The sequence below is a fragment of the Lonchura striata genome, chromosome 3, assembly GCF_050655825.1.
Source record: "Lonchura striata isolate lonStrDom1 chromosome 3, ASM5065582v1, whole genome shotgun sequence".
In the NCBI taxonomy this organism is placed as follows: domain Eukaryota; kingdom Metazoa; phylum Chordata; class Aves; order Passeriformes; family Estrildidae; genus Lonchura; species Lonchura striata.
Window position 1 is genome coordinate 10,135,967 of NC_140705.1, and position 71,630 is coordinate 10,207,596.

The following is a 71,630-nucleotide window of genomic DNA, read 5'->3' on the forward strand; positions in this document are numbered from 1 at the left end:
GGTGATACAATTCGTCCCGCGGTGTGTTTTTGCTGGATGGTTGTTGCCTCATTTTTTGCCATTCTCGGCGGGACGTGCGAAGACCAAGCCACAGCAGCAACGAAGTCTCTTTTAACTCCAGAAAAAAAAGGGCGAGTTGCAGAAGGGCGCTTCTTTCAAAGCGACATTTTTGCCGCAAACCTCTCTCAGCATTTTACGCTGCCAGAAATCCTGTTCCGAGCGGCGGAAAAACGTGTGCGCGAAGGCACGGGCAGAGGCTATGGGGCCGGACCCCCGAGCCGGAGAAAAGACACCTCACTTCCCCAAACACGTATTTTCTGGGGGACAAGCCCCCGCTGGAGGTGACCGGGAGCTCAGAGGGTTGCCCCGCGTGCGGGGCCACCGGGGAGCGCTCCCGCCCCTCTCTCCGGAGCGCCCCCGGGCTATTCCCACAGTGAAACGGGAAGGGAGGGCTTTCAACAGTATCATTATTATTACTATTATGATTTTGAATTATTATTTTTAGCGAGAGGGAAGGAAGCTCGGCGGGAGCAATGCCTCTGCCAGAGAGGAAATCTGGGAATGCAGTGGAAGGGAAGCGGCGGCTGCCGGGGGAGCGGCCGGGGAGGGGGCACCGGCGCAGGTACCGAGCGCAGGAAGCGGGGGCGGGCAGGGCGTGCCGGCCGGGCCGGGCTGGGGCTGGGGAGCCGGGCTGAGCCGAGCCGAGCCGAGGGGAGGGGAGCGGAGGCGGGGCCGGCCGGGGGGTGGCCGTAAGGTGAAGGTTGTTGCAGTGGGTTCATTAAAAGACAGAGTTCAACTCCTCGCCGTTGCAGAGTGCTGCTGGGAGGCTAGTTCGGCTGCGTGCGAAGGAGGGAAATAAAACAAAATAAACCAGAAAAGAAACCAGAAAAGAGAGCAAACCCGCAGCTACTTAAAACAATTCTAAGAGGAGCGGAGCAAGAGCGGCGCTGGAGACGGCGGGAAGCAGGGGCAGGCTGCGCGCTCCCGAGGCCCGGCGAGGAGGAAGGATGATAAACGTGGTGGCCGTGTGGCTGGTGGCCCTTTGCTTCCAGGCTGCTGCCCCGGTGAGCCGAGCGGAGCGGGGCGGGCGCGGCGCACGTGGGGCGGCGGGGCCCGGGAGCGGAGCGGGGCCGGGGCCGGCGGGGCGGCCGGGCCGGGCCGGGCCGGGCCGGGGGGACCGCTCGGCTCCCCGCTTCCACGGGTTCCCGCGGGGGAGCGCAGCGGTGCCCAGCCGTGCCGGGATGGAGGGCTGCGGTGGCCTTTGTGCTGGCGGCGGGCCCCAGCCCGGCTGCCCCGGCAGCCTTAATTCAAACCAGACCCGCCGCGGCGGCTCCCGACCTGCCGGCGGCTCCGCCCCGGGGCGCCGCGGGGCGGGCGGGCGGCGCTCCCGCAGCCCCCCGGCCGCGGGACCCCTCGGAGCGCCCGGGAGGGCTGGGGGGGGGTCGGGATGCTCACGCCGCCCCTCCGGCGTGTCGCGCCCCCGAGGCGGCGAGAGGCGGGTCCGGGGGAGCGCTGGCATGTGGCCCTTTGTGGTTCGGCTGTGGCCGAAGTGACTCCTGAAGCTGGGGCGCTCCTGCCGTGCCGCGGCACAGCCCCGGGGAGCGTGGGTCGGTGGCTCCTCGCCGCCTTTGTGCCTGAGAGCCCCAGGGCACGGCGCGCCCGGACTCTGCTTTCTGCCGCCGGAACAAAGGTCCCGGTGCTGCCCGGCCGGGCGCACGGCCGCGCCGGTGCCGGCGCTCCCCGGAGCGCGGTGACCCCGCGGCAGCGAGGCCTGTCCCGCCTGCCGTGTCCCGGGAGCGGCTCCCGGGGCTGCCCGAGCCGCGCCGCTCCCGCGGCAGCAGCAGCCGCCAGGTGTCATCCGCGGACAGGGGATGGCTCTGCTCCTCCTCCCGCCTGCCAGAGCCTCTCCGCGGAAACCTGGCTCCGCAGCCCCGCCAAGTGCTGTGCTCGCTGCTGCGGGTCTGTGCTGGCAGCCTGGGCGGCGTCGAGCCCCGTGTGCGGTCGGAGGGTGCGGGGCAGGAGATCTTGTGGCCGCGCCTCGAAGGGTACAAAGGCTCCGTCCCATCGCTTTCTTCTGAGATGAGGGACGTTGCTTCCCATGTGGTCCCCCACCAGACCCGAGTATGCAGCAGTTGTGGAGTCTTCCCCTTTGGATGAGTTAGGAGGAAAAAGTGGAGCATGAGATAGTTTGAGCATGCAGGACCATCAAAGTAAAACTGGTGGGTTTTTTCCTTTCTGAAATTACCCCTAAGCAAGTTTTAAATCAATAAACTGCAGCACCAGTCGCATAAGGAGTGGCAGAACAAAGTGCACAGTGGGATCTGAGCTGCTCAAAATACCTCTGGTTTTGCTCTACCATTCTGTCTGTGAACTTTGCCTCTAGTTCTGGACGTGGACCCTCATGGCAGTGAGTCGTTATGAGGTGACTAAAAATTACAAACATGTGAGTGTAGGCAGCACTGTTCCATGAGAGGAAGGCTCTGCTCTCAACTTCTGAGTAAGCTTCTGCTTAATGAAGTGGGGAAACTGCAGTTAATTTGCAGCCTCTGTACACTATTTGGATAAAATTCCCCTGCGATAAATATTCCTTGCTAGAAATGAGAAGAACATGAAGTGCGTGCTTGTCTGGAGTTCTCCTGTGCCTATGAGACACCCAGGCCTGGCTGGCACTGCGGATCGAGGGGTTTCAAGGGTGAGCACACGGAGGAGCAGAAGTCCTGGGGCTCTCCAGGGCAACTCAGCACTGAGGCTGTTTCCCTTCTGGTGATCACATGGCTTTTTTTCCCATGTCAAAATGTCAGTGACAGGGACTAATCTGCATTTCCCACCCATCTGGAATAGTTGTGACTTTGCATTGAGTGGCTGAAAACCTCTTGTGTTGAAGCAGAATGACCTTGCACAGTACTTTGAATCTGCCAGACTGCAGACTGTGGGTGATGTCACGGTTGTGTTGGGTTCTTGGTGGTCTGGTTGTTGGGATGGATGCCACTGCTGCTGGCACATGACTTGGCCCTTGGCTCTTGCTGTGGAACTTGGCTCATCTATGCATACTGTCATTGGAATAATAAACAGGAGCAAGAAACTGGCTAAACAATAGTTGTTTTATCCTGAGTACTCTTACCTGCTGGAATGACTGGGGAGGTTCCTGGTCTCCTTCAAGGTGACACTTTATTGCTTACAACATTCTTTGAGTGTAATTGCCCTCTGTTGTTATGATGGAGGCATGGACTTCCTTTAAATGAGAAGGCTGATACATCTTACCATTTTAACATTTTAACCTTGGTATTCTCTAAATAGAAACACAGTATAACACCACCAGGAAGCCAACTGAGCCAAGATGCCCTACTGCTGCAGGAGGGCAGTGGGCAATCCAGCCCCTATGGTGAGAGGAGGGTTCTGATTGTTTTGTCTGGTGTAGGTGCATGCTGGTGGTTGACAGAAGCTTACCAGAGAAGACCAAACCTTTTTCCAGGGGTGGTGTCATTCCTATCTGAACATAAACTAATTAGAAGAAAGAAATTGGGTAGTCCAGCTTGCTTGTTAAACCTGCAGGCAGGGAATAAGGAGGAAACACTTTATTCTATAGTGTGAACAGAGCAGTCACAATATTCATCTAGTACTGTAAACAGAGCTTCTCCATCTGAACACTGACTCGCTGGTGGCCACCTCCTGGTGAAATGGTGACTGTTCTATCTGGTCAGCTGAGTAGAGCAGCAGCAAATAAGCTGGAGTTTGTATGGTGTAAGGGGGCTCTGGTGCAGTTTTGTAGTCTTTGTTCCAGGTTTTTCTCAGTTTCAATTGGTGAGAAGAGCTAACATTTTAATGGCAGCACTCTGAAATTTCTGGAAACAAACAATCCTTTCTAACAACCTGAGACAAGTTACAGCAAGTGCAAGAAATCTGTAAGCCTTCTAAAATTAAGTTAGTGCACAAACCTGAAATGTAGGCTGCTGTTTTAGCAGCAAAATTGATTCATTTTAAGTATGTGTTTTGCGTTGCCTCTACTCAGATGTCTCCAGGTGGCCTGTATACCAGAACACTGTCCTAACCTTGTTTGAAGTGATTCCTGTGTCCAAGAACCACACTAATATCCCTGAGAGGGACATTCCACGCTTGTTTCTGGCATCTGAGGAGCTGGGATTTTAGGCCCTCCTTACAGGGAGGAGGGAGCTTTTGAGAGAGAGAAGATAGGGCCTTTTCCTGAGGACGTGCTGCCAAATATAAAATTGCAGTGCTTCAGCATTTTAGCGTTAGTGTTTTCATCTAGTAGCTTTGAGATAATAAAGAATAGAAGACGTCTAATACAGCACTCCGTGACAGCTGAAGATTGATGGGCTTGCTATGTTCAAATGGCACAAGTCCCTCAGGACAGCGTTCAGCTGATGCTGGAGCACCTAAATGTAGGTGTCTGTGTGTGCTGGGTGCTTAAGGCCTCATTAGAGTCAAGGCGATGTAATCAGTGGAGCCAAAGAGAGTGATTATCTGACCAGCCCCTGCACGTCTTCTCCAAGGTGAGTTGCTTTGTCAAGGCTTTATTGGCTAGATCTCAAGTTTCCTTTAAGAGGAGCACAACACCTTTACTCTGGTGCCTTTATCTGAGAGCAATTTAGCTCAAAGTGATGGACTTTTTATCTGTGGAAATTTATGGTAACTCCATACACAGACTGGACAGTTTTTCCTGCTAAGAGAACTAGAATGGGGAACATCAGCTGCTGACTAGAACAGCAGCTCTCTTCTGTTCTAGTGTGTCTGTAGTTTTGCTCTGCTAAAGAATGTGGAAGAAATTAGGGATTATAGCTGGGTCCTGTCTCAGCATTCTGAAGTGAGCAGAATATATATGAGCAGAAAAATAAGTGGTTGTATTTGGGGGGGGGGAGCACTGTAATATTTAAAGACACTGTTTATTTGTGGATTAGATGTGAGGAGCTTTTGTTACTCCGTAGACTTTGATATAGGCAATGAACTTAGAATGGGGAAGTTGTTTTGGTGAAGAGTGCAAGGACTTCTGATGTTTCTTATAGGTTCACTTCTGAGTTCAGAAGATACTCTTAAATGCAGAAGGCATGTGGTGCCTCATTTGGAGTGCTGAGTGTCAGCTTTGTTAGCAGGTCTCTGAGTTAGGGCTGTACTTCACCTGAGCTGCTGCTCTGCTGGTGTACCGCAGCGATGAGCCTGATCTGGCCTGGCTAGAAACTTGGGACAGGGCACTTTCTACTGTGGGGATGCTAATGGAAAAGTTACTGCTCTGTGAAGCCTCACCTCAAGGTGAGATAACATTTGGACCTCCTACAAGCAACTCTTGTGGGGCAACATCTGCTAATGTGGTGGTTTCCCAAGGTCTCTGTTTCTCAAGCAGTGCTTGGCTGCAGTCGGCGTTCTGGGTCTGGTGGAACCAGCACGGGTCCAGTGGAGTCTGTTAGCTTGGGCTCCTTGCCATGCTCCACTGTAATGTTTGTATCTTGCTGCTGGGACCAGTCTCACCAGTGAGGCTTGCCTTGCTGGATGGGAACCAGTGTGTTAGTGGGATTTGGATGGAGTTGGCAATAGAACTTCCCGTTGAGTCACTGGAGCTGCAGTAACAACTGAGTCATGGAGGTGTTGTAAGTCATGGCTTACCCTGCTAGGCTTCTAGTTAGAAACTCCTTGGGGTATTTTCAGATGAAGAACTCTTGTTGCTTCACCTCTGTGTCTTGCTGCTCTGCTCTCTGGCAGAACTATCTTCTCCATAGCCCACGTTTTTGCAACATGGTTCTCTTTAATGTCAACTCATTTTGTGTCTTGGTGTTCAGGCTTTTCTAATAACTGAAAGGTCTTCTGGATTGCTCTTGCAGAATGACTCCTGACTAACTAAATCAAGGGTGCTGATATAACATAGGAAACTGCCTGCCAACCAGCTTAAATTACTCATGGGTATCCTGCCTTGTATGAAGGCTCTGTGTTGTCATGCTCCACTGTGTAGCTTTTATACACTGCTTGGGCAGTAATGTCAATATCTTGATTGCCAGTCATAGAAGCAAAGGCTGACAGTCTTGATTTTTGGCTGTGGGCAGTCCCAGGCACACACTTCTCTCAGGCAACCTTCTGCAAAGTACAGCCAGTTCACACAACAACTCAGAGTGCACTGCCTCCCATCACCTGAGCACACACAAACCATAGCTGGAGACTGGAGGTTGCTCTTTGTCTGCCTCTGCCATGCGATGAGGAGCTTATTGCCTCTTTTAAAGGTAAGGAAACTTGAACTCCCTTCCACTTGGAAGGGGAGCATGCTCCTGGGCAGAACTGCAGGCCATGATTGTCCTGTGTTGTACACAGGAAAGCTCTTGCTAATTAGTTTCTAATGCTGGTGGCTGTGCACATCCTGGTCAGAGGCAGGCAGCAGCTCCGGTCCAGCCCCTTGCATATACAGGGATTACTGGAGGAGCAGACTGTAGATTGAAGCCAGAGGTGGGCAGGGGTGAGTGGAGCCAGTCTGCTTTCTAGAGAGCAAGTGGTGATTAACCTAACCAATTCCAGATGAGAGCTCTTGTGAAGCTCCATGTAGCAGTGGCTGTGCTGGTGGGAAGCCTTTGTATATTCTCTGTGGACCAGAGCTGGCAGCTACATTGCTGTAGGAAGAGACTACCTGGCTCTTTCCTGTCCCAGAACAGGATACCATGCTGTCTTTTCCTATCCTTTGAGATCAGAAGAGTGGAGAAATACAAATATAGGTATGTATATATTTATAGAGAGAGACATCTATACCTGTCATGTGCTACTTGTTATCCAGCTGACAGCAGAGTCTGGGGGCTGTGTGCCCTGGCCCTAGCATGGTGATCTGGGAGATTTGATACCTATGCTTTGCACAAGCTCAGGAGCTCAGAGCAGCCTGTTGATCTACCAAAACATCAGTCCTCTGCTAAAAGCATCTGCAGAGGAGAGAACCTGTTATCCCATTGACCAGCTAATAGGAATCTTCTTTAGGGACAGAGTCCAGGCATTCTTCAGTCAGGAAGCTGATGGGTAAAAGCCCAAACTAGAGGAACCACAAAGCTTGCTTGAATTCATATCTAACACAGATGCTAATATATGTGATAGTCTTCTATCTATTCTTCTACTCACTTGCTGTGCTCTGTTGCTTATGAACCTGTGACAGAGACTCTCACACCAGCAGATTTGATGGACAAATGAGATTTGTCCACCTCACTGGCTCTAGCAGCATGTAAGTGGCACCTACATGCAGTGGAGAGTGGTGGTGAGGCTTGCATTGAAACTTGCCCAACAGCCTGCAGCTAGACAGCTTTGACTTCTAAATCTCTTTCTGTCCTAATGAGGAATCATCTAGATCGTGACTACTTTCCCATCGGTGAACAAAGCACGGAACAAAAGAGGCTGACTCTGGCATGTCTGGGCAGTGGCAAGGAGTGCTGTGCTATCGTGCTCCCACATCGACTGACTCATGGCCTGCAGAAGAAAGCTGCTGGCTTAATCCTGTAGCAGCACGGCTCCCTCTGAAGTGTGTTTAACCTGCAAAAAGTTCCCCAGTTTGCATCTGTGGTTGCACTGACCTGTGAACACTGGTGAGCTTCTTTCTACACAAGCGATTAGGAATCATTAGAAGTTACTACTCTAGTAGCTCAAAAGTGTTAAATGCTCATTGTGCCCTCACCCAGCATGCAGCCAGAAGGGGTTAAAAAAATTCACCAAACATTCCTACACTGGTGCTTGTAAGTAAATGTGGTGGGTTGACCCTGGCAGGGCACCAGGTGCCCACTGAAATTTCTCTGTCACTGCCCTTCTCAGCTGGGCAGGGAGAGAAAACAAAACAAAAGACTTGTGGGTCGAGATAAGGACAGGGAGAGATGCCTCACCAGTGACCACCACAGGCAAAATGGACTCTTGGAGAAATGAATTTATTTATTAACAGTCAACTCAGAGCAGGATAAGGAGAAGTGAACTCAAATCTTAAAAACACCTTATCTCCATTCCCCCCCTCCTTTTTTGGCTTATTTTTTGGCTTAACTTTAATCCAGATTCTCCAGCTTTTCCCCCCAGGAGTTCAGGGGGATGGGGAATGGGGGCTGTGGTTGGTTCATCGCACGTTGTCTCTGCTGCTCCTTCCTCCTCAGGGAGAGGACTCCTCGGAGTCCTCCCCTGCTGCACTGTGGGGTGCCTTGCAAAGGCTTTGTCTCCACAAACTTCTCCAGTACAAGTCCTTCCCATGGGCTGCAGGTCTAAATCACTGCTCCAGCCTGGATCCCTTCCATGGGGTGCAGTCCTTCAGGAACAGGCTGCTCCTGCTTGGGTCCCCCACAGGCTGACAGGTCCTGCCAGCAAACTTGGTCTGCTGTGGGCATCTCTCTCAATGGGGGCTACAGGTCCTGCTTCTTCCAGCAGGAGCTTCCCATGGAGTCACAGCCTCTTTGGGGTATCCCCCTGCTCTGTTGTGGGATCCTCCACAGGCTGCAGGTGGATTTCTGCTTCACTGTGGACCTTCATGGGATTCAGGGGCACAGCTGCATCAGAGGCTGCCGAGGAATCTCTGCTCTGGGGCCTGGAGCTCCTCCTGTCCCTCCTTCTTCACTGACCTTGGGGTCTGTAGGGTTGCAACTCTCACATATTCTCACTCCTCTCTTCTCTGGCCGCAATTACTCCTGTGCACTAACTTCTTTCCCTTCCTGACTGTGTTATCCCAGAGGCACTGCTGCTGTCACTGGTGGTGTCAGCCACCAGTGGGTCTGTCCTGGCTGACTGGCACTGGCTGTGTTCGAGAAGCCACTCCTCTAGTTCCCCTGTTACCAAAATCCTACCACGCAAACCCAGTACAGAAAAGCACCCTAGACACAAGGTGTCTTGTGACCAACTGAAATGTTGGAGTCACAATTGTGTAGGAAATCTAATTGTCTGGCCTGTTCTGTAATGCACTCCCCTCACCAGACTGTCTGCTGAGAACCTTCCTGTGCTTATTTGAGGGCATACTGGTTGGCAAGGCTCAAAACTATGCCATAAATCATTCTAATAATACGATGGCATTGGTAGTGTTCTAGTGCCTGGGGATGTTCTCTGATATTATTTAATTTACTAGTATGATGTAGCCAGTGGGTCTCTGGCTGCAGACCCAGAATATTATGAAGTTGAGACAACTGCAGTATCCAGTAGAAGAAAGTGAAAGTTCACAATAGAAGATCACAACTCTTCTCTTGGAAACTGTTTTGGATAATTCAGAGAGATGAGCAAGTACAGTTGTGTGAGAAGCCCTGTGTAATCCATCAGCTGAGGATTGTGAGGTGAATACTACACACCCGAAACAGCATTGTGTTTGTGATAGTGCTGGTACATGCCAATGGCTCAGCCTGTGCTTTTAGACTTGGCCCATAAAGTGGTCCTTCAGCATTTCCTCCTCTGCTTTATTTAGTGGGATAATGTCCTGGCTAGGGCTGGTAGTCACTGAGTAGACCCAGAAATTTGTTCATATATATTAAATATCTTCAACTTAGTGATGTTTGAACAGTCTTACAGGTTTTATCTGTTATGTCACATCTTGGCTATACTGATGGTATCTCTTGATAAAAACTGGTCTGAACTAGGGGACATGCTGTGCTAGGAGTAACTTGGTAGTAAAACATTCACCTTGCCTTGCAATTTTAGTGCTGTTTATTGACTTGTTGTGGTGCCTGTCAATCTGTCAGAAGTGGCATTAGTGGTGTCTCTTGTCTCTTCACAGTATAGATGTGTAAAACTTAGGGATGTCCAAATCACAACTTGAAATCTTACAGTTGGCCACATGAGGCAGGAGAGCATCCAGAGTGCACAAACATGGTGGCATCTCCCACTAGGCTCTAATCTCTCCACCTGATTTGGCGGCTGCTCTGAAAGAAGGCCATGGGGAAAACAGGTGAACAAGCTGTATACCCAAAAATGACAGCAGGAGGTGAGGCTTGGATAACAGCTGAGATCCAAAGGAAGCTCTGATTTATCTCACCATTGTAACAGTCCCTTAAGGCATCTGCTGTACAGATGTGGTACAAAACAGTGCAACTGGGTGGCTAGGTCAGAGTTAGTTTAATCCAGTAGATGTTTGGTCAAGAAATGCTTAATGTCCATTAATTAAATTAGTGGAACAGTAGGTGACTGGAGCACAATTGCAGCATCAGACTGTTTCTGATGGGAAGATTTAATTTGGTACTTCATCACTGACATGATACTTCAACACGCTTGTGACTCAGCATGGAAGTGCAGCAGTCAGCTCTCATCTCACTGAGCTGTTGCATAATGTAACTGTGAATGGGGCAACTGCTGTCAGTAAGGAACTGCTGTCAGAACTTTGTAGTATGTGCTGCATTAGCAGTGCTTTTGTAAACCTGAGCACAAGACCATTAGTGTGTGAGGAGGGAGCGCTGTGAGCTTGGTCTGTGCCATTTCACGTGGGTAGATCCCTGGCTGTGTGCTCCAGGGGTTGTGAGCATGTTTGCTTCTCTAAGGGAATCCATGCAGTCTGAACTGAATCCATGCAGCGTTCTCCCTTAGAATAACTCGGTGACATATGGTGCGGCCTGTTCCCAAAGACCATCTGAGCTACTGCTGCTTAGTCCAAGGAGACCAGTAGCACCCAAAACACAGGCATGATGCTTTTCTTCAGGAGCTGCTAGGACTGTTGTGGAAGGAGGGGGTAATAGTGAAAGTGCCTTTTTGAGAAGATTGGGATACAAGAACAGAGTATTCCTGATCTGAGAGTGCCTCCTGCTTCTGGTGGAGATGTTTCAGTCCCTGCTTTTGTTACAGGGATGACTTCTGCATTATAAACAACCTTAGCTTAGTCAACACTGAGATCCTGTAGATAAGACAAATGGGACAGCATGCCTCATAATATAGGGACAGACTTGATTTCATCAGATCTAAGTTGGCAATGGTGAGCCATAGAAACAAATGTAAAAAGAACACCAAGAATCATAGAATATACTGAGTTGGAACTCCACAAGGATTATTGAGTCCACTATGTGCTAGTGTAAGACCTGCCAAGATGCAGGAACTGCCTTGCACTGGGTCAAACCCAAAATGTAAAGCTGCCTGCATGGTCTGTGTGACTCCAGCCACTGACTGTCAATTGAGACTCATGAATTTATTCTTAACAGACTGGTGCTGGCTGCTGTGAGCCCTGCTGTGCAAGAACAGAGTCCCTTAGAACTAGTTGGAGCTTAGTTGTGCCCAGATCAGAAGGGTGCTGTGGAATGCCAACTCTTGGCTAATTTTGCTGCTCAAGTTTCGTTTCTGTAGCTCCCTTGCAAATAGTCAAGGTCTTCTGTACCAGTCTGACAAGCAACAGCACCAAGCAGTCAGGTTTTGGGATGTCCCTGGTCCTGCCATCTGGTGTGCACATGTGAGAGAGAGGTTGCATCGGTGCCTGTTGAAGCCAGGCAGCTCCTTCTGGGTGCTTCCAGTCCCCTGATCCATCATCTCTTCATTGGGTTTGGGGTTGAAAGGGCTGGTGGTGATGCTGCAGTTGAGAAGTTGAATGTTACATTTATAGTGAAATACAGCATTCCAAGGGAAAACGTGGCTGGGATGCTTGTGTGGAAAATACAGATTGTTAGCTGTCCTGGTTTAGGTCCTGTCACCCTGGGAGACATTAGGAGAAAATAATTTAATAAGCCTTGGAGACTTCACTGTGAATCCCTCTGAAGAAAATGTAGAATTTTCACAAAAGCAATCAAGGAGGCCTTGGACTGTTGAGGCTTGGGATGTTGTCATGATATGAAGTAGCTGACATAAGTTTTATAAGTTAAACTGTGAGCAGATCAGCTGGGAAGATAGAGCAGAGTTTGATAGTAACAGGCCTTGCAGCTGGCAGGTGTTTCTGTCACTGAGGTGTAAGCAAATAGAAGTAACTTTTGTTGTCCTGTCCATATCCGGTTGCTGCAGAATACATCCTCTTATAAAACATTATCTGGGCAGTTCCACTGTAACTCTGTGTAACTAATTGGAGCACCTGGTCATCTTTTTTGTTGTTGTAAGGCCAAGTATTTGTAAGTTTAAGTAGTCTAGCTTAAGTTTACCAATGACTTTAGCTGAGACCTTTGGTACTCCAGGGTTGCACGTTCATTTTCTGCTGAGATTTAAACAACATCCTAGCTGCTAGGAGCTGCAAGTCCGGCCCTATGTACAAGCTTTTAGTTTGGTACACTAGGGATTTTTATCTGAAACTTGGATTTCACTAATTTAATATGGCACTGTAAGCAATTTGCTCAAATTAGAAACGTATGCATCAGTAGTAGACTGAAAATGTTTCTGTGATCCTTCAAGAAATCTTAGAGCTTGGTGTCCTGGCTCCTTGGCATATCTCACATTAGGTAATTGCTGGACTTCATGGTGGAGAAGAGGGAAACTCTTGAGATCAGTACCTGAGTCTTTTCCTATTCTTGTGTCTGGACACTGAAGGCTATTACATTTTCTCTTGTCTGGCAGTTGTTCCTCACTGCATGTTGGCTTCTTTTCCTCAGGTGAAGCAGAACAGTGTCTTTCCTCCTCAGCATACTGTGTAGCATAGTGATGGGGTGGTTTTAGACTTCTTGGACCACATCTGCTCAGGTCAGAGCACGTATGCAGCTGTAGCACTGCTTGTGATCACATAAAAGCAGCTATGGAACTCATTTGAAATTAGTAGTAGTTCCACCAACCGAATTGCACAGCATTTGTCTCCAGGAAACAGGCTTCCCTAGGCCAGAGGGACACATGTTCTGTGCTGCTGGAAGGATCAGCGATGCACAGGGTGCCACCGCCCGCATTTGAGGACTTGAGATGCCACAGACCACGTCTTGCTTTCCTACGGCCACACCGCTGATTTCTGAGCTGGGACATTCTGAGCTGACTGGCTGAAGATGACAAGAGCAAGTTGTGCTGCCGTGGGACCAAAGTCCCTGAGCTTCATCTGCCATGTGCTGACACTGCCGTGCTGCAGGCTTGTGCTCTGTCCTGCAGCCACGGCTGAGCAAGAGGAGCCCCTCGGTGTGGGGCCAAGTCCCCGGTGTGGGGCCGAGCCCCTGGGCATCCTGGCACGTGGCCGACAGCCCCACACTGAGCATTTGGAGCTCACTGGGCTGCTGGGACAAGCCAGTCCCAAATGGAACAAACGGGGGCCCTCACCACCTGCACATCTTCCCTCAAACCCAGCCTTGGACTCCACTGAGCAGCCTCAGGGCTGTAGTGCCAGTGGTGTGCTGCTCTGGGAGCTGGGTGGTTTTTTAGGCGTGCAGAGAAAGGAGACTGGCTTCCCCACCCACACATGTTGAGGAGCAGCCAGGCAATCTGAAGCCCACTGTTCCACTGGTCACAAACTCTGGTTCTGTAGCAAAGACAGTCCTCAGTGCTGATCGCTGAAGTGGGTGAGTGGGTGTCAAGAATGGGGCAAGGAAAGGAACTTGCCTCCACCACAGGTTAGGAATAATTGGCAAAAAAATAATTGGCAAATGAAGACATAAGCTCAGTGTGTTTATATGTGCTGGAGGCAATACTGCAAAGTCCAGTCTCTTACTTAAAGTGGCTGTGGCTGCTGATGCCTTGTGTGAGGTGAGTTGCTCTTTCTCACCTGAACTCCACAGCAGGTGCTGCATGTGTGCAGGAGGACGAGGCAGCAAGTATTTAGATCCTGTCACTTCTAATTTCTTCTGCTGGCAAGAGGGTTGGTGGCATTTATCTGTGCTGTAGTTACCAGCATGTGTGGGTAATGTGTGGGTTTGGGCTGCTGGAGTCGTCTGCTGGAGAGGTTTCCATTTAATAAAGATTTTCTGCTTGCCAGCATGCTCCCCTCTTTAGCCTTACTTTGTCAGGTTTCAGGGATGGGTGGCCCACCTCCAGCCACTGCTGAAACCAAGCAATTCTTGGTCAGTTCCTTTCTAAACAAGCAGATGAAGCGGCTGTTGCTGTAGGAATGAAACCCTGCTGGTTCTGCTACACTAGGAAGTAAGAAGTGCTGGCAGCTTTCAGTCAGAGGGTTTTAAGAAAGCTAGGTTTGCCCAGTCTTGACTTGGGCAACTCACTGCTCATCTCTCAACCCAGATTAAGTAGATTGAAATTAATTTCCCAGGATGGATGGGCCTCAGTGAGTTGCACCTACTTTGCACAACCCTTTGAGCTTATACATTGTCTGTGGCTTTCTTGTGCTAGCTCAAGAAACAAATGCCTGAACTATCAAGTATGTTAAAGAGCTTCAGGGAAGGATCTTTAAAGAAAAGTGGTTTATAACATAAAACCCAACTGGCTGCTTCCCATGAGATTAGCTGCAGGGAAGTGAGCTTTCTCATTAGACTGCATATTCAAAGCACAGGGTGCCTTGAATGTGGGAGACAAAAGGGACCCCACTTTTGGCCATATTGTGACAGCCTGTCACTGATACAGAGTTATGCTGTGTGCCTGTTTTGTGCCACGTCTGTGGATGTGCTGATCTGTGGTGAGATTCAGTCTTTGGCCTGGGCATGCTTTGCTTGACTGGGAGGAGCAGGTTGGTGTGAGTGAAAGCAGTGTGTAGTAACTTACTTGTTTGATACATTGTCCAGGTGAAAAAGCAGGAGCACAGCCTCTAACTCACTTCTCTATTGCTGAGGGACTGAGCAGTCTTCTAGTGGAGCTGGCTGAGAGGGACTAGAGAGGCAGCTGAGCTCTTCCTCATCAGAACTGGCACGGTGCTCTGTGCACTCCTGGCACAGAGGACTCCCGTGCACAGCTGCTGTGCTGTCCCTGCTGCCCTGAGCATGGCCATGAGCTTCCCCTGCTGAGGAATCCATAGCTCTCTGGGACTCCAGCTACTCCAGCTTTGCTTAGCCTTCTCTGATGAAGGGTGTTCAATGTACTCTTTGTCCAGGAGTAAATGGCAATTGGACTGAGCCTTCTGGAAATTTCAGGTGGCCCAGGATGAAAGTAGAACTGCTCTGGTTTGAACAAGACATCTGTCTAGCCTTTGCTGCTGTGTATTCCTGCTCCTAGGAGGACTGGAAGGACTCGAAAGCACTCCTGTCAGACCTTGGAACAAACATTATCCATGAGCAAACACTGCAGAAGAGAACTCTCCCTACAGCCCTTGTGCTTGCTCATTTTTGTATGAACCTGTGTGGCCCTCTGAGTCAGCTTCTGATTTGCGTGTTGCCTGCAGTCTGGTGATGTGCATTTCCATAATGCTTGGAGGCTGGGGAATGAGTGTCAGCATCCCAGAATGCAGGCTCTGGGCCTCTGTGAATGCTTAAGCAGCCCTGGCTGCTAAGCTCTGCCCTGTGCCAACACAAACACTTGTGCATTCATACACTGAGTAGGATTGGGAAACTGGTCCTGCTGGAAAATTCTTTGCATGATATTTTATCCTCTTCTTTTTTTTTGTTGTTAGTTGGGTTTTTTTTGTTTGGTTTTGGTTTTTTTGGGGTGTAGGGTTTGTTTTTGTTTTTTTTTCCTTTGCCTTTTTCCCCCTTTTGTTTAGTTTACTAAGACCAGTTCCCTGATCTTGTTGACCATGAGAGTGCACAAACAGACATGCAGGAGATGGTCCAGGAAGCATGGAGTGACATGCTCTTGTGGAAGGTGGGAGTTAAAAGGGCCCTGCTGTACAGTGTGAAACTTAAACCTGATGGTGACAGGCTGGTTCATTTTTGCTCTTGGCATGTTGATTACTGTGTTTCTGCCCTAATTAATTAAAAAAGTTGACCTGTCACTCTAAGGAGAAAATGTAAAGCTGATTGGGCAATAGTGTGGAGCCTCTAGAAGCATTGGGACACTGGCTGCTCTGCCTGTGGAGCAGATAGATGCTCTTCCTTGGCTGCTGCATCTTGTGCAAAGGATCAGGGTATGCTCCTACAGCTTGAAAAAAAAGGAAGATCCCAGCCTAGTGAACAGTGGGCAGTCTACACTCTGTTTTGTTCTGCCCGTAGTGGAACAGAGCCTAAGAGCTCTCATCCTGTTTTGAGCTGCCACTGGAAGGTGTTTCACTGCCTTTGAGAGCTGAGTACTGTGTGATGATCAGGGAGTTCAAACACAACCAGGACTTTCTCCCTCAAAGATAGGTCCTCTCTCAAGTCACCAGACAAAAATAGAAGAGGAGGCCAGTAAGAATGCAATTAACCAAGATTTTCTATATTTCTTTGCACTAATAATGATCTGATAGATAAGCAGCCAGATTAACTGGCTTGCTTATCTTTTTCTGCTAAAATGGTGCTCGCCTTGCTGAGCAAAAGGGCACCCTTTGCTTTCCACTTGCTTCTCTTTGGAAGGAGCACCCTCTGAGCCACTATCCAGCCTTGGTCCAGGTGACACAGATTGATGGATGGAAGGGTGGGGATGCTGAAGCTTGTTGATATACATCCAAAGGTTGTTGAGGATGCAGGGGAACACCACCTTCTGAAACAGGGGGACACTAGGAGGTAAGAAGTGCTGGTGACTTAGCTGGTAAGAATCATAGAAGGGTTTAGGTTGGAAGGGGTCATAAAGATCACCTAGCTCCAATACCTCTATTGTCACAGCAGTCCTTGATTGGAACACTAGCCAGAGATAAAATACTGCTTAAATCTAGGCGGTCCAGCCCTTGGACTGTGTGTGGGGTGGTTTGTAGCTGTCTTTGTGCTCTTTGGCCTGTGTTACTCTGCATATTTGGCTCCTCTAGGAAGAGAAATACTTCATTAACCTACATGATCACTAAGGAGCACCAGGGTTTATTTTGAGCAGTGGAGTAGCAGGAGAAAAAACTGCAAGAGAATTTAGGTGAGGTGGTGTCATACTGCTGCTGAGTTCTGATGTAACAGGCTTGCATGCAAGCTTCACTCTTGACTTGCCATAGAAAAGCATCAGCTCTCTTTCTGCTATTCCAGAATTAAAGAGAAGGTCTGCATGGCCACCTTAATTCCAGAGTCTGTATGTCTGTAAAAGAAGGGGGATAGGTGAGGATGCTGATGGTGGGTTTTTTATTGTTGGAATTTTTTGGGGTTTTTTTGTTTGGTTTGTGGGGGGTTTTTTTGGTTTTTTTTGTTTTGTTTTGTTTTTTGGGTGGTTTTCTTTTTAATTTTTTTCTCACCTTAACCATTTAAGCTGTCTGCCGACCATGAACATCTGGGATTGGAGTTAATTGTCCATGGGCTATTAACTGCAGAACATCAAGATTTAAGAAAGCTAAAGTTTCCTTCAGCAGGTGGTTTTGTCTTCCCCCCACACTAATACCAATGTCACATTGAGGTTAGAAGCTCTTTGGGCTGCCCTGCCTCAGATAGCATTTCTGCTCTGCAGTGTACAGGAAAAGGTGAAAGACAAACCTTTCTGTTTGAATTTATTTAAGAAGTAATTGTTCAAATCCTTTTGAAAATATTCTTCTAGATGCTTTATTGTAGCCAAATTACAGGGCAAATTATTGCTTGCTCTTGTTGGTCTCTTAAACAAGAGCAAACTATAGGTTTTCCTTTGTATGCAGTTGCAATACTCTCAGGATGGTTAGGGAGCTGTTTGAGGTGGGAGAGCTCATTACAGTTCATTCTTTTTCAGCTGACTAAGAAGGATTTATTAGGGGAAATAAATGTGTAAATTTAACAGCTTTATTCAGATAATGGAGGATTTCAAGTGTTTTTGACACTGAAGATCACTAACTGGATTAAGAAGAGTTGGATACAAATCATCCTTAATCTAGTTAAGGGCTTGTAGCAGCTTGTGGCAAAGCCAGTGGTTTTGCTTACCTCAACAAGCAATTTGAGAAAAGCTCTTTCATTTTGCATGTATCAAATTAAATAAATGTGGTTCCCAGTTGGTGCAGGGTTAGATCAACTAATCAACTACAAATCTCTCCCTCGTCATGAGAGAGGGCTTCAGATCTCTGCTGTAGCCAGGAGGGAGCTCTCTAGTAGCTGATGGGATAAGCCCAGAAAGACTCATGCTTTGAGACTCTGACCAAGATGAAGACTGAAGAATAGTTAAAAATTATAGTTTAAAAAAGAAATAAAAGTCTGGACTATGTCAGCCTTCTGGATCCAATAATATTGCTAATGAGTTGTGAAAGCCTGGTCCATTGTTGATTAAATTGAAGATGCCACTAAGCAGCTTTCTGGTTGTCCCAGCAGAACTGAATAACTATTGTTCTGCAACAATACAGTGCTCAGCAAGAGCAGAAGCTAACAGTCACCCCAGGGTTTCCCCTAAACAGGCTGCTTTGATCCTTGTGGAAGAGGGTCTTCCACTGGTTAATGAGAACTGGTTAAAGCATATCAAAAATACAGTTTAAAATTTTACCCCTCACATGCATCTGAATTCAGTGACAGCAAATCAAAAGGACTGGACAAGTATTTCCAACCAGTTGTTTGAATTGCTAACAAAACCATACAAGCTTGTTAAATGGTAAAAAAGTAACATGATGTAGGTGCTCGATAAGGATGGTAAAGAGTTTTTGACTAGAGTACATGAGATACTATCAGAGATCCTTCAAAGGATCCACTGTCTGAAAGGCAGAGTAAGCTTGTTTTCAGCTGGAATTCTTTTCAGCTGTTTTGTATGATGGCATAACCCAGTGTTCTGTGCCCCTAATCCTCTTGGCTAATCAAAACCTTTCCCATTGGTGTAAGTCAGCTTCAATAAAAGGTCAGCAAGAAACCTTGACCATGAGGTGTTTGTTTTTTGAACAGCACAGTCTCTCTTCCTCATGTAAACCCAAATTAGTTCAGTCCTTTCCAACCCTGTCCTGAGTCAGTGTTTTCTAACCTTGCTGTCTGAAATCCTTCAGCAGCAGATTATTATAGAAGCATGGCCTTTCTGCAGTTACTTGTATTTTGTGGGGAGGTTACCATCTTTTATGCCCACTGAAGTTGTAATTTATGGAGCAAGAAATGTAGTCTTTATATAACCATACAGTTAAATAAATTGAGCAAATGTTCCTTAATGCTTGTGTGTCATGAAATCAGATGATGTCATGAAATTACAGCACTTTGTGGATATTCTGACTGCTATCCACATTTCATAATCCCTTGAGTATTTGGGCCAAAGAAAGTCCCTCTCAGATCCCAAATCTCAAGCTGCTTGGTCAAAGGGAGGTGCCACAGTGCCCAGAGGAGCAGCTGAGACAAGAGGACAAGACCCTTGGGGACATGTAATTTCAGAGTTTCATATAAAACTGTGGAAAGCAGGCTTTACAGATCCTGATTCTTGTTTTCCATTATTCTTACATGCAGCAGCCAACCTCAGGGGACTCGGACTGGTCTGAGTCTGCTGTGTTTGGAGGGTGGGTGCTGAGCAGCTGCTGGACAGCTCTGCCCTGGAGCACCTTGGGTGTCCCTTGGTTTAGACTGGGCTGCCCTGGGCTTCTCTCCTCTGAGGAGGACCTCACTGTCCCTGCTCAGATGCAGAAATCCAGCTAGGAATCAAATGGGTGCATGAGAAAGGCTGTGAAGAAGCAGAGCTTGCAGCAGCCTGGGGAGAGGCTCAGAGCTCAGGTGTGAGGGGAGGTGTTACGGGTAGGGTGGCTGGACACACTCAGTAAGAACAAAGGAAATGTGACACAACTGAACAAGCCTCACCTGTGAAAACCTCAAGGGGACAGGGTGCAGGCTCATTAGTCAAGATAAAGAGTTGGCATTTTATTTCTTGGCAGTCTCTGATCCTTTCAGGAGGATTGCTGAGGTCTGCAGATGATCAATCTGTCCAGGTGTTGTTGGAAATCCATATGAACTTCCCCTGAATATTCAGATCTGGGGGGAAGGTGGCCTCAGTCCTAGCTGAATGTTTGTGGTGATACAATCTTATGCTGTATTGGCAGTCCCTTACTACACTAAAAAGTGGAGAGTTTGCTTTCTAGCTGCTTCAAGGAAGTCTTCCCACTGGGAGGAGACTGCAACCCCTACCTTTAGCAACACATTCCCCTTTTACACTCAGCCAGGCTGAATGAAAGAACAAAGGGTTGTGCTTGCCACTGCTGGTGTGAGAAGGAGAGAGAAAAATGATTACCAACCCCCATCAACAAAACCAGTGCAATTTCTAAGGCCTCACTTCTGAACATACTGGGAAGGACACACGAGGGAGCCGAGTTTGGGCAGCCTGGCAGTTCTTTCTTTATTCTTTATGCACCAACAGTTCGTACTCTTTAATATTTGAAGTGAAGGGAGATCAGCCTGTGTGAGTAACCACCCTTCGACACAAGAAGGAAAGCACACGGGAAGTACTTATCTGACCTACTTTCTGTGGAAGGGTGCAAAAGCACAGTGCAAACAAGCAGGGACAAATCTAAAAGTCAAAATTACCTCATGACTTCCAGTTAAGCAAGAGATCGAAGGGCAATTCACTCTAGAAATATGTTTGCAGAAGCTTAAGGAATAATGCTTTAGGGGTTTATTTTCAGTAAGGAAGAAAAGAGCTAAAAAAATTATGTTTATATGTGGGGGTTTTGTTCCTAGTTTTTTTGCTATTAAAAAAAAATTATATGACTACAATAATTGCCTAGAAGGGGTAAGATCTTGGCTGAATAGGCTGGTGGCAACTTGGTTACTTGTCTTCAGAGAAGTGGAATCTAATGGGCCAGTTAACCACCTTTGAAACTAGTTCTGTTGAATTGTGGGGAATGGATAAGGTATTAAGGATGGAAGAGTAAACTGGGTAAACCTGGTATCTTAAGAAAAAGAGATAGGACCAATAAACAAATCCATTGTAGGTAATAAAGTGACAAGTGCCAAGCTGAATTGTTTCAACAGTACATACTGGTCTGGCTGGGATGAGGACGAATGTTATATTCATTTTATCCCATTATATTATATTATTCATTATATCCCATTCTTCCTGGGATGAGGATGAATGTTTTATTCATTTTTAAGTGGCATTATGTTAATGCAAGCTAAAGAAATACAGTGGGCCTGGCTGCAAAGCTGGTAAGGATGTGTGTCCTTTTTTTATATAATAAAATGAGACTTTGCACTTCTTGGGATCATAGGGATCCCATAGCTTGGATGATTCAATGCGACATCTAAACTTGCAGATGGCAGTGCTGGAAAGGGGTGCCAAAAATGACTTGAGGATGGGATAGAAGTCAAAATTTGTGAAAACAGGGAATGTAGTTGGATGTCAAAAAGATGAAATTTGGAAGAAGTGACTTACAGGGCTTTGGTTTGAAATCTGAGAAGGGAAAATGACTAAGCAGGTAATGGTAGCCCTGCAGAAATAAACCTGAAGCTAGTCATGAGCTGAGAGCCAAGCATGTTGTAGTGATAGGAGCAGTAAGTGTATACAGCAGAGGCCAATGAGATGCATGAAGTAATCATTATGTAATTAGTAAACACTGAAAGAGTGTTGTCATCTTTGGAGATCCTGAATAGTTTTGAGAGTTGTATGCTCTGACAAACAAGTGCCATAGGACAGGGGTTTGGCCTCTTGTCTCAGCCACTGAATTTCAGTGCTGGCTAGTGCACTCCTTGGAGTGTAAATGGAGAAAGCTCAGGGCTTATTCTCCAACAGTGAAGGCTGGCTTCTATCTCTGGACTCATTTTGAGTGCCCATACTTAATAAAAAGGGACTTTGATTCTCCTTCCAGCTAGATGCTTCAGTTTCAGATATATGAACAGTATTTGAGTCATAAAGGGAAAGAAGACAAGCTCCTTTGCCTCCCCTTCCCTTCTGCTCTTTAGAATTAATGCAGTGATTTGCGAGTGTTTGGTGGATAGGGAAGACACAGTCAGCACCTGAAACAGGCTGGTAAGGACTGGGCATTGCCTGCTACCAGGATGCAACACCAAATGGATTCCTTGCTTTCTTCTTTCCCAAAGCAACTGCAGCCTAGAAGCAGTGCAGAGAAAGGAGATGGCAAGACTGACCTTTCCAACACCAAACATACTAATCAGAGCCACTCTTCTGGGGAGTGGAGCTGAAATGAGGGGAGAAGAAAAAATGCAATCTAAACAAAAAATCTTTGTGTGGCCTCTAGGAACCCCTAGAACAAGCAAGCAACCTGATCACTTCAATCTCATCACTGACACATCTTTTTCCTCTTCTTTTTAAAGCAAACTACAAATCTGAATCTTCCCCCTGAAGACCTTGACTCATCTGGTGATGAGGACTACATGTTCTCAGGTTCAGGCGCAGGTGAGTTGTTAGCACTTGTGCTGGTAGTGCTTGATCCTTCTAGGATGTGGCAACTGAGAGCTCAGTAAGCACCCAAGTGAAGGGGGGGAAGAGGGAGGAATCCACACACACACCCACCCCAGCATATGAGAGCTGGCAAAAGAGAAAGGGCCTAATCTATTAATCTTGTATTCCTTGAGATGCTAACAATTAGTAGAAAATGAGCTGTAGGAGACTTGAGAGGGAGCAGAAGCAGAGGGAGCTCCATGTGACTGCTAGTGTGAGCTGTTGTGTGAAGAATGTTATGAAACTGGAGTTGATTCTTCACTCATGGGGAAGAGAGAGCATAACAAGGCCCTTTATGAGCAGGTAGGAGATAATGTTTGAGGCTGTGTAAACCCCAGCCTACAAATATTTACCAAGTGCAGACTTTATCTGTCATCAGATGTGCATGTTCCCATGGGCCATAGGTTTTTATAAGTGATAAGGGGGATTTAGGGTAGGGGGGGAAGTCTGTAAAAGTGATTGTTAAACTACATGAGAGAGACCCTTGGTGTTCAGTACTGAAGTTGAGGGGATGCTAGTGAGAAAAGAGCAAGCTATTGAAATCTGAAGCATGCTATGCTTCTGCTTCCTTCCAGCCACAAGTTTGTATTTTAGATTATACTCTGCAGAAATTAAGACCCTGAAATCAGTGCCAAATGCGGTTGAGATTGAAGGTGTGACTGCTCTGAATCAAATAGAAGTGTTTATGGAAAAAGACTCAGATATCCACCCTGAGGAACCAGTGTACTGAAAGCAATTTTCCCTTGTCAACCTCACCACAAACAGGCACTTTTGCCTTGGGGAGAAGCAGATGACTAACAAAGTATTGCTGAATACCATATTGGTCTGTCCCTTCCTTATTCCACTGAAAAGGATGAGGAATTGCAAACTGAACTTCTGTTATTATGAAAATTGACTATGAAGGTTATTTATCCTCCTTAGACAAGTGTCCTGAAGATACTATTAATAGGCCTCTAAACTGGCCAAGGATAATATTTTTTCATTTGCTTGTTTATTTGTTTTGCAGGTCCCCTGACTGACAAGTCTCACACCTGGAGAATCCCAGGAGAATCAACTAATTCCTCACTAGTGGCAGCACCAGTGGATTTCAGTGAGCAGCCCTTTCATGCAACTGAGAGCAGAACTGAAAAGGAAGTAATATCTCCTTCTGCAACCAGTAATCCAGTGACAGAGGAACCAGTTGTAGCTGTGAAGGACAAAGTATCAGTCCTGGGCTCACCTGATGGGAAACCAACAAGCCATATAGTCACAACAACAGTGAGAAGTCCCACTGCTCACTTTCCATCCGTGGTTCACGTGACTCCTTCAGAAGCCTCTGCTGTGGTCCATGAGCTTGAACCCAAAATCCCGAGTTCTGATGTGCCAGACACCCAGGACGTGCCCGAGCCCCGTTCTACTGTCCATGGTGAGGGAGACGTCGCTGCCACCCCCGCGGCCACAGCTCCAGGGGATGTTGTTCCTACACATGAGGAGGTTTCTGAAGATGGCTCCGGAGACCCGGTGAGGACTAATAGCTCTGACACCCTTTGCAGGGAGATGCCTTTAGTAGCATGTACTAAGTTGGTTTGGTAGGAATGGGTGTTAATTAGTCAAAAAGAGTGACTGGTTTAATAGGTTATGTTGGTGGGTTTTAGATGAGAAGAAAGTCTCCAGAAACAGACATGATGAGAAACATTAATAACCTGCCTTGTATGTCCCAACAGGGAGACTTCATCTTAACTAAAGACGAGGAATTGTTCCCCACCCAGAACTCAGAAGTACTGGCTGACTCTGAGAGGAATGCCAAAGCAGCAGGAGCCTCGGGAATTATGGACAGAAAAGAAGTTCTTGGAGGTACCAGATATTTTGGATTTCTATATTTTGAATTTTTGGTAAAAGCAGATTCCTGGAGTCTCCTGGCAGCAGAAGCTGCATTTGTGCAAATACGTCTCTGAGCAAGGACACCAACCTTTGATGTTAGACCTCTGAAATGAGAATGATGATTCTGTGTTGTCAGAACCCTAGCAGGGGCAAATGTTAGTCTACTAACAGCAGCTAGCAGTGGCTGCTTTATCTGTAACTTTGTTTAAGCCTCTTCCTTCACTCCTCTGAAAAGTTACAGTAAAATTTCTCTGTTGCTGCCCCAGTCAAATTACCAGGGTTGAACACCATAGCCTTGTGTGCTTTGCAGCATGGCCCAGTGGGACATCCATGTCCCCAGGATTGTCTGCTGTATTTGAGGAGGTGCTTGGTTTGGGAGGGGACAGAAGGACAAATTAATTTAAGTCATTAAGCCAGGAACAGGTAAGGAACAATCTGGAACTTAAAATCAAGTAGCACTATCTGGTATGGCATCTAGAGTAATCTGTCTTTTTCTCCCCTTCCAGGTGTAATTGCTGGAGGACTTGTAGGCTTGGTGTTTGCAGTGTTTCTAGTTGCATTTATGCTGTACAGAATGAAGAAAAAAGATGAAGGCAGCTATTCACTGGATGAACCAAAACAGTCTAATGGAGGATACCAAAAACCACACAAACAAGAGGAATTCTATGCATAAACACTGTTCTTCAGGACACTTCTTATTCCATCTTTCTTGGACTCTTCTCTCCCTGCACGTGGACCTCCTGGTGTGCTTTGCATTAAACTTAAGCCATATGATCACTGGGTTATTTGCCCATACCACTTTGCCATTGGAAATTTTATAACTACAAAGTAGATCTGGATTCATTGAACATTCCCTGCTTTCTTGCACAACTTGGTTTTGTTTTGTTTTGTTTTTTGTTTTTTTTAAACAGAACTGGAACTACAAGTTCCTAAACTCACTTTGGTTTATCTAAAGACTGCTGGGACAGGCGGTGGGGAGAAGACAAGGGAGCACTGTATGTATAAAACTCTTGATATTTAGGGAAAGGGCTAGCAAGAATAACCAATTATCAGTGCTCAAATTCTGTATAGCAGGGGTCCTTCCTTATTTAACTCATAGATGTGTTTTGAGTGTAACAAATGGCTGTGCTGGGCAGACATTTGGTACACTGCTATCCTCTAGCTCTTTCTGACAGCTGTATTTGGAGCACTTAATGCCTATGAAACATCAAGCTGAACTTGATCTCTGCCAAAAGGAGGTGTGAGGAAACAAATGACTGTCACATGGTTTAAAATAACTTATATTTTGGAAGCATTATCCCATACTCAGAACCAGCTCCTAAGCAGTTGGTACATACACTAGTGAAAAACAAACCCCAAGAACCCCAAAACTAAGTGGAGAGTAATTTTACCAATAATGTTGGGCTGTCCCACCACCCTCTTCCTCTTTCTCTCAAGGCTTAGGTAAGAAGTAGATTTTTCCAAGCAGTCTCATCTCAGACATTCCTTTTCCGAGGTGCTGAGCTGAGGTTGGCTGTCCTGCTGTGGATGATCTTACCCCGGGCAGTACCAGGTCACCGGGGCCATGTTGTAGCACCTCCCGTCACCGAGGTTGTCTCAGAACTTACTCTGCCCTCTGTGCCACAGGCTGCCTGGCACACAGGGCTGGGAGGTGGGAAGCAGCACATCATGACTGCAGCTAAGGAGTAGAGAAGCATCTGAAATGAGCCTGGGGAAGGCTGAGTGTAGGTGGCCTTAAACAGATACAGCAGTTGGTGTGCTTGACTCTCACTACTCTGGAGCAGCTCCTTGGAAGCTGTTCCTGCACTTTGGAGAGAAGCCACTCCAGGAATGTCACTCTAGTAAGGGCAGAAAAGCACCTCCTGGGCACAGTCTGGATGTCTGAAGCTGTGTGTGGTCAGTGTGCTGTCAGATGTCAGGCACTGGGGCCTCACTGGGGGTCTGGAGTTCCCCAGCGTATCTCAAACCGTGCAAACACAAGTGTGGTGTTCTGTACAAGCCTTACTTCTGCTCTGCCTTTGGGTAGCTTCTTGCCACTTCAGTTCCTCATCACTCAGTGCAGAAGGTATGGGATGGGTGGAGGAGTGTTTACAACTGATGTAAATATTTGTACTGTTGAGCCAGAGGGAACGATCCGAATATATTGGACAATACTGCAACAGTTGGTACAAATGTTGCACGTTAACAGACAAACTTAAAAACCTGTGTAATTTAAATGAAGTATAAAACACTCCTGAGCTGCCATGCAGCTAAAATTGGTGCCTTCGCTGTAAACACAAGAAAAAAACCCCAAAATGTCTTGATTCCAAACTTTTCTTTATGCATGTGGAGAACTTGTGCATGTGTGTAGCTGGCTGGTTTTTTAAGTAAAGCTGCAACAACAATTATGGTTTTTTGTTAGGGTTGTTCTATTTTCAGTTGTTTGTTATTTTGTTTTGGGTTTGATTTTTTTTACTGAATGAATTTTTATAGGTTAATGCAATGACCAGATGGTGTTAATTTCAGCTGTAATTCTTTGCTTTGTATAGGAATGTAGAAATGTTTGATAAGTCTGTCTATGAAAAGTTCTTGTAAAGCACAGGAAGATAAAGTAGTAAAATTCAGTTGTACCTCACAACCTTGTTAGGGGGAAAGGAAAAAACTGTATATTTTGGTAGTCTTAACTGACAGTTTGTGAAACAAACATGACATTCTGTGTTATTTAAGTGGTACAAATGAAATATGAGTTCTGTGACAGAAGATGCAACATCGGGTTATCTGTATGCCATGTAAAGGTATACTGCAATAAATGGCATTTTGGCAAGAATGTGTCTGACACAGTCTGTGAACATTGTTGTCTATAATACTTCAAAAAGTAGATGTTGTTTTTAAGACCACCTAGGTCTTTAAGGAATTTGGGTTACAGAACTGTGAATTTTGGGGCTAGAAACACAGAGATTCAGTTCAGCATTTGAAAGGTCAGAGTGTGGCCTGCCTTCTCTACCACCCTGCCCTGGGTGTCCTGGTTGCAGTGAGCTGCTCTTGCTGGAGGCACTGGTGTGGGATACAAATGGGCTCCGGTGGAGACTTGAATGAAAGGGCTTTGTTAGAGCCCTGCAGCGTTTCATGCTGGTTCTGATTTTGCCACCTCTCCTTGTGTAGAATGTCACCATCCCCAAAATGGTGATAAAAGTTGCAAATCTTCTGCAGGGCTTCCTCCAGCTCCTCGTCTTCTGCCCTCAGGAGTTTGAGAGCAGAGAGGGCTGTAGGAGGGCAGCCCCAAGCCTTCTCTAAAACCTGCTTTCCAAGATGAATTGGAGATTGTACCCCCAAGGAAGGAGAACAGAGTAGGCTTGTCCTCCGTGTTCTGCTGTGCAACATTATTAAATTACTCTGGGGTGCTATGGCTTGTGTGGGAGGAGATGGAGCAACACAGAAGTAGAGGAAAAATATTCCCTTCACAAAACAGGGAAATCAGGAGCTGCTGTCTGTCTGGGTGGGTCTTACTGCAGCTTTATAATTATTTACTTTTATAAGATTTTGAACTGTAAGAAATGTATTTTTTGTTCTGTAAACTGGCCATTATATTTTGAGTTTGCTTACACTGGAGGCATGGGAGGCTATGTTTACAAAAAAAAACTAGACATTTGGAGAAATCTTGGAAATCAGAAAGTTTTGAATCCAGGCAAAAGGATTGAAGGGTTGAATTTATAAGACTTGTTTCCATAGCTAAATACAGCTGAAAAGTGCTTTTTAACTTCATGCCAACTTTGCCAGTCCCTTAAACTGGGTGGACTGGTTTGCACTGCAGGGCCAGTTGTGAATTCACTTCCTTAGGGGCTACCAAGACTTTTGTTTCCCCTTTTCTAGTCAGTGATAATATGTGAAGTTAAGGCAGCAGGGAGGGGATGAAATTAAGTGCTAAGGGAAGTGAGATTCCTGTGTGAAAATCCTTGCAAGTGCAACACTTGTCTGATCCTCAGTGTGCACTTCAGAGAAGTTTTGTTGTCCAAAAAAGAATTATTTACAGGAGGGCTGGTCTGCCTCCTACTTTGGCACAGGTTGGCCTGGGTTTTCCTGAGTCACATTTCTGTTCACTGTGCTCCCTGACTTTCTTCTTCATCCATGCTGGAGCAATTATCACATTTGCTCTTGTTCACAAGTTAGATGCAAAGAATGCGGCTGGCAGAAAAATTTGACCCCTTCTTTGTTCTGGAAAAATGAGCTGGAGGGTGTAAATGCACTGAATGTCAAAGAAAGCAAGCTATGAGAGAAGGAGGACTTTTCACAATTCTCACTTTGTCAGGTTGTATTAGAGCCTATAAAGGAAGCTAAAGCAAATCTAAATGGCTGTATAATCTTGTAATTGAAATAGAGAACAGGAGAAAAAAGAGAGCCACTCTACAGGGGTGCTGAGAAGAAAAACTATGTCAGGCATTTCATAAATGCCTTATCTGAGTCTTCATCAGGACTAGTGTGTATATTGATGAAAATGAGTAGTGGAATGAAGGTGCAGGGTGAAATTTGCTCCATTTGAGATAGCTGCAACAGCAACAAAAAAATTCCCAAGCTTATAAATATACCAAATTGTTACTTAGCATTCTGGGGTAGTCTTTAGGTATAAAACTGCAAGCCTGATGGACAGAATTTTTAATAAGTTTGTCAAGTTAGAGGACGGCAATTTTACTGCAGAAAATGAAATGCAGTGTCTTCACTAAGGAAAGAGGAAAGGAAAAGGTGCAGCCTCAGCAGTATGCAGGGTCTTACAAAAGGATCTGATGGATAGAGAAATTAAAAGGTAGGATGATCATATGCAGCACAAAATAGATTCACCAAAAAGTAGATTGTGCCTGACTAATCTGATATCTTGCTTTTTGATTGCAGGGTTTTTTTCAGTCAAAGGCAATATTTCTAATTGAACTTCACTAAAGCAAGTTATCAGTGCCACACAGAAAAAAAAAATAATCAGAAGGAGGAAGCTAGGGATTAGTGGAAGAATTGTAAAGTGATGAGAAGTCCGCTAAAGAGCAGCAGGCTCTGCAAGTCAGAGAGTTGGTAGGGAGAAAAGACCTAATTTTGGGGACATCTTTCTAAATACTGTTTGACATAGAAAGAAATACACAGAATTATATTTGCTGTTGGGAATCTGGGCACCCTAGGCAGTTTAGAGTATGAAGGATACATTAATAAATATTCTGACAAGTAACATTTAGGGTCAACTTCAACATGACAAGGTCAGGCATGGGAAGAGGATAACAAAAGGAATTTCTGCTCTAACCTGAGAATAAAAGGGCTAGGTGAATTAGTGTGATGTAGCTGTAAGAAAGGAAAAAATAATACAGAATGTAGTAGCCAGCAAATATTTTCAGCAAGCGGAGGGAATTGTTGGCATCATGGGTATCATTTCACAAAGAACTGGTGGGCCCTTTGCTTACCATCACCTACACGGTCTAGGATTAACTCATGTTGGGAAGGAACAGAGGAAAAACATTATGTGGGAGAACAGAGTCTTTTCCCATAGTAAACTGATGGTATTTGGTTTGTCCAGCTCAGGAAAACACAGACTAACAGGTTGCTGTCTGCATGCTTGTCATGGTAAAGGACAGTACCAGGAATGGGGATGAGCAATTTAGGCAAAAGAATAATATGGGGACAAGAAAAAAAGAAAAAAAAGATTGGCTGATACAAATATTAAAAAAAAAAATTAAAACTTGGAGAATCATTCCATTAATGATGAGGGGGAAAGATTGAAATGTAATGAATAAAAAGCTGGATGCTCAGGAAAATGACAGTATAAAATGTTCCTGAGCCAGTGGGATGTCTATCAGCCAATAGTCTGTGCCAAAAACACAAAGACCAGTTAAAAACCTGTCTTCTTTCTTACCCAGTTGTTTGGATTTTTTTTTTTTTTTTTGGTTGATTGGTTGGTTTTGTTTGGTTTTTCAAATTTACTCTAGTTTATTACTCTTCCTTTACCATGGAAAAGCAGATGGGCAGCCTTCTAGAGCATTCTTTGAGATGACAACAGAAGGTGATTTGGAGCCATGTACTCTGCTTTGTGCACACACACATATATATGCACATGTGATTATGTGTATGCATCTGCATGGACACACAACTATGTGCTAATGAGAAATTAAAATAGGAACAAGGGGAGGCCAATCACTAAATTACTAAACTTTAAAAAGTCAGAAAATATTAAGTGCTTTTGAAAGTAAAAATTCCTACTTTAAATTTGAGCAAAGGATAAATAGGTTTGATTTAAAAATAAATATTAGGATTTGGACAGATCCTGGACCCCAGAGCACAGCTGTTGCAGTTTAACCAAAGCCACGTGACACTGTTATATAAAAATGTCCTCAGCATAAACCCTTACTTGTCTGAGCCAACCATCAAAGCATTCCTGGCCCCTGAGAACCTGTGTGGTAGAGAGTGGTATGCTTAACATGTGCCACAAGGCCAGGGGTCCCCAAACTGTGGTACTCCTCTGATATTCAATGCATTTGAAAATAATGTGCAGAGAAAAACAATCACAAACCCTCAAACCTCAAAAAATCCACCACCAAAACCTATCTCACCTACCCTACCTCTGGAAATCATAGGCAGGAGCCAGCTGGATTCCTCCTGCACACAGAGCTGGGGCTGCTGCAGGTGACTGAGGTAAGGGCAGAGACATTGAGGAAAGGAGTGGGGCAGCCTGGAAGAAGCTTAGGCTGATGCCACCAGTGCATTTCTCCCTCTAAAGAAAGCCTGAGAACCTGTGCCTTAGGAGACTGGACAGCTGTTTCCTTCATGTGGCAAACCAGGTTGCATCTCCTGAAAGGAGAGGTTTGAGTGCCAGCAGAAACTCAGCAGGAGCTGAGAAATGCAGGCTCGGCATAAGACACCTCTCTTTTCTGGCACCCCTCAGATTTGGAAGCAGTACGTGCTGAGAGCAAGGGGCTGCTTCTCTGGAGATGCTCCCCAGGCATGAGCACATGCTGTTCATGAGCTGCTGCTGTGCTTGGGGGATGTGCTGGGTGCCAGTGTGTGACCACAAGGAATCAAGAGTTTGTTATTCTAAAGACACACACAGACTGCCTCACACAAAACCTTAGCTGAGGAAAGCTTAAAAGTGTTGAAACTTAGGATGTCTGTGCAGGACAAAATCAAACCCATTGGAATTGAGGCTGAAATAATTTCAAAAGGCCATTAAAGAGCATTGTTGTATTTTAACAACCCTCCCCCAGCCAGACTACAGCCTCTCAAAATAAAGCAAAAAAAATAAAGAGTTGGCATGTATCTAAACAAGGGAGCAGATGGCCTACCTAAGTGCGTGTCTGTCCATACCTGGAGAAGATCTGAAAAGCTGACTTTGCTGGCAATCAGATGTCATCTCAGTCATGGTCAGAGGCCTTCAAATCCCACCTCTGAATGGGCACCAGGGCCTGGCCAGCCCTTCAGGAACTGGCACATAGAGAGCAGGACTGTACGTGCAGCCACATGCAGCACACAGCCCTGCTGTCATCTCTCATTCTGTACATCCTGGCCTAGAGTTGCCTTTATGAATAACTTGATGCAATAGTTGAGTGTTCAGACTACATAGCACAGTGCAATGGTTCAAGAACTTCTAGGAGTTTTATTGTTCTCAGGGTGGCACAGAGAAAAATATGAATGTGTTTGTTTTGGAGCAATATTACCTGTCTTTTGTTCAGACTGAAAATGTGGCTTTATTATTATTATTATTATTATTATTATTATTATTATTATTATTATTATTGCCACTAGTGTCCTACTGGAAGAAAAGAGAGTTTACAAATGCTCTTGAAAGTGCTGGTTGAGTCTGCTCTTCCTGCTCAAATAGTGCAGTTAATGTTTGATAGCAGCTGCCTGAGAACACAAGTCTTTGAACTGTTTATTGTTCTTGGGAGGTGGTTTGTCTTTTTTATTATACATTTATATATACATTGGAGCCTGGCTGCAAGTTTCTCAGGCATGACATAAATGATTAGAGCCCTGCTCAGAAGTGTTGTCATTTTTAAGGATTCTTTTCAGATGTTACCATCTCTACTTCCGACCCAAAGCCGCCATGCGCTCGCACCACTCCAAGGAGAGGTTGTGTGGTTGCTGCACAGTGAGGATTAGTCACACATTAACCACAGCTGTAAAAACACATCTCTGGGAAAATCACAGCCAAACACTGAGCCCTTTGAGGCTGCTGCTCGTTTCCAGGGGTGGGTTTCTGTTCCACTCTGCTCCAGCATTATTGTACAATACAACGTTGACTGTTCACTGGCAAGTTCACTTCACTTGAGGTACATTGCAGCTTTTCCTCTGACCCTCCCCTACCTTCTCCACTTCCATGGGCCATGGTGGTCAGAGGTCTTACAGGTAGAGCCGAATCAGCCAGTTTGGTGTCTCTAAACCAGCAGGTCCTGGCAGGGGAAGGGGTACTCATGCTGTTCCAGTGATAAGCTACATGATTCCAGTGCTACCTGAGGAAAAGCAGGTGATGTCAAATGATGACTTAGGGCTTCAGACTTTTGGTCTGGGAGGAACAAGGGTACCCTTGCTCATTGCCAAGATGACAACTAAACACTGTGGCAAGTTCTCTTGCTTTTTGCTCAACAGGAAGTCCCCATTCATCACCGCTGTCCTTCACTCAACATTCTGCATAGTTCTCAGCAAAGTATAGATCCTGCATTCAGTTTCCAAGTCCTCTTCTTCACACCTTTTCAGAGGTAGTAAGGCTGGAGAGCTTAGAGAAGGAGGAGAAAAAAGATAGCAGCATACCCCCTAGGAACATGTGACTTCTTAGAGCCACTCTGTGTCAAGCTTTGGCCTCTAAATACTGCTAGCGGCACAGTACACAAGTCAAAGTTCCCAGGAGCATATCCCAGATCATCATCCACCAACCATGTATTCTGTTATGCCCCCACTGCTGTTGGATTTCATGCAAAGGATGACAAACCTTCTGAAAGGGGATATTTTTTGAGGGGAACAAAAAGGCAGCACAAATGAGAAATACACAATAAGGAATGCTTTCTCCAAAGCTGCTTTGGGCAAGCAAAGAAAAGCAGCACTCATGGAGAACATGTAATTACCACGTCCTCTGCCCCACCCTTGCCTTCTCAAGAGAAAATTTCTGTATTTACTGACTTGCTTCAGGCCTGTGTCACATGTCCCATTGCAAGTCAGCAACCAGCAAAGTCCCTTCCACATAAATAAGGGAGGTTCCTCTAGATTCCTATTGAGTATATCAAAGAGAACTGGGCACAGGGAACAAGGCAGTCCAGCTTCCTGGTGTTTCTGAAAGTCATGTCCCTGTGTTTGGGAACTGAAGCTGGGATTCCTCAGCCAGTTTCTGTGGTTCTATTAGGATTTCTGAAGCCATGTCCTTGCCCTGGCTCCTGCCTGAAAAGAGAATTTAGGTTGAGGTAGGACTCATATAATACCATAATATGAGTTGTATTGTTCTGGGAAAGTGCATGTTTTCTATGCATTGAGCTAATTTCCCTCCTTACCAAGCACCACTGCCTCTAATGCCTGCTCCAGCTTGTGTTCCTGGTACCCCAGGAGCACATTTCAGACCATGCCTCCCCTTCCCCACCTGCAGTAATAGAAGATTACCAGGGGCTCCTCACATTTTCTCTATGAGGCAGCATAAACTCCAACTTCACCTTGAGCATGGGGACATTAATATTGATCTAGGAAACACCTTACAGAAAAAAAAAAAAAGATCTGAAATTGTTCCATGCAGAGGGTTCCTACACTGATCACCAGTTTCATAAAGAAGAAAATAAATCCTGCACAACACAATCCCTTGGCCAGTTAGGGCACTTTGCATGTTCTTTCAGCACTGCCTATTGAAGAGTTTGCTTGTCTTCCCATCAATCCTCCAGCTCCTTTCCATTGCATTCATCCATGTTAAATGAGATATAAGCAATGAGAGCACCATGATACAATCTTCACACAGCACTGCTGGCATTTCCCCTCCAGAGGCAGCTACACAGCCTTCTGTGCTGTGGTTCTTCTTCAGGTACACAAGGACTCAAGGGGGGCTGAAAAGCATGCTGAAATTTCAGGAATAAGCACTTCAATTTTTTTCTGTCTCCCTGCCTTCCCTCACCCACTTTAATACTAATGACAATCTTGGACCCAATATTCCCTTGTTTATTATAGAGAACAAATATATGTTTTCAGAAGTTCTTGTACTACATAGCAAAGAAAGGCATCTGAAGGCTGCTCCCTGCAGTCTGGGCATGGTGGCAGAGCTGAGGGTCTCTAAATCCCATATGCATCTTGCTCCTGCAAAAGGAAGAACATGGTCACATTCTGAGGGCAGGGCTGCTCTTTGCACTTCCAAGAAGCAGCATGGGGACACACTGCCCATGGGCAAGAGAAGCTGTTGTCAAAACCTACAAGAAAGGGCTCTCCATGTATGTAAACAAGAGGAAATAGAAAAAAAAAATGTTGGCCTGCTGTCCAACAGGAAAGCTGAATTAGTCACCAATAACACAGGAAAGGCAGAGGTTCTCAACACTTTCTTCAGTCCTGTCTTCACTGCTGGACCTTCAGCACAAAAATCCAGGCTGAGGCAAGCACAGACCCACAGTCGGTGAAGGAGGAGTAGGTCTGTGAGCAATTACAGGAGCTTGGCCCCTGCACATTGATGGCTCTGACAACATCCACCTGAGGGTGTCCAGAGAACTGGCTGATGTCATGGTTGAGGTGACTGTAATAATGGAGAAGTCATGAGGGTTGAAGGGCATCCCAGAAGACTGGAAGAAGGTTAAGGTCACCCCCATCTTCAAGAAAGGCTTAAAGAAGGACCCAGGAGATTATAGGCCCATCAGTCTTACTTCAGTCCCTGGGAAAGTTATGGAGCAAATCCTCCTGGGGGCTATCACAAGTCAGATGAAACATATGGTTGGGAAAAGCCAGTACAGATTCACCACAGGCAAACTGTGCTTGACAAACCTGATTGCCTTCTACAATAAAATAACTTGCTTGGTTGATGTGGGGCAAGCAGTGGACATTGTTTACCTAGATTTCTCAGAGGCTTTTGATAGTTTCCCACAGCTTCCTCCTAGAGAAACTGATGTGTTACAGTCTGGACAAGCCATGGGAATAATCTCCCCAGGGAAGAGATGAGTTCCTCAGCCCTGGACACTTCTGAGATTTGACTCAACAGGATAGAGGGCCACCTTGCCTAGACCAGGCTTTTGCCAAGAAAGGCTGGACCAGATGAACCTTGAGGTCCCTCCCATCCAGATATTCTGTGATACACAACTAATCCACTTTGGATGTTGTGTGTGGTAATGCTGCTCTCCACCATGGTCATCATCTGTGTTTTAATATCTTTCTCTATTAAGGGAAAAAAACATTGCCTTACAGTAGTGATTGAAAAGTTAGTAGAGAGAAGGCTGAAAAGCTTTTACAATCCTACAGCAAAAGTCTGTATAGATGCATATAATTAATAAAATAAATTTGTTTGAAAAAATCTGTGCTCAATCCTAAATACAGTCTCAGCTGGAGCAAAAAAGGCTGTGAGTGCCTGTTTCTACAAGGATTATTCTTCAGTTAGCAGTCCCACGTCTGTGGTCAGTGTGAAACCAACAGCTGGGTTTTGGTGGAGTTATCTTCCTGCCCTGCCTCCTGCTTACAACACTGCTGAGGTTCTTGGTCATCCCTAGGGATGGGTGGCTTTGACCAGAATGAGGCATCCCTCAGGTGCCCCATCCTGTGCGACCTCAGAGTGTGAAAGTTTGTGAGGGGCTTGACAATCATATTTATGTTATGTTGAAAGAGTTGTTCAGCTAAACCCTGGCTGGTGCTGACATGAGACACATAGATAAAAAGGAAGATCTTATAAGTACACAGATGAAGGTATACACACCAAGACAAAAGTTTCATGGAACTTACTAAACCTGAACCAAATGCCTTTTTTTTTTTCTTGAGAAATTGCCAAATATCAATTGTGATAGACAATAAGCAAGAGAAAGAAATACAACACCTGAGATCAGTTGTACTCTGCTTGCAGTGCTTTACCTTTGGCTTCTTTGGTTGAAGCCTTGTGTTGTTCAATGTACCCAGTGAGCATCACCTGTGGTGTGAGGTCTGACCCCATCCAGATATAGCTAATGCTCACTTGTTGGGAAATATCACATACCACCAGGATCTGCCAGTACTTGCTGATTTTTTTGCCAAAAAATGAAGTAGTTTTACAACAATGTTTGCAAAACAAAGTGTATCTGACTAAAGGAAAAAGAATAAAACCATAACTGAAGTTCAGGATGGAACTCCTCCTCTGGAGTAGCTTACCAGGGCCACCAGGCAGGACAGTGCATGAAGATGTGAGCAGCTGGTGGTGGTGAATCAGCAACAGGCAGGAAGGAATCTGCTGAGGGGGCAGGACACGAGTCATGCCAGCAGCCACTGTGGTTGGTGGAATTTCCTGTCTGTCTGTCCGTCCTGTGGTCAATGTCACCATGTGGCTTTTGTAGTCTGGAGAGCTCAGACTGAAGAAGCCTGTCCTGTGCAGGTTCTCAGGTTGCTGTTGTTCTTGCATGGGTCTGCTTATGCAAGGGAGGAAGGCCAAAGGGTTGCCCAAAGTCCTTCAGGAGCAAGAATCACAGTGAAATACAACACCGGCTCTGAATGTCTTAATTGCTGAAACCTGGGCCTTTGTATGCTTCCCAGGGAACAGAATTCAGGAGGCAAAAGCTGGCTGGTGGAGCTTCATATGTGCCTGCCTTCCTGATGGAAAGCCAATCCAGGGGGAAAAGCCAGCTGGTCTGTAAACATGTCAAAATAACCAGCAAAGAGAAAGCCCTGAGGAGATCCTACAGCACCTTCCAATATTAAAAAGGGCTTCAAGAGAGCTGAGAAAGGACCTTCTACAAGGGTGTGGAGTGATTGGACAAGGGGGAATGTCTTTAAACTGAATGAGGGTAGGTTTAGGTTAGCTGTTAAGAAGAAATTCTTTCCTGTGGATGCCCCATCCATAGAGGCATTCAAGACCAGGCTGGATGGGGCTTTGAGCAACCTGGGACAGTGGAAGGGGACCCTGCCCATGACAAAGGAGTAACTGTATGTAACTAGTTGTCTTTAAAGCCCCTTCCAACCCAAATCATTCTGTGATTCTATGTGCAAAATAGATTTACATGCAATCAAATTTCAGCAGCAATAATTTGCAGGACATCTGTGACCGTTTCAGGATTCTAGTACATTTAGCAGCTCTTCTATGCACTCTTGGCTGCTGACATCAGATGAATACTGTCTGTGCTTGTTAGGTTCAGGAGCACTTTGAGAGGTCCTCCTACACTGACCAAGATTAGAAGTATGGTAAAATGGATTAAATTAACGTGATTAAGCAATACTCCCTTCCTAGGGAAGAGACCCTGACATTTATGCTAACCCGGTGTTGATAAGCCGAGTCAAGTACAACACCTACACAAAAACCTGCACTCGCAGGACTGTTAGCATAGTAGGAAGCCCTTGCAAAGGTCTTTATTTTCCACGGGTTTCACAGAAATAGGAAAAGAAAGTGCACTCCATTAGTGGCTGGCTGAGGGAGGGGCGGCAGCGTTTAGATAACCGAATGGAGAGAAAAGCGCTGTGTAATGAACGCTTCCAGCGCAGGAAACCACCAATTAGTCCCGCTACTCACAGGGTGACTTGTTTTTCCTGTCAGTGCTCAGAAGACTCCTAACAGGGAGTGACAGGAGCGATTTGTACAGGTCAGGAAGGACCTGCGGGCGCGTTTGTCTCCAGCAGCAGCCCCAGCCCCGCTGCACGGAGGGGCAGAGCCCGGTGAGCCCTGCCCGTGCTCGGCCCGGGGTGACACGGCTGTGACACGGCTGTGACACGGCTGTGACACAGTGAGCCGGGGGAGTGATGTGCTTGTGGCAGCCCACGGCAGCACTCGGAGCTCCTGAGGGCCCCAGGTACCTCCTGAGCATCCGCCGGGAAAGCTGGAGTCGGACAGCGTGCGATTCCTGGGGAACCACGCGGGAAACAGGGAAACCCGCATCTCTCACCTCCTCTGCCAGAGGTGGTAGGCCTCATTTTAGCTAATAAATGAAAAGTTTAAAGCTGAATTCTGGGGCTAAAATACTGTCATCCTGTAGTTCAAACTAGTATGACCAGGCTAGAGATGGTAATTTTTTTCACTTGCACAGGGCTCAGAATTCAGTGGCATACATTGTGAATTACATGAAGTGTAATCTGACTCTCCATTGTTTTTGCTAGAAAATTAAATAAACTACATTAATGCCTGCTTTGCCACCAGTGTACAATATATTTGCTATGTGAGATGCCATCCATAATAAAACCATGTAAGTTCAGTAAGGCCATATTTTTTGTGAAAAAGAATTATGCGGATGACAGATAATACACCTCCAAGCTTTCACCCCTAGCAATTCCTGAGTCCTAAAAATGGTTACACCCAAGAGCTAATAGAGACACACTCAAGGCTTCAAGTGTCTACCACTTGCCTCAGAAGCAATGCAGCTGGTTAATTGTTTGCCAGGCCACAGGTGAATATCCTGTGGAAAAGGTTTTAAGCAGAGTAGTGTTTCAGTCCTACTTTCCAAAGCACGTCCTAAGAGCCAGGCAAAAATCTTTACAGTGCTCAGCCACCACAGGAACCTGCCCTTGGGCTTTGGCTGTGCAGGGGTTGCCTGGAAAACCCACACTCCATTCACACTGTGGCTGGAGCTATCCAAGACAAGAAGGTGTTTAGTAAAGAATAAATAGCAAAGGAATTGTCTTTGTGGGCTTTATTTCTTACTGAAAATTTATCAAGTTTATCTAGTCCTGTTGAAGAAACCTTTGTTGCCCTTGACCATTGGAGGATGCAGATTAACTTTCTTGCTCTCCAGGATGTTGACAGGATCACTTAGGAAATTTTTTTTTTTTTAATTGTCTATGATTCTCTATGGTGAAAGCATGACTGGCTGTGTGGGTGTTACATTTCAGAATGATTTTTGTTTTGTCAGGTTTTCCTTGACCTTGTACCCAGAGAGTGCTCTGTCCCCTGAGCCATCTGCCTGTGTATTTCTTCTGACTTTCTCACCTTTGCAGATGCAGCTCTGAAGCTTTTACAGGCCACATTTGCACAGCTTGACACTCTACTGTAAAGGGTGAAGATCCCGAATTGAAAAATAATGAGATAAATCATGACATAAATTAAATAAAATTGTCAACTCTTTTTTCCATCCATGCTATTTAGGAGCATATGCTACAAATATCTAGAAGGTGTCGGATACAGGGAACTAAACTGGGATCAATTAATTCTCCCCAGGTACACCTACAGTGGTCCATAAAATGAGGCTGGAGTGGGGGGTTCAGCCACAGGCACACATGACAAGCAGCTTTTAGCATGGACCCCATCACTGCTGGCTTGTGCTGCCCAGCACTGTTCCAACAGCACCCTGAACCAGGCAGGGAACACCACAGGATGTTTTTTCCTTGTGGTTGTTCTCCCTCAGCCAGAGTGCACAGGGCAGGAACAGAGTTCAGCCATGTGGATGGGAGCTGCACTGGGCTGCTCTGCCCCAGAGCAAGCAAATGGTCCCTGGCCGATTTTATTTATTAATGAAGACTGAAGAGACCTGGATACACTCTGTTAAGTGATTTTAAAATTGAAGTAACATGTAAATGTGCATCATGGTTTAAGCTGGAAATTGAGTCCCATGGAGCCTCTCCCTTCCCCCATCCTGAGACAGACAGAGACAAAAGGTAGAAATTCTGAGCTGAGATGAGGACAATTTACTAGGAACAGCAATGAGATAAGAAAACAAACAGTGACAGCAACAGCAACAATATTAATAACAAAAGTATACAAAAAAAGAGGGCAATTTACATACAGAAAATATTTTCACTGACCTAAGCCCGTGCCACAGCTCCTGAGACAGGAAAAAAAATTGTTCCCCAGAGCCTCTGCATGCACCTTTTCTTTCCTGAGTGGGAGACATCCCCCTTCTCGTTGGAAGTGAGAATTCCATAGTTCTACCCACTTCAGTGATGTGAGTGGTGTAGAACAACCACTCAGAGGTGCCCACACAGCTCCAGGCTCCACCCTCCTCATAACCTTGGACAAAACTAGAACAATGTGAAACTGGGAATTAAAAAAATATTAAGTGTAAATTATTTCCACCCTACAGACTTGATGAAGAAACTGGGGTGAGCACACTTGTTCCATGTCTTGGCAGAGGACAAGCACACCAGGGATAAATGTTGAGAACACAAAGCCCCAGAGCCATCCTTTCATTTACTGCCTGGATCCATGAAAGCTGAGTCGATGGTAAGCAGGTCATGGAGCACTGCAGTGTCCTGTCCCTTGCTCTGATGATGGGGCAGCAGCAGTTTCCCACTGGGGTCCCACCTCCCCTCCTTCCCCTGGGAGCCAGAACTCATTCATCTTGGCCCAGGAGCTCAGGAGCATTGCAAGCTACCTGAAACCAGAGTGATCAAGGCAGCATTGAGTGAATTTTTAAAGCAAAGATAGATTTTCCATTTTAAAAAAGGCAGTCCACTGGCAGCAACTGTGGTGGCTGTTGAGGGACTTTTTATTTGAACTTTGCTCTAGCTGCCAGACTGCTAAACACATGCTGGCCTTGTTTATCTGCCCTTGTATCTTCCATAATAAATGCAAGGCTTACCTTTCCATCAGCATTGTTTGGAGGAGGTTTTTCTTTCACAAAACTCAGTTAAACATCTTTCAACAAATGGAATTTTTCTCCTCAATCTGTGCAAGTAGAAAAAGATGTGCCTTCAATCTGTGATGTGCCAGCAGATGGATGGGTGTTCAGCAGGTGGGAAGGCTCAGAACTTCAGGAAAGAGTGACAACAAGCCTGAGGGGTGAAATGTTTGCCCAGACAGTTTTAGTAAGGCAGCAAAGAGGAATGAAATTATTTTTATTAAATGCATTTCCATTCCCCCACAGTTCAGAGGGATTTGAACTTCCAGAGTTCAAGAAGAGTTTGGACAGCTCTCTCAGGCACATGGGGTGACTCTTGTGTCAGTCCTGTGCAGGCCCAGGAGTTGGGCTAGATAATCCTTGTTGCTCCTTTTCAACTCAGATTATTCTATGATTTTAATTCCATTGCTGCAGCACCAGAGGCATGTCTCAGTGAGGCACAGTTTTCTGGGATCAGAAAACTTGAACATGTCCCAGTGAGGCACAGTTTTCTGGGACCACCCCTCCTCATGCTGGGACCTCAGCCACGAGTGTGGGTGGTGCCCCAGGGCAGAGCGGGTTCCCCAGCAGAGTTTCTGTGGTCCAAGGAGTGGGCACCAGGAGGGATTGGGCAGGCAATGGGTCCTGTGGGCTGCTGCATGAGCAGCTGTGGGCTTGGGACAGGAGGGTATAAATACACAGGAGCATTGGTTCAGCCTGGGGTTCCAAACCACCATGCAGAAGAAAGGAGAGAGATGGCAGACCTGAGATCACATCTTAGGATGTTTCCTGTGCCAAATCATGATTCTTTGTCTAATCCCAGTGGGGTTCAGGCCCCTGTGGTGCCTGTGCTGCAGCCAGGCCAGTTTGCAAAAACACAGCCCAAAGGGCTCCCAGAGTGGATGTCAGTAACCATCCAACCATCCAGGCGGAACTTTGTTCCCAGGAAGTTGCAAAACCTGCCTGGGAAGACAGGCAAGTAACCAGGCTCCAGGCAGCCCCAGTGCTTCCTTAAAAGGCTTCTGGAACTGATCCATGAGTGTTGTCACACATGGGATTTTATGAAGTGCTCATCTCCATCCCTGAGCCTTCTCCTTTTGCAGTCACTGGTGAGATTTCACTGAAGGTATGGCAATGCCCAGGAGTGAATCACACACAGCCTATGTGTAAAATTTCATGGCCTATGAGCTGTTCTTATACAGCCCAGATGTTCCTGCAGTCTGAAGAAGCCTCGTGGTTCCCTGGAGGGCTCCTTGCTCAGCACTGGAAGAACTGGGAGCTCTTTGTCCTCCACCTCCTCCTCATTTCATCTAACACACTGAACATGGCAAGGGATGAACTGCTCTAGAAATGACATCTGCTGTCAAAACAGCATATAATAGCCTATTATTTATTATTTATTACTAACCTGCTGTTTGTCTGGGCTAGTGGGATAATCAGCTGCTGATGGACTTGGTCAGTGACATTCAGTTAGCACAGGTTTGCAGAGTGCTGCTTTTTAAGACCTCAGAGAGTAAAGGTGCAAGGTGTATTATTAATAGTGTTCTGACAATGTATAGACTGCTTTATTTTATATATGGTGTAACAGAATATGAAGGATACTGCATTTTATGGTATGTATGGAGGCAGGATTGAGGTAGGATTTCAAGATCACTGTCACATTTCACATCGAGAAATCTCTACCCCACTGGTGCATTGTTTCTAGTTATTTATAGAGACTAACACAGAGATCATTTTGACCATTAACAAACAGCACCTCTTTTGGAAATGCAGCCAAGTCCTGAACTGAGAAAGCAAACATCAGCAGTGCATAATCAGGCTCCCAGCAGTTCAGGAGAGGAAGTAATAAATAACTTGCCTACCTAGAACTGCAGGAGGAACCCATCAGATTGCATGCAAGGACCCATCTGGGCACTAGGAAGCAAGTTCAAATGGGTTCTCCTGGTGCAAAAAATAGGCTTGCGTGCTCCTATGGACACAGCACCTGGGCAAAATTTTCATGGTTTTCCCCTAAACATTTCCCTTTGTCAAAACAATGCGTTGTCATAATTTGTCACCTTGTTGCTGACACAGACAAACCATTACCAGCCAAATATGCCTAAGTATTCTGTAAAGCCAGGGTTACTTGGGTAGGTTTTGCTGAAATCAAGCAGGTATTTTCCAATCAAGTAGGTATTTTCCCAGGAATCGTGCACCAAGAAGAGCTGTGCTGGGTCCAGGTGTGGAAGGAGCCGCGTGATGCGTGTGCCTGCTTGCCTTTGAGTGCAGCGAGAGGCTGGCATCTCTTGCAGGAGCACAGGGACACCACGTCTCACACCTGGAGATCAGACTCTGAGTTCAGACCAAATCTACTTTTGGATAGTTTTGTTTCTCTCTGGAAGTCTCACACCCCACGACTGGGGATCTGAGCTACATATTTTAAAAATACTTCATTGCCTGCCTACTGGGGTAGGAACTCAGTGATGGGAGCTTGCCACTCTCAAAGGCACATTCCAACTTTATAGTATATAAATGTGCCTCCATTTAATTCTCAGTTTAATGTGTTGTGCTTCCTTGTTGCCTCAACTTTAATAAAGTGTTTATTGCTTATAATAATACTGAAACTGTAACATGATTGAATGTTACATGACTGTTTTATTTCTAACTTTAAATAGGGCAAAACATCAAAACATTTTTAATAAAGTATATATTACATTCCCATATACTATATACACTATGCTTACCTTTAAAGTGTGTTTTATTATGTTAGTGTACACATTTTTTCATTGGAAGTTTTATCATGGCAAATTATTAAAGGTGCTGCAAATCAAAGAATCACTATGTAGAATCACTTGTGTTCCGTATCTGTTAGGACTTAGTACATTTGTGAATTAATTATCAAATATTGGCTTGCTCTTATTCCTTTTAACTTCAATGGAAGTATGACTGACAACAGTATAGTCATGTGTCAATATGTTTCATTGATAAAAAACATTATGTTCAAAATTCCTTCCTTTTTTGTATCTAGGAGCTCAGTTTTTGTACTGTTTACAGAGCTAAAAAGCAGTGTAGTGTCAGAGTGACTCATGAATGGAAGTGAAATAGATTGCAGTGGATGATAATGCAGACTGAAAAGGCTGGGTAAATATAACCCCCAGAAGGGAAATTTACTATATTTTTTCCATGAAAGATCAGCTGAACTTTGTGTTTATCACTCAGGAACATAACAAGTTCTGGCTAGCTCCTGTGGTTTAGAAACTTTTCACCTTGTAATTTTGATGCTTTATTTCCAAGCTCCCTGGGAGAATTTCATTTAAATTTTGACTCTCTATTATAGTTTCTTCAGGTGGAACAAAATCAGATGTTTTATTTCAGTGTTCTGAAGTTGTGCTTTTGGGTTTTTTTCATGAAGAAATCACACAATGAAACTGTAGCTCCAAAGCGTAGCTTCTCAAAGCTGCACAGCGCTTCACATCTGCCCTGACTTGTATAACCTTCTCTCTGCATTGAACAACCATCTTTAATGAGGGAGCTGTTAAAATGTGCTCTGTTCTGTACTGAGACATGTGGGCAAGGAAAGAAAAGATTTTCAATTGCCGTTAAGAGAACTCTGGCTTCCTCTGACTTACTGTCTTTTTTTTTTTTTATATATATTTTAAATTTCATACAATAAATTACTTTGGCTGCTTTTAGGAAAACAGCTCACGTACCCATTCCTTGTCATTTTATTTCCATACATCCCTAGACTGCCTGATGGTAAACATCTTCTGTAGGGAGGGAACAAAAATAACAAGTTGATTCCTGCACCATGGTCACTTTTGGTCAGAGGTTTCTCCCATCCAGAGTACATCCACGACATTTATTTCCCTGCATGTGCTGTGGTACTCTGTGTGCTTACTCAGGTAGTGGTATCCACAGAAACACCCTTCCCAGGGGAAAGTTTTCACTCTTCAGGGGAAAATGACACTTGGATTATCTGTGTGCACCTGTGAAAGCTGTTGCAGTTATTCTCCATTTCTGTTGAAGTCATCTTGAGTAACACCCCTTGAATCCTCTGTGAATGGAGGGGTGAAGAACTTTAACTTGGAAGTATGGAAGAGGTTGGAAAATTGGTACTACTTACAACTTGCCAGACATTATGTGCAAGAAAATAGAAAAAGCAAATGAAACCTCATAATGGATGAATAATTACATTTGTCCTTCCTGTACAGTTAACTGCAAATAATGAAATTGTCTGTGTAATCACATCTGATAAAATGCTACTGTTTGGCCTTCCTCATGTGTTACAATGGGCTTTACAAGAATAGAGATGCAAAGGCCACAATTCACATTCCAAGGGGCTTTCCCCCTCTTTTTTTGGGAAATAAACTGATCAAAGGTATTCCAGGGTCTTTGTGGTAAAACAGAGCACACTTCATATTGAAGCATGTCTGTTGTCTTCAGCTGTCAATTTTGGAATCAGAGTTCCAGAGAATTATTGAAAAAACCACTTGTTAACAAGCACAGGAGATTTCAGCCTGAATCCTGCAAAGGGCAGGGTCAGCTTCAGATGAGACTGCCTACAGGATTTTTCCAGACAGGTTTTTCAAAAGTTTCTAGGGATACAGGGTCCACAGAACCTTCAGATTAGCCAGGTTTTATGTTCTGGTGACAAAAAAAATCCTGAGATTACCCCAGAGTAATATTTGGGAAATATGTAATTAATTAACTCGTGTATTGCATATTATCTCTGGCATAATGTCTAGTTTTTTACAGAAATGTGTTGAATCTGTTGGTGCTCATAAAGGTAAATGCATGAAAAAACACAAAGAGGTGTGATGTGTGGTTGAGATCAGCTGGGAGAACAGGGGGCACCTGTGAACTTCACCCCCCCCCAGCAGATGGGTGATGTTTTGCAGGAGAGATCTGTTCTTCCTTTCCTCTCTGCTGAGCAAGGTTAGATTTAGATCTTACCTATGTGCAGGCTTTAATGACACTGGGCTCCCAGCACAATTATAAAAAGGGTTTATTTCTTTGTGCATTAAAAATCAGCAGGAAAGGGAGTAATCTCTGCTGCTACATGATAATTTAATACTAGGGATAATATTGGTATATTGATGAAAAACAATCCAAATGTAAATGGCATTATGGCAGCATTAAGAAAAGGAATGTTGGATGAGAATGCAGATTTATAATTATTTATTGTAGCAATGCAAGCCGATATCTACACTTAATTATTCTGTGGTCAAGAGAATAGTTTCAGCCAGAAAGGTTAAGGGAAGATCATTCCAACTGTACAGGCTGATGGTGCATTTACCTGAGGAGAAGAGAATAGGGGTTTAGCTGAACAAAGCCATTTACCTGTGAAATAAGTTTCCCTGTTCCTTGAAGAGGAAAACTTCCTTCATCACTGCACAAAAGGCAGGTACAGCACTGCTTGGAGATCTTGGGAAAAGCAGTAAAGTGCTGCCACCTCAGTATTCCATGAAGAGTGCACCTCTAATTCATTTATACATACATACATACATACATATATATATAAATAGAAGTATATATTTGCATATATATTTGTATATGAACCAGACTTCACAGCCTCCCTTTCACAGGAGTCCACTTGGGGTTGGAAATAATCTTGACATCTTCCATGATAACAAAAAATTCCATTTGTTCCCAGATGCCAATCCACTGCAAACACTTCTCACAATCTCTGAGTACTCAAAACCTTTTTGGTACTTAAAGTACATTCCAGCCACTGTAAATTATCCTCAAATATCACATGCAAATGTTTACATTTATGGAAACTTAAGTTTCTGCTTTTTCGTTATTCCTATCTTGGTCTCACAACGACCAAATTCTTGTGCAGTTTTTGACAGCGCTCATTAACATCAGCAGTTTTATTTTCAGCCCATGGCTAGAAAACCTGTGATAAATCCTGCACTGATCCCTGCTGCCTTCTGTGTTTTGAAACGGGCAAGAAGTGCCAGGTTAAGCTCAGCCCACGTGCCTGAGCTGCGCAGGACAGGGTGGTTTCACCTGGTTATTCATAGCGTGGGGTGCAGCTTCAGTGGGCAGCTTTTTAATAATGTGAGCCAAAAGTGAAAGGGTGATGTTTACCAAACCTGTTTCAAAGTGGCTGATTAATCAAATAAATGGGTGTTTATTGAGGCTGTTGCTAGGTACTTACTGTTATTGAGATAATTGTGTGACTCAGCTGAGCCAGACAAAGAACTCTACTGTTCCTCTAAAGCACCGACTGGCCAAGTTTGCATCTTGCACCAGAGTAAGGGCAAAGACTTTGCTCTTCCTGCTTAGCTTTTTTCACAAAGCTAATCACTTAGTTCATTTATCTGACACATCATTCCCTTTTACAGCCAGCTTCAAATGCCTTCTTCCCATAAACCCCAGAAACACTGACCCTTCTGCTGAACCCCTTCGTTTTCTTTACTGACACCAAGGTGTGGCCAGACCTTTCTCTTGTGTATTTTCTATATATTATATTATATTATATTATATTATATTATATTATATTATATTATATTATATTATATTATATTATATTATATTATATTATATTATATTATATTATATTATACTTATCATATACTATTATTATCATATTAACTCTATTATATTAATATTTATAGTATTCATGCCTTTTTCTGCTAAACATCTGTATAAACCATAAAGTAATCACCATTCAAAGCATTTGTTTACTAAATACTGAGTACTTGATTAGACAGGCTATTAATGGAGATTTAATGATAGAAATTGCATAATACAACTCATGGCTTATGTTTTTCATCTAAAAAAAATGGAACTTTTTTTGAGGCAACTACTAATGAGTATAATGATAGAAAACTCTCCTTGGTTCTCAGACGAAGGCTTGGAGTACATGAAGTCTGAGGTACAGGAAGAGATTTATATCTGCTGATGGGGGGAACACTAAGAACCTACACCTGCCCTTCAACTAAATTCCTTTTCACTTATATCTTGTTTTATTCTTTTCATGTAATAGGCCTTTTCTCATTCCAAAGAAGCATGTCTGTGTTCTGCTGATGGTAGTTTGCATACCTCAGTGAGTGGTAAAGGCACTTTGAAATCACAGGGACACGTTTACTTCAAGAAATCAGTCTCAAGTTGAACCAGTCCAAATTTGGAGTAATGTTACCAGCAGTAGTGTTATAATCAGATTTACACTGATATATCGGAGAGAATTTAACCCTTGCCAGTTATATTCTGTAGCAGATCTGTTGTTTTTTTTCAGTCTTCACCAAGATAAATTATATATTATAAAGAAGCAGTACTTTAATTGCTCAAGGTTGTATTTTGATTTTAAAAAAATCTTCTGGTGTATATTAGAGAGATCACTGCATTTTAGCAACAAACACCTTCACTTCCTGGAAATGCTCAATACTTACTTAAAATGTTCCACTAATATTTTCTTTACTGTAACATCCAGGCATAACTGAGAAATTTCAGGCTTTGAACCAGGAAGTGGGCTCTGCTTGAACCCTTGCTTTTGATTTCTTAAATTAATGTTTTACTAGAAGAGTTTTCACTGGAAGAAGAGAGCAATCCTGCAGCTGATCTAACACTTCTTACACTCCCAAATATGTTATTGAAAAAAAAATTTAAAGCCTATGATGGCTTTTTTTCCGTTTACTGGTCATGAGCATAAATCACATTGAGCCTGTGCTGGAGTCTGGAGCCAGCCTCCCAGATATGACAATTTATTAATGGTCTTTGTGGATATCCAGAGTGGGATATAGCAAGCCACTGTACAGAGGCAGGTTAATGATCATTAGTGAGTGCTAAAGGAAAATAAGTGAAGGGTGGAGCAGAAATCCCCTCCAAGTTCTGCACATGGCTCAGGGGGGAATTAGTGATACCATTACCCAGCTCTCACTGTCAGCTCCCTCCAACCTCTCAGACTGTCATACTGGTACAAACAAAAAAGAGTGTTTTTTCTCACACCATCACTTTGAGAAGGTGGGGTGGTGCTGCCATCCCAACAGGTTGCACGGGATTGTCTCTGCTGGGATTGTTGGTGTCAGCACAGCAGGAAGCACAGTGGGAAAACTTGAAGAAGGTCTGGATGCAAGGTTCAGTCATGTTCTGATTTCCTCCACAGGGCAGAAACCATTAGCAGGAGACAGCTTTTTCTCCAGAAGCATGCGTCAGGTGGCCACCAGTGGAAGATGATAATGGCGTTAAGTCAAAAAGATATTTTTAATACAAGAAAAGATTAAGGGACAACAGCTCTTCCTTGGCTCTCGCTTAACATGTCTCTGAATTAGGAAGCTCATTTGCCTGCTGAGAGGGCAGCAAGAGCCCTTCCAGAGTCCTTTTTTCCATGTCCCTGCTGTGGGGAGCACAACCATGAGCTCCTCTCTCCTTGCAGCTTTGGGCAGGAGGAAAATATCAGCCTTTTTGATAACAAAATATTCCACCTACCCAGTGGCTGCTAACAAAATTTTTTGACAATGGACAATGTAATTTACTAGCAAGTTCAATAGCAACAAACTGCCCTTCAAAACACTTCTCCTCAGGAAGAAATTTGGATTATTAACTCAGTTATTCTTGGGTTGTTTTTTTAAACCCAGAATTTGATTACATTGCATTTGCCCTGAAAACAGTGGGAAATGTATTTAGTGAAGGGGGTCTAGATACTGAAAATACTTAGTCTTTCAGTCCCTTGAGGCATGAAAAAAATTGGTATACTTCAATTGATAGCAGTTTCCTCTTCTAAATTTCCAAGGTCACCTTTGATTTTGGGATTATGTTTTTCTTCTTTTATTTTCCCCTGTTTGCAAGCAAATAGAATGAAACTTTTTTTTTTTTTAACATGAAAAGTTTCAGTTCTCCCAGCTAAAAGCTTGCTTTTACCTTCTATATGGCCCAGCCAGACCTTGCTTACAGACTGCAAATCCTCAAGGCATTAATTCTGCCAGAAGACACAATTCCTTTCATTCCTTTTACATTACCCATTCCTTGGACAATGCTAAACAGAGCTGGGAATGCTGCTCCACACCCTTGGTCCTCCCAGTCTAACATTTTCCCAAGGGGAAGCAGCGCTGCCACCTCCAACCTGAGCAAGCACGACTGGCTGGACTGGTGAAATGGTTTTGGATTTGGGTTGCCTTGCAGCAGCCTCATTATGCCACACCTAGGTCATGTGCAATATGAACTGTCTTGATGAAGGACAAATAGTTTATTTTTGTTTTAACCCCGTAATCGGTTTATGTATTTGCACAACTTCAAGCAGTGGGTAGGAAGGAGGGAATGTGTGAGGGGAAAGCTGTGTCTGAACTTTGATGCTGCTGCTGAGTTGTTTGTTGAATCTATTTACCAGAAATTACAGGAGTCAGATGAAAACAAAAACCCAAATACCTGACATTTGGTGCCATCTGATGCATAAGATGAAGCTGGAAAGGTGCTTCCCTAGTTTTCTGTTGAGGTGGTGTATGTATTCGAGTTGTTTGGATAATATTTGGATCATTAAGCATCTCATCTGGGAAGTTTAGAGCAGCTCTCCCTGTTTAGAATAGCTCTCAAGCTGTTCAGACACCTCTGCAGTGCAGAGAGCACCTGCAGATGCAGGGCATGGCCTGGGGCAGGATCAGTGCTGGGAACAGCCTCAGAAGGTCGAGAATTGTGTGTTCAGTGTCTGCCCCGCTCACACTCTGCAGCACCAAACCAGACCTGTGAGTGGAGACCCCCTGACCCTGCCTGAAGAGCCTGTCCAGATCTTTCCCCAGACAGAGCAAATAAGTGAGGCAAGAGATCCTGATGGTGCTGGAGGGTTTCCTTACCTGCAACGGGACTTCTGCATCTATTAATTCCTCACACTGCAGTGCAAAGGGATGCCCTGAGCTAACATATTTTGCAATATGCACATCCTTCACTGGGACAGTGTCTTTGTTTATGGCTCTGACCTGCTCTGTCTGTATCCTCATTTCTCCCTGCACTTGCATCAGTTTGGCTTTGTGAGCCCTCACCTATGATTAACAGTCTGAGCTGCTGTGCAGAGTACATAGCACAGTGAACTGTGGGGTGAAGTTTGCAATATGTCCTCATTTCAACTTCAAAATACTAACCTCTTAAATAAAACCAGCTGCACAGAGCAATTAGCAGGCATGAAAATTAAAAAAAGCTTAACAATTTGATTTGGGAAGCTTCTGAAGACTCTGTGCTCCTGTCCCTGGGAACTACAGCTTTAGAAGTCCAGTAGTTTCTTTTTTCCCCTCTTATCCAGGCACAAAATAATTATTTTTCTCATATGAGAAGATTTAAAAATAAATATTAGAGGGTCACGTATACATGCACGGAAGCACACACGTGCTTACATGTCCCAATTAAACTGCAACTGCTTTAGCTGTAGGCAGATGCATTTGGAAATTGGAGAGTCTGTTTTGCTTAAGAGATACGGGAAACACTTTGGGAAAGTGTTAAACAGCATCTGAGTTGCATGCTGAAGCAATATAGTGCTTAAGCACTTTCCTGTAGCAGAGCTAATGCCACTTTATTTATAATGGCATGCTTGCTGTTTGCATTAAAGAGACTCTGGGTTTTTTATGTAACTTGCAGAAGTAATGGGAGGAGAATCCTCCTTGGGAATTTCAATGCATTTTCTTTTTCCAATCCAGAGGCAAATCTAATTCCCCCTCCAGCTGGCAATGAAGGCACATGCTGAGATATCCTTATCACCCTTCAATTGATTACAGGGGTTTTCTATGTCCATCTAGGACTTGACACCACTGTCTGGAGTACTGCTGCTTTTGCATCTCCTTTGCTGTCACTGTGGAAGTGTCACCCTGTCCCTACCACCACAGCCTGTCCAAGGACATTGGGGTCAAGGCTGGTTTTCCATCACACATCTCTGTGTGTTTCATGGTGGAGAACTTTGGTAATGTATATGGGGGCAGAATGGTGCTGCTTCCCTCTTCCCTACTCATTTTTCTGTTCTCTTAAATTAAAAATTCAAATAGCTGTATTACACAGACACTTAGGGAAGAGCAAAAATTCATTGAGCATACACAGTGTGTCTCTAAGTACTTTCCCAGCCTCCAGCTACTCCAAAATCAGAGATTTTCTGAGTCTGTTCAGCAAAGCTCTGTTTCAATCCTCTCCATAAAGACACATGGCACATCAGCACATCAGCACATCAAACTAACTCAGAATGATGGAATCCTCCTGGAAGAGCTGTTCCTCAATCCAGCCAGGCCAGACTCAGCCATTGCAGGTTCCTTACACAAGGATTCAGACACCTGGGAAACCAGATGACATCTCCATCTTGGTGGCAACTGGTGCTTACCATCATCCATGATCCTGAAGGTTGCAAACAAGCTGCAATTTGCTGGGGAAAACTGAGGCCACTGCCTGGCTCCAGCAGGGTACCAGGGCTTTACCTCTGCCACAGAAGAAACAGCCACAGAAAGCTCCCAGCTGCTCCTCCCACAGCTCTGAGTCCTCCAAGCTCTCCAAAGCTGCCATTTACTCTCCTAAACTACGTCCACCATCTCAGTTTGCACTTGGTGCTTTATGGTGAGCCTGCATCACCTCAACCCCTCCACCTCAGCTCTGGGCACAGCCACAGGTCAGGCTGCAATGCTCTGCTCTGCAGAGGGATGAGCCGTGTTTCAGCAGAGGCCTCGTGTAACAGACCCTCTGAGCAGAGCCCTCTTCTCGTATTTTATTTCTCCCCCATGCTCCTTTGGTCCATCGCTGCAGGCTACAATTACTAATAGCAACCAATAAAGCAGCAGAGCAGCTCCAGATGAGCAGGGAGAGGTCAACCTGAAAGCAGCAGTTTAAGAGCAGCTGGAAAGCAATTGTCCAAGAGCAGCCCCAAAGCAATTATACCCCAGCTAACATTACCCCTCCACATAAATAACCCCTCCTGACTCTCCAGGCCTTTGACTGGCTCTGTTTGAGGAGCTCTGCTGCTGCTGTCCCCCTGGCAGGTCTTGTCGGAATCTGTGGTATTGATGATTCTGGGATTGTAGAAAGTCTCTGTCAGCCCTGCTGCCAAAGTAGAAGCCATAATTGGTCTGTGCTGTTTTCAAGGTTGTTTATTCTGTTTATCTCTAACATGTTCTGCTGCCCTGCCGCAGCTCTGTCCTGCAGGGCAGCGTGTGGGGCTCTGCCCTCAGTGGGATGTGACAAACATTAAATACCAGAAACTCCCTGGGCTGGATTTATAATAACGTGCCAATATCTGTCACCTACATTGGACAGTGTGTCCCCAGCCTGAACCAACTGAAAAATTCCAACACTACAGTGAAACATGGAGGGCATGAAGAAGGAGAAAAAGGACAAGACACAACCAATTTCTTCCATCTTGTCCCCTTTGGACCCCTTATCTAGAATCCTAAAATTTTACTATTGCACCCGTGCCACACTTAATTATTGCTCATATCAAACACTCAGAGCTTGTAATTCATCCTGTAAGATTGAAAACTCTTTTCCATGGACAGAGATCAGAGACAGTGTCTCTCTGGGCTCTGTACAGGGGATTCCTGACCCCCTGCCAGGGTGCCAGACCTTCCAGGGCAGCCAGAGGGATGCCCTGGACTCCCACATGTCTCACCCCTCTCTCTGTGCGGCTGTTTGGGCTGGGGCTGCACCTCTGCCCGCACCAGTTCACCTGGAGCAAGTGACCCAAACAGTGTCTGCCCTTCCATGGGCTCCTGGCAGTTCCACGCGATGGCATCAAGTGGGCTCCTCACAGTGCTCTGCAGCATCCCTTCAGTACTCCTTGGATGCTTTTTTACTTTTTCCTTTTGGCTTGTAAAGGTAGAAATCATATCTTGATGCTTTAAAAGCTCACATTTGGCATCTACAAAGAGAAGCTTTGCCATTTTTTTCCAAGAATGCTGTGGAAGTGGAAGGGGCCACTCAGCAGGTACTTGAACAAGGTGCCTTTAAGCCAAAAACCCCCACCAGTTCCATGTGACCATATGAATGTTAAGCCTTCACATGATTTCAAACAAGCAGCTGGACGAATTCATGCCTGACAAAAGCCCATGTGGGTATGAAATGTAAAATCCCTCCCTCTGGTGCAGAAGGCCCTGTGCTTTGAGTGAGAGGCTGGGAGACCACTGTGGTGGCTGGACATCTGTTTGCCCCATTCCCATGGCCTGCCTGCACCAGATGGGACAGGGACAGGGATGGGACCCTGGGCTGGGTAGATGTCTGATCCCACCTGGGTGTGTGCAGCCATCCCTGTGCTCTCTTGTAGTGAGCAGTGAGACCGTAGGGGCAAACATTTCAGCTGATTTTACATCATAATAAATATACTTGTAAGGGAAATTGCATAATGTGGTGGCTAGAGTGGATCCTCCTCATCTTTTAGACTCCTTCCAGCCTTTTCCTTCTCACTTCAGTCACAGCCATTTCCAAGTGTCTGATTTGAAGGCCTGATCCATGTTATATCAAATAAAAGATCAAATCCCTTGTTTTTCCAGGAGCAGGGCCAAAAGTGAAACTCCTATATTTTGTCTGGATTCAACCCCAGTTTCTTGCCGATATTAGAGATACCTGGAATTTGGCCCACATGATTTAAAAATCTCAGGAGCTCTAAGGAAAGTGAAAAAGGACTGTCAAATTTTAGACAAAAGTAAATGTTGGGGGAAAACCTTCATGTTTTAGTTGAAGTTCACACAGTTACTCCTGTTCTGGATGAATCATAATAAATCCTTTAGCCTAATTGCACTCAGGATTTCATCACAGAGCTCTCTGCAGAGATTATGACTTAAGAAGAGGAAAAGAAAATGGTTGCAAAATATGGGAAACGCAAAAGAGACTTTTGCATACACTTATGCTCTGTAACAATAAACCAGCATTGTCCAGGTCCCCAGTAAATACTCAGAGCATTTTATAAACATAAGAAGGCTTGTGAGTGAATGAGAACACAATATCTGGTTGCTGCAAAGCATTTGCACTGATCAGATGAACATCCTTTACCCAACCACAAGGATGAAATGTCACACAAGAGAAGTAGCAATGAAAATGTTATAGATGAATGCCTAAATATAGGTTTTTCTTCTACAGCAAGAGTGAAAGTCTGCTTTTTGGTCTTCAGAAAAGGTGTCAATAAGCAGTGTTGTCTCCCAGAATGCTTGAAATTCAGAATACTGTTTAAATACCTCACTATGGAATTAAGAGTCTATTTAAGTTCTTGCTATTGGTGTTTCACCTGGTAAATATTTGAGGAATTTGCAATAAATATTTTTTCCACATTTTTTCTCAGTTGCATATGAATCAACAAGTCCTGTGAATTTTTAAAGGCAGATTTGTGTTGCTCCCTGCTGCACAGTATACAGGAACTCCAGGTATTTTATAGAAAAATACAGAAACTATTGAGACTTGCATAAGAGTTGTTGCTATTTTATGCTAAAACACGTTAGTTAGGTGTTAATGTTCTGATCTCAAAAATATTTATGCCATTAAATAACTTGAGTCAAAGGGAAAACATTGCTTACATGTGTGATATTAGTTACAGTTACAAAAATGTGCAGGACTGGGGTTTCATCTTGTAAACCTTAATTTGCTGAAATTAAAATTGTAAGAGGCCATGTTATTTTAAGCACCATAGATTTTGACAATATCTTTTGGATATTTTATCTCATAGGCACCATCTATAATTTATTGGTTTATTACTGGAGTGGCTCTATTGCAACCGGTGACAGGACTGTTTGTATCTTCTACATGCAGGAATTCTGGATCACCCTTCTGACTCAGTGTCCCTTGTGTTTCACTGCAGCTGCCCACAACTCATCTGAGATCTCAGCAGCAAAAGTCTTCTCACCAGGAAATGTCAAAATGCAAAATACAGGTTCTTATCAGAAATACGTTTGGTTTGATCAAGCCCACTTTGAGAGTTGCTTTTAAGAGTAAAAAAAAAAAAAAACTAAAAAGTTCTGATTAAATTTAGAGAGGCCCACTGCAGGCTAACAGAGCAGAGAAGGATCTACAAGCCTTCAGCCCTGTATATATTAACTGGCTTGGCTCAGGCAGAGTAGAAACTTAAACCTTGCTCCCACACATAGGCAGCCTGGTGTTTGGTTTACCTTATTCTTCACTTTCTGCATTTCCTGGCCAGTCCCAAGGGTAATGTATACTCCTGATACATTAATACATGCTGGGAATTACAGCAAAATCATTGACTGCTGCAAGCTCTTTAGTAGGGCAGCAGCACCACACCATGAGCACATCTGTGCCCTGGGACTGGGTAAGCTGAACAGTAAAGCAGCTAAAGAACAAAATTATACAAAACGCAAGCCATCAATAAACACATTTTCATGCTGGGAACTCTGTGAAATTGTGACCTTTTGTTTGCTAAAAGGAATCTATGCAACTGCTTACCAGGTTATTACAGCATCAGCATTGCATCACTCCCAAGTACACTACAGACAGCACCAATATAAAGCATCAGAACAATGAAAGATGACTGTGACAATTATTATGTGGGATGTTGCTCTTGCCTTATTAAGCAATCTGTTTCCCACTCCTTTAGGGCAACCTGAATATGCTTTGAATGAAGCAATCTTGCTCCATTCCCTGGCAGGACAAAGATTACAAGGCTGTCAGAAAATAGCCTGAGATGGAAGAACCGTTTTAAAACTATTTAGGGACTACTTCAGTCCCTGGAGAAAATTTGTTTTAGGTAAAGACAATGTAAAACCAGATCAACAGGAAATTCTTGTTAAGGAGTTAGAAACAAACAACTGCTGCACGGAGCATCCTAACTTCAAACACCTTAATGCAATAATTTGTTTTTAATCATCCATGAGATGGAAAATATGAGGAAAATGTAATATAAATGTCCAAGAATAACAGTGGTTAGTTGTTTGGATTTAAAATCAAAGGTGGTTTCTGTGCTGTTGAAGGTTTCCACACTGATGGGAGCTCAGGGTGCATAGGCTTCCATCCACCGAGGGCAAGAGTAAGAGGCACTTGTCCTCCCCATATCCTCCTGCAGCCCATATGCTGGGATGGCACAGCAAGGAGCAGTGCTGATGGGGCTGTGTGGCTTAGCCACTCCCTAGGGGCAAGTGAGCCTGGCTGGAATCATTCCTCCTGTGGAGATCCTTACCTGGTGCCAAAGTTTCACTCCAGTGATGCCTGGCAGATGCCTCACCTGGACCCTTGGAGTGTCTGCAGGCCCTGCCAGCACTTGGACCTGCCAAGCACTCAGAGAGGTCTAGAAAAAAAGTAGGTAGAGGTCCACTTTAGAAAGACCCCTCTTATTTCCACAGTGATAAAAATAAAATGTTTCTACCCTCTTTTTGGGGGCTCTCAAGCCTGGTTTGGGACAGAAAGGAAATAAATTTTTGTAGTGGGGAAATGGAACACAGAAAATCTTCAACGCACCTGTCTGCTTCTTTTGGTGCCTAAATACCTTTGAAAGTCCTGCCTTGAGTGCCAAAGTGATGATGGATCACACAGTATTTCCTTTTTATTATTGCACTGCATCCTTTGGGCCTCACATTAACATAATTAGGGCCATATGGCACCAGCATCTTTGTTGGTTCAAACCGACGCAGCTCCTTTGAAGTCAGAAAGCCTGTGCCAGTTTATACCTGCTGAAGATTTGGTTTATGGTCTGGGAAATAAAAGAGAGAGGGGGGGAAAAGGACCCAGGCACTTTTTGTCGTTAATTAAGAACTACATAGATGTATTTGTGCCCCGCTGCTGCTGTCCACCAGGAGCAGTGCCTGAAGTGCCTTCATGGCTGTAATATCCTTTGTGTGATTACCTCTCACTGTCAGCTGCCCTGCCTCTCCTTGTGACTCAGAGTGTTTCAGTGGCTGTAGGTAAAGCTGCATGCAGTGAGTCAGAGCCAGCCAGCCACCTCTGGATAACAACCAAAAACATCCCATTCCCATTCACTTGGTCCTAAGGAGGGAAAGAACTGCCCGAGTGACTGTAGTCTCTGTGCAAAGGAATTAATGTCACTTTTTTCCCCTTGAATTTATTGAGAAAACACTTGACTTACAAGTAAATAAAGTCTTACGAAAATATCTGATGGGTAACACCAAAAAGATAACTAAATGTAGAGAAGGTAAGTAATGTAAATCCAAAGCACAAGGCCATGGAATTAGAACAAGGGAGCAGAGAAATACTGTGACTGGATGAAGCTTCAAAGCCCAGGACCAAAATTCACACTCCTGAACCCCTTTACAAGGCACCCAGAAAAAAAAGTAAATTATACTGTCAGAAATGTTGCAACTGGAGTCACTGAAAGCTCTGTCAGTATCTGGTAATTTGCCATTTGGAAAAGAGAGTCATGTCTTTTGAGAAACTGAAATGTGAGTTTGTGCATCCACATTCTGCCCAGTTCATGTAATGATACTAAAGTAATGTTTCAATTCCAAACACTTCCCTGTTTTGAGGCAGTTCATATTCACATCTAACCAAGGCTGGATCAGGCACCCACATCCTGCAGCCATGGTGTGATCCAGAGGCTGTCCCCCACCCCCTACCCAGCTCACCCCCAGGGCTCAGAGCCATCCTGGGATGCAGCAGCCCAGGTCACCACTGCACACATGAAATACATTCCTTGAACTCCCCCAACAGCTCCAGTTAGCACCAAAATAGGCCAAATAAAAATTTCTTTGCTTCACAGTGCTGTAGGTCACATGGAGAGAGGGATAATTCAAGTGCTCAGCTGTGGGCAGCAAATACCCAAGCTAAGTCTGGAGCCCAAACTTGCCTTGGCCACTTTGCAGAGGCCACACTGTACCTGTCAGCTGAGCCACTCTGTGGTCACTGCCTTTCAAATAACCCCTTTTAATCATAGAACCACATAATATGCTGAGTTGAAGGGTGATTGAGTCCAGCTCCTAATGAAGGAAGGCAAATTTTGGTCTCAGAAGGTCTTTGAGATGTGTAGCAAAGGGGTCTGAGACTGCACTGTCTGTCTGCTTTTTCCAGGCCTCTCAGTTTGCCTAAGAATGTGTATTACCACTCCCTGCAACACGAGATCTTCCTGTGTCCCTGGGTGAGAGCAGCAGCGTTGTGACCTCTGTGATCTCGGGCACCAGGATGTGGCTGGGGGTGTTTAAGCCCCAGGAATATCCCCGGCAGTGGAAGTTGTTCCTGCCCGTGGTCAGGGGCTGGAACTGTGTGATCTCTAAGGTCCCTTCCAACACAAACCATTCTATGGTTATGTGATTTAATCAGATATAAAGGCAGCTCCCGAGAAAAGGGGAAAAATCAGCTCTTCCCATGTGCCAGCAGGGAGAGGGCAGCAGCAGGACAATGTGCAGAGGTGCCAGGCAGAGCCCTTGCCAGCCAGGCACAGTGTGCCAGATGTTGCAGGAGCCAGGGATGCTGGGCAGAAATCTGTTTGTTGTAGGTGAAGCTGATTTTCTAGATCACATCTGTTCTTAATCTTCTGCCCCTATGCACAGTTAAACATTTCACAGGGCTTTTATCAGCCAGCTCTCAGCTGGGACTAGGAGCTGGTTATTCTAAGGAATTTCCTGCTCTTAAATTAGACTGTCACAGGGCAGAGAGGGCTCATCTCTAACCACAGACTCAGCACATGAGGACTCCTTCCGTATCTCACTGGATGGCAAAGTGATTTTATGTGGCCATTACCTCTTGGTAGTAATAATGAAGATCAGCAGCCTTTGTTAGAAGATGTTCATGTAACCAACACAATGTTAAGCTTTGAACTGACTAAAGAATGTGGATTTAGACAATAAGACCAAAATTTGGTCTGTGTGAGAAAGTCACTTCCCCAAAAGAAATTTTAACCCCCCCCAATCATATCATATCTCATCAATGCAAATCAATCTGATCCAAATATGGGAAAATTTTACCATTGAGATGAATAGATTGCAAAAATACTTGTCTAGATGTGAGGATTTCTAAAAAGGGGGGAAGTGTAGGTCATCAGGGATGGCTGTTTAGAGTCAATACAATATGGGGCCATTCAGTCCCTCATTCATGGGAAGAGGGAGAGCCCTGGCTCAGGCAGGTTGGTGGAATGAGGGACAGTACTTTACTCCATCCTCTTCCTCTCTGTGATGCAGAAAAAATGGAGAATTGTGTTCTAAATAACAACACACAGAGTAATTATGAAACTGTCCTGACTGTTTTACCATAAGAATCAGCAATTGATTTGTTGTCTGCATATGCAGTAATGTGAGTAAGTCAAATTCTTAGCACTTTTTGACTATCCCAACTTGAAAAATCATAGCTTAGCTTCATGTTTTGGTGTTGATGCCACTGTTTTAGTGCGGTTACATAAGTTACAGCAATTAAAAGCATTTCATTAAACTTGTTTTGCAGGTTACATATCGCTTTATACTTCACATGTGCCCTCCATCAAATCATCTTTGTACTTTTGGTAAGCATTCATTATATCTTGTGCCAGTCCAGCAAGGTATGGCAGCAGTGGCACAGTAAAATTGATCTGGCAGTGCAGGGTCAAACACCTGCAGGTGCTGGAAGAGATCAAGATTGTTTTGAGGGGCTCAAAACTGCATAATTCAGACTTTTTTAGCCCTATTCCAAACCAACATAGAGTCGGGATAGTAGAAGATATTGAACTTTGACCTTCAAAAACCTTTGTGCATTCAGGTTCCAGAGCAGGGAGCTTCCCTGGACAGGGATGAGTAGCAGAACAGGGATAATGCAGCTTAGAATGTAGGTATTGGTGAAACAGGAGTGAGATGTGTTTTGCTTGGCTGCAACAAGCCAAGCTCAACTGGGGCTCGACCCTCCCATCTCCTGGTCTAACTTTAAGTTTTGCCTAATGCTGCAATGACACAAAATGCTCCTGGCGAGGGGAAGACATGAGTTTCCATCTGCCCATGGTGAGGACAAGGTCAGATCTGGACTGGTTGCCCCTTACTGGGAATGCTCCCCAAAGCTGTGGTGTTTCTGCATGCACTGAGGTGTTGAGGAAGCTCCTGTGGCTTCTCTGGACCTCTCTGGCCTTTGTGCCCTGTGTTAGGGGCAGGAATATGGCCAGGCCCTTAAGCAGAGCGTGGCTTGAGAGGAGGGCAAGAGGAGGGAAACCAGGAGAAATGTGAGAAATGGTTGTTGATAAGAAACAACCCGTGTAGGGAACCATATTCATAGTCCCATGTAAAGCTTTTCCTGGCTGGCAGGGGAACAGGTACATCCTGAAGCACATCACCAAGCTGGTGCCTACACCAAGCTGGCAGCATTGGCCACCACTGCAGTTCATCACACCCTGGGTCTGAGTCCCCCACAGACACCATCACCAGCAGTCCTGACCTTGCTCTGTGCTGTTTGCTCTTCCTCCCACCCCCTTTTCTGTCTTACACCAGCTAAAAGTAAGTATTCAAGTGTTTCTGAAATGCACTGAGTCCCAGCAGTGTCCACCTCCAGGTAACCAGAATCTCAAATATCAACCCTTCCAAACTATTTCTCACTTGAGCCCAAGCACTCTCAGCTTGTCACTTTGACTCTTTTAGCAAAATTTGGCCACTTTCTTCCAGGGTCCAGGTCCCTGTCATCTAACTTCAGCACCAGGCAGAGGATCATAAGGTTGGAGCCAACCTTTGCTGCCCCTGGGAAGCATGAGAGGAGAGGAAAGAGTCAAACCCCTTCAGACCTCACATCCCTGGCATAATACTGTTAACTGACTTGGCAGGAGTAGCATAAAGCTTAATTAGTACCTATTTGTAAAGAGCGTAAAGATAATTTGAAGTGCAAGATGATGTATTAACCTGAAGAATTAGTCTAATTAAATGTTTGAAATTGCTATTAGATACCTGACATTATTAGAGCAGAGGTTTTATATCAATAATGTAATGCAAGCACAGTTTTGATTTTCTATTTTGAAATATACTGCCATAAATTTAATTCCAGGCTGCTTAATTATTTTATTCCCATCAACAATAATCATATGCTAAAATAATTTTGTCTTCTCTATGTCTTTTATGCAGATGTGACTAACAATGGTTTTTTGCTTCTAAGAAATTAATGCCTGAACTGAAAACACAGGAAAATATCCATCCTTTTGTTTTTTTCAAAATCATCTTTCAAAGGATTATAATATGCAAATTTGGCTCCACAGTGAAGTGATATGGACAGCGGTGTAAATTCTCCATCCAGGCAGATTCAGAGTTTTCTGGGATAAAATATTCATTATGCAGAGTCAAACTAAGAATGGCTCATGAAAAGTGTACTCCTGTTTCCCTTTCCATCCCCTCCCACTGTTCCCTTGGGCCAGAGTACTCTGACTCATTGTGAACCACCTTAGGAACCATAACCCCACAATGCACAAAACAATTTCTGGGAGACTGAATCCCTGAATCAAACTTACTGTGGAGTATGATGAGTGGCAGAGCAGAGGAGAGGTGGCAGGAGACTGTGCAGCCAAGGATGGAGGAGAAAGCAAAGCAGTAACACTGCTTTAAGCACCATCTCCTTCCAAAGTGGCTTTATTTGTAACATAAAGCCATGCTGTTGGAATGAGGGGCAGACACCCTGGCACACTACTGCCAAGCAAGGAGAAAACAATTGATAGCAATGCAAACCAGTTGTGATTAGAGATGCAGCTGATCTCAGGCCTGCTGCAATATAGGTTTGCCAAGGGCAGGAGCCAGGAACAAGAACAGTTCCACCCAAATCTCTCTCCTGCTTCCCCATCCAGGCAGTACATAAGGAAGTAGGTCAATAGACCTTGTCTGATGGTGCAGTGCTGACACACTGAGCAAATGTGCACCTACTCTGCACAAAGCTAGAAAACATTCATGCCAGATCCCATAATCGTGCTGCCAACAGGGATCAAAAATGGGCACCTAGGGAAATACAGAAGAAAAATGCAAATGTAGCATGACACTTGCCCCATGTGCTCTGTCAGCCTACACATGCCCATAGCTTATAGGCTCAGGCACTGTGTAAAGAAGCATTTCATTCTGTGAGTTTTGAATTTGCATCTTTTATCTTTGTTTTTCTCTTGCACTGACAGCAAAAGCAGACGGTTCTTCTCAGCTGGGCCCTCTTCATGATTTTACAGACCTGTATCCCTGAGTCCTTGGTTGCCTCTCGTGGCAGATGAATTGAGGCACACGTGGGTCTTCCTCATGTAGTGACCATCCTCTGCCTCCTCTCATCCCTGCTGGCCTTCTTGGGTATTCCCTTTCCATGTGTGGGAAGCTGGATCCTTGATGGATGGGACAAAGGACAATATTCTGAAGGTGTAAGGTGACAAGCAGGATATAAAAAAAGGAGAACCAATATCATAAAAATATTGGTCACTCAACTCCCAGAGGAGATAAAAGTGTGAAGGCCAGGAATCCTACACATGTTCCTTTTCTGTATCAAGGTCTCTTAGCGAGCTACCCTTCAATCTTCTAGGAAAAAAAACTAGCATTAGGTTTTTCCTGGTACAAGACTATTTAAGGAAGATGTTACTGTTCCTTTAATTAACCAAACACTTTCAAGACTTTCCATACAGTCATGATTAGACACTACTGACATATCCCATCTACGCTGCTCTCAGAGCTGCACACCATGCCACTGTAGGACCTCTAAGGGAAGGGTTTAAAATGTATTTAAGTGAATCCTTTTACAGAGGTACTTGTTGTGCTTAAGACTGATGTTTTAAGGACCTAAATGTGCAGGTAGGGGTTTACCAGAATTTGAATGTAAGTGCCACATGTACATCACACACCTAAGCATTACAGAAAATTGCACTAGAGCTGAAACACCCATAAAAGTCACATTACAACCCTAAGATACTGTGGAGAATTTGAAAATCACAGTCTATGATTTATTTTATTGGCATTTTTACTTTTCTTTCCATTTTCTCAGTGTCTCCACCCCATAAGAAGAATCAAAAATGCATGAAATAAGGCATTCAAGAGAGAGGAACACATCAAATGAACTATCACCAGCAAAAAAAGAGGAAACATCAGTACTGTTGAGAAAAGCCCCAATAAGACATCATTTAGTCATCCTAAGGTAAGGAAAGAAGGATTCAAACTGGAGCAAGCTCAGATAAGAGTGGCTAGAATGGCTGGAAGAACTGGCAGTCTATTAGACATGGAGAAACAAAACCACCTTGGCTCCTTAACCGATGCCATCCAAGATTATGTTGTATAAAATGGCTGTTATACAATATGAGGGTACCTGTGAGACATGGAAAAGATGCTTAAGGAAAAGGAAAATGTTGGTGCAGCAAATTATTTATAAGCTAGCAATGAATAAGTTTAGGTTGGAAATTGGAAAGAAATTTTTTCCAGAGGAATGTCACTCTGAGCCTTTCCCAGAGAAACAAACAATCCAGTCACTTCTAAGCTTAAATAGTTTGTGAAAGGGATTATATCATAAGGCCTCAAGATTATGTCACAGCAAGTCTCTGCCAGTCCTGTTTGCCAACATCCTCATACCCAGATAGAGCTGAGCCAGACAAAAACAGCCTGCGTGAATGGGGGAACTTGGCACAGGGACCAGACTGCAAAACTTCCTTGTAAAACTGCAATCAGAAACCTCCTTTTGGGAGATCCACTGAAGAAAGCAAAACCATTCAGTAAGTATTTCTGTAATGGCAAGAAAGAGAGCAATGGGTTTCTATGGCTTCCTAGTCCATTAAGAGGACAATGGTGAATGTGTTGGAGAATCAGCAGGTCCAGGTAACTTGAACTCCAGAGCCACAAAGGAGCTAGGGGAGGAAGACTTAGTGCACTGATTATAAACATTGGAAAAGCTGGAAACTTCAAGAGGGAAGAAATGGTCCCATGTTAAGGCAGTCACACATGGAAATCAAGATTATTTGCATAACTACAGGCCAGGTATCCCATCTCTCTCAGGCAAGCTAATGGGAATAATTCCATTAGCAAGATTCATTTCACAAAGAAGGCACCAATAAAAACATAATTCATAGTTCACTGTTTTATTCAGACTAGTTTGATTTAATTATTGGGGGACTGAACAGCTGAGTGGTGGTGGTAAATAGGTGTTCTCAGAGCTTGATACTCCTGTATCATTGCAATTACAAAGACCAGTATACACTTCCAGTAAAGCACACATTAATTGGACTGTGAACATGTAAATTGATAGGTCTCAAATAATGACTGTCAATGGAGAATCATTTAGTAATGAACTGCAGGGATCACTGTATAATCAATGCTGCTCAAAATTTTCTGCACTGTTCTGGGAGTGCATATAAGGAACACTGCTGAGATAACTTGCTGTAGGTGACACAAAGTTTGACAGGATGATAAATAATTATGAAGATAAGGCTGTCATGCAGAATCAGCTGGAGAGAGAGAGATAAATTGAGCTGATTCAAATAACTTTTATTTTAAATCAGAGAGCTGGAAAATGACAGATTTCATAGCAAAGAGAGCTGACCATCTGCAGAGTGAGGCTGGCCCTGAAAAGCCATTACACTGGAAGGATTGAGGGATCTTATCAGTCAAGCAACACAATACAAACTCCCACAGTGACAGAAGAGGATAAAGCTATTTCTGTCTGTACAAGCAAGGAAGTTGTTTAGTAGCAGCAGAGAACATATCTTGCCTCTCTAATTGTCTAAAGCTGATCCTGAAAAAAAAAATATCTCACAGTTCTGGTGTCCTTTTTAAAATACTCTGGCAAACATAAGTCAAGAAGAGTGTCTTGGGAATTAGTTGAGCAAAACACTTTTAATGAGAAATACAGACCAGCCTCCTCAAATTATCAAAAACAAGAGTGAAGGGAGTTTGATTACAGTATATGCATCTGTTTTGCAAAACTGAAACCTGAAAAAAAAGGAAGGGATAATAAAAGATATGGCTGCACACTGCAACCAGGTGAATTTTGAGGGGGAAAAGGGCACTTTTCTAACAACACGTGCTGAAGTATCAGAAACCACAACCTGTGGTATGTGCAGCCAGGGAGCACTGCACACCTCGGCAGCCACAGGTGAGCTGCAGGGCTCTGAGGAGGGGAAATGTGTAGTTACATTAAGTTCTAACTCCCTACTGCAGTTTGGAGAGTGCTGTTGCTGTGTATAATGGGACAGGAGCTTTCACTGAACTGCTGATGGGTGGGATCTGTGTGACCCATGGTGTGCATGAAGCCACTGAGCATGTGCTCTTCATACACTCATGAAATTGGGCTTATTTCTCTCTGCAATCCATTGTGGGGTGGAAAGAAGCAATTTGTGAGTTGGGTGACATAGCAGGACAATGCATAATGATAATAATTGACCCTGACAGCACAACACTCCAATGCTGATGAGTCCAAGCTTTTGGAAGTGCAGGCCAACATCCTCATCACAGCCAGAGCTCAGTGCTGATTGAAATCTGACATTTTGTGCTCCTGGAGTGCTCGGGGCTGTGGGCATCCCTCCCAAACACCACACTGGCAGCAGAAACTGTTTCGTCCCACTCTAGTCCACCCTTTTATGGGAGGCTTGTGTCAGATCTGTCTCTTGTATCAGTGGGTGAGTATCTCCAAAGCAGTCAGGCTTTGAGAGCAGAGAAGCAGGTATGGGAGACCCTGCTGTGACAGCTCTGGAAAGTTCTGCACTGACCACAGGATGTTGGAAGACACTTGGCTGAAGCCTCTCCAGTGTGTCCCCAGCACAGGGAAGGGGATGTCAGCCTGACAGGAGAAAGCTGTGATGGAGGCTGAGCAAAAGCTCCTGGCCAGCATGTCTTCCCCAGCCTTTGTTTAATTTAACTGTGAGAGGTCTCTTAGGAAACCAGGAGTCTCAAAAGCCCAAAGTAAGCACAGAGACAGGCACTGATAACATAGGAATTTGATAGATCCCAGTGAGGACATTTTTCCATGGATCGTGCAGAGTTTGGATGTGCAAACAGAGCAATGGGTGAGCCCGTGGCTGAGGAACAGAGACACCCAGCTCTGAAGCTGCAAGAGAGGGAGGCAGACAGCCTGTGAAATCAAAGACATGTGTTGCTGGGCAGAGTGGGCAGGAGAGAAAACCTGGGAAATGCTCACAGAGTTTGGGAACTGTAATTCAAAGAAAGCCAGTTCTGTGTGAATAGTAACTTGCTTCTCCTGTCTTCGGGGAAGTAGGACTTTGTATTTTCTTGTGACAAAGCAGCCATACAAAAAAATGTTTGAGCCCCTCTTCAGCATTCTCTCTGTAACTGGATTTCTTTTACAAAATCCTGAATTTTAGTGAGCTACTTGGGTTAAAAAGTTCAATGGATGTTTGAGAGTTTTAATGCTCTCTATGTATGTGTGTGTGTGTGTAAATATGAGTCTAGGCACCCCAAATTATGCTTCAGCTTCCAATTGAGGGCAGCAACTTTCTCTGTAATGTCAGCAGCCTGACTGGAAGAGCATGTTTGTAATGAGGGAAATGCAAAGTATAGCCAGAGAGAATTTAGGAGACAGACTAGAAAAAGACAACTTCAAAATATTGTTTGAAATGAGCTCATTAAATGTGCATGTTTTGATCTGTGCATCCCACACAGTACAAACGGTCCAGTGGCTGCATATCAAGGGGTGTGGAAGGATCAATTCCTACCAAGGACATCAGCAGAAGTACACAAGGATTTAGGTGTCTTGTTTCACTTGTGGTTTTTTAATCTTCTGCTTATGACTGCATTTCATTTTGAGCTTTGAACCCAAGAGCAAAGGTGCAGTGAGTGACAGATGTTGGGAGAGTAAAACAGGGACAGGCAGCAGGGCCTCGGATGTCAAGGTATGTAAATAGGGGCCATAGAACATAAACACGGGAGAATGGCAGGGTCATGGGCAGTAAACACAGGCTGTGCAAGGAGATCCTTTATAAACATGGTGTGTCTAGCAGCACATGCCTGAGCACAGGGGTTTGGCAGAAAGACTGAAGGGGTTAGGTCCCTTCTCCTTGGAGAAGAGAAGGCCTACGGAACATCTCATCACAGTGTTCCAGTAGTTATGGGGTGGCTGTAAAGAGGGTGGAGAGTGTCTCCTCACAGGAGAAACACATGAGTGTGGCAGGGCCATGAGCTACCCACACAGAGAGGGTGGGGAAAGGAGGATGCTCATGTGTCTGGAAACAGAGCAGGTCAGGGCATGAGACAACAGCAGAACTCTGAAATGGAGAAATTTGGGAAAGCAGCCCCCCTGCTTTGCAACACAGCAGTACTGCATGGCAAATGTGACAGCTCAAGGAGGAGGCTTCGGTCCTCAGATGCTGTAAGGGTAAAAAAGGTGTGGAAAGTATCTATTCCTTCTTAAGGATGGTGTGTATTATTTGCCATAAAAAGCAGCATGACACAGGTTGCCTTTCCAAGGAGAGAGTGACATTTTGGAGATAAAGCCAATATGGACATAAAGGAAATCCTCTTCTGCAGGAAAGAGTTCTGTGGAGAAAAATGAACTCTTGACTTGGTAACTGATGCTTTACTGGAATCAATCTCATGTGCTTCTGCTTCTGATCTCATTGTTTCCACTGGATTCTTTGGGCTGAGTGTGGGAATCTCACTTCTGTTACCACACCCATAGAGATGATCCATGCTGGGAAGATCATGCTTGTGCTCCACTTACCACATTTATGGTGAAGCTGTTCTTGTACCAGCATTTGTAGGGAGTAATGTGGGAAAAACAAGCATGCCACTCTGACAGAGATAAGAGGATTGGATTAAACCGAGTGGATAGAGAGAGGGACTTGGTAGTTTGGAGTTTAGCTAGAGCATCTCAGTTAGCTGGCATGAGTTCCATCCATCTTCTCCTGTTTCATCACATGTGACACAAATCCACGAGCTCCTTGTACGTGGCTTGTCTGCACTTCATCCATGGAAAACATTGAGTAAGAGGTGATGTGAGCCAGCCTATGATAAATCAGGTCAGAGCTGCTAATGGGGTGCAGAAACCATCATGGTAATTTCCATGCTGCTCCACACATGAAGGATTACAGTATACATTTCTATTTATATAATAAGGGAAAGAAGTTATTAAATGGGATTCCAGCTGCAGATGTACTTGTTTGTCATAAGAGAGGTCATTGACATGTGGCTGAATCAAGGAAGATGACCAAAAATTTAAGAAATCTGGGCATGTATTATTTATGGAAAGAGAGGCTCAGTGAGGAGCTGTTTGGCAATTGCTGGGGGCGGAAAGACTCATGGTGTCTGGGTGAGGAATACTTTGTGTAATCTGTCTAGGAAGGGAGAAGTCATCTGATTCAAGGAGAAAAGTATACAGATAACTAAAACAACCACAGGAGGTTGCTGCACAAAGGCTCCCAGGAAGGAACAGAAGGGACTTTAGGATGCATTTTGGGAAACATGACAGCTCTGCATAGCACTGAACACACAGATGAGGCTGAGGTTTCTTTTAAAGACTGTGTTCACAACATATGAGGGCAAAGCAAACATATGAGGTATCATCAAAAATCCAGCAAAATGGCATAATCCCCCTACCCTGCCATGATACACAAGGGCAGCAGAAATAAGTGCAGACATCCAGAGCATCCAAGTTTACTCCATCCTCAGCAGCAGGGAAAGATCAGCAGCAGGTCAGCCCTGAAAAAGCAGAGATGCTCTAAAACACAAGGACCAGCAAAGGCTTGGAGAGCAAAATATCTCCTGTGTACCTTTGGCAGCAATCTCTGCAAGACATGGGTTGGCATTAGGGGTATATTAACAGTTTTTTTTCTTTCTGCACCTTCTGGGTTTTAGGGTGGGACCATCATTTTGCAGACCTCCATTTTCTTTCTTGCTCTTCCAGAGTGATCCCATCTCCCCTGGGTCCTCAGTTCTTCCCTCAGCCTTCAGCCTGCCATTGCCTCACCCCCTGGCAGGAGTTCAGTGATAATATAAATTCAAACTGAATTTGGTGGCTTTAGGCCCAGCCTGCCTATCACTGTGCTTCCTGACAAGCAGACATATCAATGTTATGGGAAAATCAAAAAGAAACTTAAAATACAAACCCTTTTAAGGAGATCCAGTCCAGAACCAGTTTGAATCTGATCATATTTTATGGTTTAAATATAAATCCCTTTAAGGGGAAAAAGAAAAGCCAATAAACAAAAGAGATAATGTAATGGAAATAATGTTTCCCTGCCCAGGACAGAGCTGCCAGCCTGAGCCCTGGCTGCCATTCACACAGAGCTACCTCACACCTACTGAGTGAGGATGAGGCCCCACAGCCACACTTTATTGACACGTTGATGTAGTGCAAATAAAGTAGGGCTGGAGCTGTGGCTGCTACAGGCAAGAGGAAAGGAAATGAGCCAACTGTGATGTCTTTGTATACTCACAGATTATAGGGATGTGTTTTGCTGGCCTAATGGTAATCTGGACTTTGAACTCCTGTTCATTGCCATTCCTCTCTCCCATGACATAAAATAATTCCTCAGGACTGTCTATAACCTCCAAACTCCTTGGAGCTTGTTCTGTGCAATGTTACACCACTGGGGCTGCTCACACTATTGTGTAATGGGGTGAGATCACAGACGAGCTCAGCCCGTGTGGCTTGCGCTATCTTGCCCGTCTGATGGTAAGCTGCACTTTAAAAGCTAAAGAACCATTCCTGTAGCATTACAGACATCATTCTTAATAGTGACAGGAAATACTGACATTCAAGTGATCCAGACCAGCAAGAAATCCATTGATGTGGGGAACTTTTCTGCTTATGTCTATAGGTTCATATGCTGTGGTCACAGTTTGGGAAATTCAGCCTTTATTTGTCTTACTGTGCTTTACAAACACATATGGGTGGGTTAATTGTGGAGTCTGGTACAGGGGCAAGGACAAGGGCAGTGTCGTGTTTTCAGATGTGGTGTTTGGCCTCAAAATGTTAAATAGAAACCCGAACAGTATTCATGGATTTAACTGCTCAGCAGATGCACCCTGATGCTCAGATTAGAGTCTCTGAGAATGAGGAACTACCATCCCATGGTAGGATTTTCCTCTCAAGTGAGTCATTGGCCTTTGCCAAACTCTCATGTTAAAAGGCTCCCAAATACAAGGCACAGAGACCAAGCACTCCAGCTTTCTTGAGTTTGCCCTCATTGAACAGTCAGGGGGGTTTTGCAGCCTTTTTATTTGCAAAGAGCCTCTGGAAAATGCAGTTTGGAAAGGAGCCAGGAGGTCTGAGCAAGACAGATGGGACTCCAAGCTGTATCCTTGGTGACTTATTTAGCTTTCTAACCACAATTCAAATCTCAGTGCCTCATCACGTAAAAAGAGTGCACATGATCAAAAATGAGGTTATTTGGAAGCTTCAGACTGTGTAATCATAGAATTCTAGAATGGTTTGAGTTGAAAGGGGCTTTAAAGATCATCCAGTTCCAACATCTCTGGCACAGGCAGGAGCAAATTCCGCTAGACCAGGTTGCTCAATGACCAATTCAACTTGGCCTTGAACACTTCCAAGGATTGGGCATTCACAACATCTCTTGGCAGCCTGTATATATTTTATAGATATTTCCATATATTTTATTCACTAAAATTGAAATAACTAAAATTTGAAAGCTTATCATATGGATGTGTGAATATGCTAATTCAGGACAGGAAAATAAGATCACATAGTGTAGTCACTAAAAACTATTTAGGTCCTCTGGGGAGTGTAAAATCTGTCTGGGCTGAAGGCACAGGAGCACCAGGCTCCCAGCAGCAGCCTGGCAGTTCATGGGATGTTTCAGTCTCCTCCAGGACCAGTGTTCAACCATCCTGCTGCTGCTTTCCTTATGTCTATTACCTGTCTTTCACTGTTGACTATATAGAGTTAATGGATAATGAAAATTTGCCTTGGGAGAGATTTATACAACCACGTTTCATCCCTGGGTCGTTTTCTGTTGGCCTGTGTGGCTATAAACTGAGGGGAATAGATTACTATAAAATAAACCCTTTGGTCAGAGAGGATGAGCTGTGGCTGCAAAATGTCATTCACTGTCTAGAACAGGCTGAGAAGAGAAGATTGCAAATTCCCAAGAGCTTAAACATTTACACTTGGAGGTAAAACAATGACATTCAGTCACCCTGGGCCTGGTGTTGGCATTGGCACCTTGCCCTCAGATCATTCCCTGGGCTGTTTTTCTGCAGCAATGCCATCTCAGGCTGATTATAGACCAGCTCCAAGCCAGACAGAGGACAGGATTGTGCCTGTGGGTCTAGCCTGAGGGCCACAAGATGAAGATTTGACAAG

General features: G+C 44.6%; 1 protein-coding gene and 1 long non-coding RNA gene across 3 annotated transcripts; one reads left to right on the top strand and one right to left on the bottom strand.

The window, feature by feature from the left end:
- Window positions 1-777: 777 nt before the first annotated feature.
- SDC1 (syndecan 1) lies at window positions 778-26,755 on the top strand. 2 transcript variants are annotated; one of them, XM_021525348.3, is made up of 5 exons: window positions 778-1,064; window positions 21,963-22,044; window positions 23,096-23,589; window positions 23,793-23,922; window positions 24,456-26,755. In XM_021525348.3, exons 1-5 carry the CDS (start codon window positions 1,008-1,010, stop codon window positions 24,620-24,622), a joined length of 930 nt encoding a protein of 309 aa, XP_021381023.1. In that variant the 5' UTR covers window positions 778-1,007; the 3' UTR covers window positions 24,623-26,755. The 2 variants fall into 2 exon arrangements, with proteins under 2 accessions (XP_021381023.1, XP_085430627.1); XM_085574501.1 differs by lacking the exon at window positions 778-1,064 and adding an exon at window positions 1,861-4,511.
- On the bottom strand, window positions 24,919-53,040 carry LOC146767788 (uncharacterized). Its single transcript, XR_014953564.1, has 2 exons — window positions 36,232-53,040; window positions 24,919-34,215 (listed from the first exon to the last, which is right to left on the bottom strand). It is a non-coding gene; the product is annotated as an uncharacterized LOC146767788 (long non-coding RNA).
- Between the last annotated feature and the right edge of the window lie 18,590 nt (window positions 53,041-71,630).

Excerpts from the sequence above, each read along its gene's own strand:
- SDC1 (XM_021525348.3), top strand. The coding sequence starts at position 1,008 with ATGATAAACGTGGTGGCCGTGTGGCTGGTGGCCCTTTGCTTCCAGGCT. Across the intron at positions 22,045-23,095 it reads GTTCTCAGGTTCAGGCGCAG|GTCCCCTGACTGACAAGTCT; the intron begins GTGAGTTGTTAG and ends TTTGTTTTGCAG. Across the intron at positions 23,923-24,455 it reads CAGAAAAGAAGTTCTTGGAG|GTGTAATTGCTGGAGGACTT; the intron begins GTACCAGATATT and ends CTCCCCTTCCAG.